The sequence below is a fragment of the Odontesthes bonariensis genome, chromosome 19 (genome assembly GCF_027942865.1).
Source record: "Odontesthes bonariensis isolate fOdoBon6 chromosome 19, fOdoBon6.hap1, whole genome shotgun sequence".
Classification (NCBI taxonomy): Eukaryota; Metazoa; Chordata; class Actinopteri; order Atheriniformes; family Atherinopsidae; genus Odontesthes; species Odontesthes bonariensis.
The window spans coordinates 8,132,568-8,201,244 of record NC_134524.1 but is presented as its reverse complement, the minus strand read 5'-3'; the positions used below and the strand labels follow the sequence as shown (position 1 = coordinate 8,201,244).

The following is a 68,677-nucleotide window of genomic DNA, read 5'->3' as shown; positions in this document are numbered from 1 at the left end:
GTAAGATGATAAACCTTAAAGACAAGTTAGCTGCTGAGTTTCTGAGTGACTGTATGACCTGGTCTGAGTGGATCATCTGTGTTCTGGTTGATCTCTCTAGCTGCTGCTGCAGAGACTTCTTCCACTTCTGAAGCCTTCAAGGAAGATACCAGAGACAACAATAAGCAGCGTGATCATGATGCAAAGACAACAGGAAACAAAGAAGTTGAGGGAGCAGCAACATGGAGTCAGTACAATGTGAACAGAAGAGCAACTAAAAGAAAGAAACTGAATGTTTAGATTTTCATATATTTTCATATTTGGACTGTATTTGTCTGAGACCCTTCAACATCATTAGCAGAGCAGTAAATGTGTTTAGTTGTGATTTTAGGTTAATATGTTGAGTTTCTATGATTGCATTGTGATCAGTTTGGTTGACAGTAATTATACTGTCCATCCCTTCCTGTTTGGTTAAAATGCTGAAAAAGAGAGATGATTTTAAGTTTTACATATGAAATGTACGCAAGAATAATGATTGTTCATTCATTCATTTGAGAATATTCTTCCTTTATTGGATCATTTTAAGTTTTAACTGTGAGGAAATAGAATTTCACATGCATACTTTAGATGTTTTATGTTTGTATTTGGTTCTATGTTTTATTTTTCAGTTGTGTGTGAAAAAAAAAGATCTTTGGCTTCAGTGTTGGACTGAAAACAAAGACTTTCTGTCAACGCTGATTTACAGATTTGAGAAAAAAAACATCCAGCTTTTTAAAAAAAAAAAATCTAATTAGATATAGGCTATAGGCTGCTTTTGATCCAAATCAGATCAGTGTCAATATGTTGAATATTTAGCCACCTAAATCTCTGCCTGCCTTTTTTATGAAAGGTTCTTGTGGAAAAGGCTGCCTAAATGGGACTGTCATGCTGGCCCTTTAAGGGGCGGAGCCTAGACTGTCAGTGAGCTGCGTGCAGACCAGAGAGAGGAGAGATGAGAAACGAGCTGCACCGCGAGTTTACAGTTTAAGTTTGTGTTGTTTAGTTTGCTGTTTACAGTTCATTTGCCACCTCATTTTGATTTGTGTGCGTGAAAAAGAAAGTAAGTAACCTTGCAAAGTTAAGAATGTAGTTTACTTAGCAGAATATACACATTTTTACTCCTAATTGATAGGCTTGTTCATGTGCACATTTATTGAGAGCTATCAACGTGGGTTTTCATGTGTTACTTTTATTTAGAAGAATTATTAATGTTGCAGTCAGTCAAAATGTAACTGTGATATAATTTGTTAGTTATTTGGACTTATTTAGACATTGATGTTATATCATTATTCTTTATGTTCTAGAACCACACACCTACAGTTCTGTCAAGTGAGGAATAAACAGCAAATTTAAGTCAAGTAAACACACTGGATTGAGACTGCTTTATTTGGAGTTCTAACCGGACTCACAACAGTGATTTGAACCTTCCAACCAGCACAATTACATGAACTATCTTTTAATGGTCCTTCGAGCCGGATGAGCAGATTGCTGTTTTAGGATGCAAAACCCAGAGTCAGCAGCAATGGACTCTCGACCCAAACGGCAAACGTCAATGCCTTCCTACCTATCAGATTATGACCTAAGTGGACCTGGGGCTCAGAGTAAATTACGGACAGCAGTTACAGCCGCATTGGGAGCATCAGAGCGTCCAACCATAAGATCTCCATCACCACCAATTAGCCAGAGCTCCGACATGATGAACTTGAGGGATGGTGAGGAACAAGAACAGGACCTTAGCCAGTCTATGGACCAAGTCACCTTGGAGCAGCAGACCAACCACGTTCCAGAGTTTAGTGCTGCTCTCAAAGAGATACGCCAAGAGAACGCTGAGCTCCGTAAACAGTTCCAGAGCCTGATGGTTGCTTTACAGCCCAAGCCAGCAGCCCACCAGCCTTTATTCCAGCCTCATCCACCTCAAGGTGTATACAGTGGTGGTTATGGACACTACCAACTCCCAACCAATACCCCAGCATACCAGGAGCTACAATATCCGACACTCAGCTCCCAAGGAAACCTACCACAAGATTTCGGTCATCTCAGAGTTTCCCAACCCCATAGTGGTCTGCCCTATAGCCCGTACTATGCAGCCACACCACAACAGAGTGCACCTTCTTATGCAGGTAGAGATTCTTCATTTCTCCAAATACCCTGTTCTAATGAGCCACAGAGAGAGACCACATACAGGGGGCCGAAGCCCACCATCCCCAGTTTTACCTCACCAGACCCCAGAGAGTTTGCAAGAATGAAGATTGCCTTGGAGAATCTATTGCCATTTGATGCCACGGAACGATACAAGTACCAGATCCTCACAGACCACCTCAGGTGTGAAGAAGCTTCACTTGTGGCAGACTCATATTGCAACTCCAGGCAACCTTACACAGATACAATGCTGGCTCTCACCAAGATGTATGGACAGCCCCACAAGCTTGCAGTGCAACGGATTGCAGAGTTAATGGATGGTCCAAACATACACAGTGGTGATGTTAAGAGCTTCCGTCTGTTTGCCCTCAATGTGCGCTCATTGGTAGGCATGTTAGAACAACTGGGCCAAAGAGGACAAGTCGAGTTAGTCTGTGGCTCTCATGTTTCAAGGCTCTTAAGTAAACTTCCCTATGACCTCAACGCCAGCTTTAAAAGATTTATCCACCCCCTAAGAGTGGCTATTCCTACCCTCGTTGACTTTGCTGACTGGCTTGAATATGAGCTAGAAGTTCAGGAAGACTGCATGAAGCCTCCTAAGCGAGAGGAGTCGTTTAACAAGAAGCCTGATACCAAACGCACTCCGAAATATCCAAGTAAGACTGCTACTGTCCTCCTGGGCACTGAGAAGGTTTCAGAATCAAGCAGTGTGGTAGCCCCATCTGCTCTTGGACATCCAGCCAACAAATCTAAACGAGAAGATAAGGTAACGGCCTATTGTCCCTATTGTGATAATGACAAGCACTTCCTGAACAACTGTTCTAACTTCAAGAACCTGAGCAAAGAACAGAAGGTGACATGGATTAGAGCGAATAATAAGTGTTGGCGTTGCGGACGCAATCACCAAGCTGCAAAGTGTACACTTAAAGCTCCATGCAAGACCTGTGGTAGGAGACATCTGCTTGTGCTGCACGAGGTGAATGAGAGAGTACAGGAGGAACCAGCAACAGCACCACATTCAGTAGAGAGCTGTCTCGTTAATACTGCCAACAAAGTCATGTACGTTGACCCTCCAGTCTACAACTGTAAGGTACTACTGAAGATCAGTAAGGTACTCCTGAGGAATGGTGACAAATCCCTCGAGACGTATGCTGTCTTGGACGACGGATCTGAGCGGACGATACTGCTCCAGTCGGCTGCCAAACAGTTGGGCCTTAGGGGAAGTAAAGAGGTGTTAGCTCTCCGTACAGTCAGACAAGAAGTGGAGAAGCTCCATGGGGCGGCCGTGTCTTTCACAATTTCTCCAGCAGCCAATCCTGACAAAATGTACAGTATCCAGAATGCTTTTACAGCCGAGCAACTCAGTTTAGCAGAACATTCCCATCCAGTTGCCTCACTCCAGCAGAAGTATAAACATTTGTCAGGTTTGCCACTCCCTCCTCTAAACAGAGTCTGTCCCGTGTTGCTGATTGGTGCCGACTATACACACCTCATCACACCCATAGAGCCAGTCAGACTAGGACCATCTGGTGGGCCAGCAGCTGTGAAGACACTCCTCGGATGGACACTACAAGGTCCAGCTCAAAGCATCGAGTCCAGCGCTACTGTAAGTCACTGCCTCTTCACATCTGTATCATTACCTATGGAGCTGTTTTCATGTGTAGAGAAGTTATGGCAGATGGATGTGCTCCCTTACCGCAGTGAGAAGTTAGCGGTTAGGTCACGACAAGATCAAGAGGCAGTCAAGCTCCTGCAAGAACAGACAGTGAGAGTCGATGTCAGTGGTGTTGAGCGTTATGCCACACCCCTTCTTCGAATTAAGAACATGCCTCTCCTGAAAACCACTCCTGAAGCAGTGCTTCCCCTCCTGAGAGGCACAGAGAAGCGCCTAGCCAAATCACCAGGAAAAGCTGCTGCCTATCAGAGGGAGATCGAGAAGCTTGTTGAAGCTGGCTATGTAGTGAAGTTGGGAGAACACCAATTGAAGACCAGTGTTGAAGCTTGGTATATACCCCATCATATGGTTCAACATAATGGGAAGAACCGGGTAGTGTTTAACTGCTCATTCCAATACCAAGGCTACAACCTGAATCAGCTCCTTCTACCAGGTCCCACTCTCGGCTCTGCCTTGCTACCAGTGTTACTACGCTTCAGGGAGCATGCTGTGGCCTTCAGCAGTGATATCCGCGGCATGTTCCACCAAGTGAGGCTCCTACCTGAAGATCGACCCTTGTTGCGGTTTCTATGGCGGGACATGAAGCGAGATAATCCCCCTGATGTTTACGAGTGGCAGGTACTTCCCTTTGGAACTACTTGCAGCCCTTGTTGTGCAACGTTCGCATTGCAGAAACACGTCACCGACCACAGCCAACCTGAAGACGACGTGCGTGTAGCCATTAACAAGTCGTTCTACGTGGACAACTGTTTACAGAGTCTCACATGTCCAGTAGCCGCCAAGACACTTGTGGATAAACTGTGCCACCTTCTGGCTGACGGAGGATTCGAGCTAAGGCAGTGGGCAAGTAACAATCCCAATGTCATTCATCATCTTCCTCCAGAAATCAAGTCCTCCAGCTGTGAGTTGTGGCTCAATCAAGATCAGTCTGACATTCAAGAGCCAGCCCTCGGACTTCACTGGAATTGTAAGTCTGACACCCTCACTTACAAACACAGACACATCGATTGCTCAGTGGTTACTATGAGGAACATCTATAGAGTTTTAGCTAGCCAGTATGACCCTCTCGGCTACATAGTCCCTTATACCACCCGAGCCAAAGTTATTGTGCGCCACCTTTGGGAGAAAAAGAGGGATTGGGATGACCCACAACTCCCTGAGGAGCTCCTGCAGAAGTGGCACGCATGGGAAGCAGAGCTAGCACAACTGCATAAGATCACCCTGCCAAGGTGCTACACCAGTCCCGGCCTGGACCAACCCAACTGTAAGAGAGACATCCATGTCTTCTGTGATGCCTCTGAACAGGCATATGGATCAGTGGCTTATCTGAGGACAGAGAATCCAGAGGGAAAAGTTCAGGTTGCCTTCCTTGCAGCTCGGTCTCGTGTTTCCCCGAAGAAGCAACAATCAGTTCCTCGGTTAGAGTTGTGCGCTGCGCTAACAGGTGCCCAGCTCTACAAGGTCATCAGCACTGAGTTAACCCTTCCCACTCGAAGCTGCATCTTGTGGTCTGATTCAACCACGGTTCTAACCTGGTTAGGTTCGGATTCCTGCAGATACAAGGTCTTCGTGGGCACTCGTGTAGCGGAAATACAAGAGCTGACAGAAGCTGCCACATGGAGGTATGTGCCGTCACGGGATAACCCAGCAGACGACATCACTCGTGGCCTCACTATCCAAGACATCAATAAAGGCAGTAGATGGACAGATGGACCTGTGTTCCTGAAATTGGCTCCAAATAACTGGCCTGAGCTTCCACCCCCACACCAGAGTGAACCTGAAGGTGAGCTGAAGCGACAAGTTGTCTGTCTATCTATGTCCAGCTCTAGTGTTCCAGATCCCCACCAGTACCAGACTTGGGACAGCTTTTTAGAAGCCACTGCACATCAGCTTCACGGGGCGGCTGACCCCAACTGCCCTCTCACTGCTGATTCCTACGCTGCTGCTGAGCTAGAAGCGCTACAACAAGCTCAAAGAGAGTCATTCCTTGAGGAGATCACCCAGTTAAAGGCCGGCAAACCCATTTCCAAATCTAGTCGCCTTCTCCTACTAGCACCTGAGTTTGATGAGAAAACAGGGCTCATCAGAGTAGGAGGCCGTTTACGCCGCAGTCTTGACTTGGCAGTGGATGAAGTGCACCCCATTGTTCTGGACCCCAGACATGCTCTAACCCAACTCATCATACAACATTATGATGATAAGCTTGAGCATCCCGGGCCGGAAAGGGTGTTTGCTGAGATCCGAAGGAGATACTGGGTGTTACGTGGACGTGAAGCAGTACGTCGCCATCAGAGATCCTGTGTTAGGTGCAAGAGATGGAAAGGACACCCAAACCCACCCAGGATGGCAGACCTCCCTCCAGCCAGACTGCGACTGTTCAGGCCACCATTCTATTCTACAGGTGTGGATTGTTTTGGCCCGTACACCATCAAGATCCGACGCAGTAACGAGAAAAGGTGGGGAATATTGTTTAAATGCCTAACTACAAGAGCAGTCCACCTTGACCTGATCCCCAGTATGGATACAGATGCGTTCTTAATGGCTCTGAGACGGTTTATAGCCAGACGTGGGACACCTAAGGAGATTCTCTGTGACCAGGGGACGAACTTCAGAGGAGGAGAACGTGAGCTGCAGGAAGCATTTCAAGCACTTCATCCTAACCTCAAAGAGCAGCTTGCATGTCAGAAAATCAGATTTGCCTTCAATCCTCCTGGATCCCCCCACTTTGGAGGTTGCTGGGAGCGAGAAATTCGCTCGCTAAAGACTGCTCTCCAGGTCATCCTTGGAGCCCAAACTGTTACTGAAGAGGTGTTGCACACAGTTTTGATCGAAATTGAGGGGATGCTCAACTCGAAACCCCTGGGCTACACTTCATCTGAAGTAGCAGATCCTGACCCTGTTACCCCTAACTACCTTCTCATGGGGCGGCGGGATGCCTCGTTGCCGCAAGTTGTCTATGACGACCCAGAGATTCTCGGGCGGAGAAGATGGAGGCACAGTCAAAATCTAGCAGACCATTTCTGGCATCATTTCCTGAAGCACTACCTGCCAGGACTCCAAGCCCGCCAGAAGTGGCAGACTGAATCGGCCAATCTACAAGTTGGAGATGTGGTCATGATTGTGGATAACCAGCTTCCGCGAGCCCTTTGGCCCGTGGGCAAGGTCTCTCAAGTTTTTCCTGGAGCAGACACCCGGATCAGATCAGCCGAAGTGACTGTAAAGGGAAGGACTTATGTTCGACCCGTTGCAAGACTTGTCAACCTACCTGCCTTGCCTAAGGACGATTAATCACCTCCTTTAACTCAGCCTTTTCTTAGTTGTTCGTATTCACAGGTGAATGCGGGGGCGGCTGTGGAAAAGGCTGCCTAAATGGGACTGTCATGCTGGCCCTTTAAGGGGCGGAGCCTAGACTGTCAGTGAGCTGCGTGCAGACCAGAGAGAGGAGAGATGAGAAACGAGCTGCACCGCGAGTTTACAGTTTAAGTTTGTGTTGTTTAGTTTGCTGTTTACAGTTCATTTGCCACCTCATTTTGATTTGTGTGCGTGAAAAAGAAAGTAAGTAACCTTGCAAAGTTAAGAATGTAGTTTACTTAGCAGAATATACACATTTTTACTCCTAATTGATAGGCTTGTTCATGTGCACATTTATTGAGAGCTATCAACGTGGGTTTTCATGTGTTACTTTTATTTAGAAGAATTATTAATGTTGCAGTCAGTCAAAATGTAACTGTGATATAATTTGTTAGTTATTTGGACTTATTTAGACATTGATGTTATATCATTATTCTTTATGTTCTAGAACCACACACCTACAGTTCTGTCAAGTGAGGAATAAACAGCAAATTTAAGTCAAGTAAACACACTGGATTGAGACTGCTTTATTTGGAGTTCTAACCGGACTCACAACAGTGATTTGAACCTTCCAACCAGCACAATTACATGAACTATCTTTTAGTTCTAATTCTGACAAATTTCATGTGAATTCGCCCTTAGCACAGTTTTTGGGTGCTCAGGCCAGGCAACGTGACGTGGGTAAAGGGTTGAAGAAACAAAGCTACAGTAAACCTAACACACGGTTTTCATTCCTGGTCCTGATTTAAGGTCCAGTGGCCTCATGTACAAAGTGGTGTACGCTCTTTTTCACGTCAATGACCGTGGAAATGTGCGGTGCCTCACGCCAACTTCATGGCGTTCGCAGGACGCAGCTGCTGATGCTTTGGCGACACTTAGAGGTGATGTTGGGAAACTGTTTTAATAAATAAATGTGAAAACAATTATTCCTCAGATTGAGTGATGTGCACATTTGAGACATGAACAATTAACACACCCATGTGTCTGCAATAACACAAATGGATGTAAAAGCATGCGCAAAGTGGTTCAGTGCATATAAAACTATGGCTGCTTTAGCGGTATTTTCGACTTTGCAAATGGTGCAATTCGAGGAGATTGTGTGTTCAGAGACGGGGAGGGTTTTCTGGCACATGACAACTGCTGTTGAGGGAAATCCTCCTGGAAGTGTGCGCAGAGCTGCGGCCGGCGTTGGAGCGCAACTCAGCGAGGAGCCTGTGCCCGTGAAGTGCACGCTGGGGTTCCTATAGCAACCGGGCGTATTCCAGAGGGAGCTGGCCAGCCGATTGGGACTGTGCCAGTCTACCTGAGCCGAGCCATGCCAGCCGCGTGGGACGGAATTATCTGCATCTCAGCCACGTATATCAAACTCCCATAAAATGAAGAACAGGCCAACATTAAAGCACAATTTACAGCGAGAGCCGGTTTTCCTAATGTCATCGGAGTTATCGACTGCACACACATTGCTATAAAAGCGCCATCGCATGATGAATTTGTATATGTCAACAGGAAACATTTTCATTAGATTAATGTACAGACCACCTAAAAAAACATTTTTAAAAAGATATACAGACCACCATCCGGCTTTCTGGACATGTTTCTTTAATCAATAGATGTAACTTTTATTCAACTAAAATAACTTATGCAAGTGATTTGGATGTTTTATAGCTTAGCTTTTATTGGTTTGGAAGAACAGCAAGGTTGTATTTGATTAAAGCACACGAGCAACAGAATATTTCTGACAAAGATCATTAAATTTGACAGATAGAAGTTTCTATGAAGACATCTTATCAGATTTTGAAAATCAGCAAAAGACAAATTACAGCAAGTGAAACGAGCAGTGCTTAAAAAAAGACCCCAAATCGAGTGAAGCCCGCAGCCTGGTGCTCGGCACCTGTGTGGCATCACTTCCTCTGCCACACAGGTATGGTGGTCTGTCGAGGAGCAACACCGCTGCTGCACGGTTTGTAATGGGTACTAGTTTGTAGGCAATCAGGAGTGATGTTCAGGCACACAAAGCAAAACTCCACCTTACATTGAGGACATATAATGTTTTTACATTCTTTAGAGCTATGCTCCAGCATGAAGCCACAGGTGGGACAGGCCCGGATGGAGGGACACCCAGTGATTCCCTCAATAGACTGAAAGGTGATGTTTGCACAGGTCTTCAGCGTTTTTAGAGCCTCGTTGTAGCAGCCGTCGTTTTCACAGCGATCCGTTCGTGACCGCGGACCCTTCCATTCCCTCAAACACTGCCAGCAGAATTCATAGGCCTCTCCTTTCCTTACTGTGCAGACTTGGCAGCGGACACTTAAATCAGATTCATCCTTCCTTGTCACCGTGTATTTGCATTCAGGACACTGCGATGAAAACAGAGGGATGTGTTCTCACTATTTCATCAGCCTGCAAAGTAATGTTTTCAACAGATTTCCAACTTCAGCTGCTTAAATATAACATTTTCAGTCAGAATCTTACCTGTTTGGAGTCAAAGTAGATCTTGACAGCATTGAAGCCCATGTTTTTTTCAAAGAACTCCCTTTCTTCAGCGGTCAGGAGAGCCATTTTACGAACCTCCACATAAGACCACTCTGCAGTACAACCAAACTGGCCACAGACAAATCTGCTTTCACCCTTCAGGGAAATATTGAAAAGAATTACTCATCAGAATAGATAGAAACAAGACAGTTAATGCCACAAACGTTGCTGTCAACCAACAATGTCAACATCAAGATCTGCATAAAACAACATTTGAGATATGATTCGTTAGTAAAAATGTTCTATTGTGTACAGATGTGCAGAACAAATCAAACCCTTGTCAAGAGATAAGAGAGCTTCATGCCCCAAATTAGAATAATTTATTCACTGATTATTGTATTTTATCTGTTATATTTGGATGTAATGAAGAAAAAGCAAAAACGTTGCTGATAAGAACAACTCTGCTCCCCTGAAGTGTTGCTGAACAGTTGAGACTGGATGCACAGTCCAGCCCTCCCTGAAAAACTCTCAAGTTATTCATTCAAAGCTCTGACTTTAAAAGCAGCATTCAAAGATTAACTCTTTAAGTTGTCTGCTGTAACTTATGTCTAATGAACACTGTTATATGTGAATGACGTGACTATAATCATTTTGGTCCCACGCGCGTATTTGGATCCTCTGAATGTAGCTGTCGGACTTGTATGAAATGTGCAGATGTTTTATGTAAAATTGTGTGAAGAAATGTAGAAAAGTGTACAGAACTAAAAACACACTCAGGGATGAATAATAACTCACGTTTTCCAGCAGTTTGCGGCACCAGTTGGTGAGAGAGATTGGAGTCACAGCGTGGCCGCAAGACATCAGAGCTCTGCGAGACGCGAAGTCTTCACACAGAACTGAGAAAAACAAATGAAACAGAGACATAAATGAGCTATTTAAGACAATTTAAAGACGATCAATGTAAATATTTCTCCCCCAAAACAATGCGGTCATCTAAATTACAAACCCACACGTTTTTGTAAAAAGAATAAAGAGTTACTTACAGTCTAATTCATCCTCTTTGTCCGTAAACCTCAGAGTGGGGTCGCGGGGGTCGTAACATTTCTCCGAAGTTGACAGTTTTGAGTTCATCTTGAGTATTTGCTTTATTTCTCCTGTCAAACAACACGCACTCCAGCCGCAGGCGAGTCTCATCTGACAAACGCTTTCGATTTCGTTTCCGCTCAGTTTCCACAGCAGGTCACGTGACTTTCCTCAAACTCCTCAAATCTGAACGAACCGGTGAAAGCGGCAGAAACAGGTCTGTGGACACACGCGCTCTGGTGCGCAACATGTGAACGTGAGAGTGTTTCAGGAATTGCATCATTACATTACATTACATTACATTAAATTACATTACATTACGGTCATTTTGCAGACGCGACTTACAATAAGAACTTCAGGTCACAAGAAATTGCATTTCCTTCCAAAACCAAACAGCTAAAAGCATAACTAGTGCTAGAGTAAGTGCGGTAAATTAGGTACATATGGTCTATTGGAAAACACTAAAAAAAATGTAATCCCTCAAGAAAATTAAGTGAATTAATAAAGGTGAACCAATTCCCGCTATCGTAGCTGCAACATGTGCAATAAAGTCACAAAACAATAGGATTGCACTGTAACTTTTTACTTGAACTTTTACTATTTTTATTATTTTTTTGTATAACTTAGATATCTTTATACTGTGTGCCTTATATATGTTTGTGTATCCCAAGCCAACAGCTCCTGAACTGAATTTCATTATGCCTGCATTGTGAGAATAAAGATTCTTGATTCTTGATGTATTCTTATTGTTGCTGAGCTCTTTTTTTACAAGCACCATTTATGATAAAACACTTGTCTTTCGTCTGAAATTACTCATAGAAAGAGAATTTTTTTGGTTGATACTTGGTCTAATATAATGATAGTAATTAATAAACGCCGCTTGTTGAAGCTGCCCACTTGGGAAAATAAAATCGCTTACTTGTCACACCGCGGTGAGGTCAAGGTTTGTTTGTTTTTGTCTCGTCTCCATGTCATGTCTCGTCATTTCCTGTTTTATTTTGAAAGATTAACTCTCCTCTGGTTTCAGGTCACTTGCTCTTCCTCTCGTGTCCCAGTCTCTAGTCTCTGGCCATTCCAAGTCCTTGTTAAAGCCTCGATCTAAGCAACCCTTCTGGTTTGATTCCTCTTTAAGAGAGTTTTTTTGTTCTTGAATTTTTTTTTTTTTACCACAGATTTGCTAAGATATAGAATAAGTTTCATAGCTTCTTTGTTTTTCCTCCAGGTGGAGTGATCCTCTGTAGGGATGGCAGCTGAAGCCTCATGAAGCTTCCACAGGGTTCATCTGATTGTGCCAGAAAATGAACTGAAGTTTCGGGGCTTTGAAACCACACAGAACACAGAACAGCTTCATCTGATGGTGCACTGCAAGTATCATCTGCTTCAACCGGCCTCCTTGTCCTTGTTACACTTTAATATGTACAAAATAAAAAGCGTAAAACAAAACAATTTGTGATTTCTGTGAGAAGTGCTTGTGTTACATTGTGAATAATAAGTATAAAGTGAGGGGGGGTGCTTATGAAGCTAAAATTACTGCATGGGATACATTTCAAATCAAATCAAATCCTCTCGCAGGGCACAGAGGAAGCTGGTGTGCACAAAAAGATCATCGCCAGCTTGTGGGGGCTTTGATCCCCCACTCTCCCAAACACCACCCCACTGTTCTATCAGTCTGAGTTATTTGCTCTTCAATGCTTTCACACAAACCTTTGATTGTTGGTCTCTATCCCTGAAAGAAATGATGATTAGATTCCTTAAAGAACAAAACCTGGAAGTCCACAGAGTAATTGAGGGAATTGAATCCATGATGATTCCAACCCCAGACAGTTTCCCATCATCCTGAGCTTCTCTTTCTGAGCTCCTTTGTTGAACTTTAAAAGTCCTGTGATCATAGTTTCCACGTTCTCGGAGGCTGAAAGCTTTCAGCCAACAGCCTGAGCTGTTCAACTACACACTGAAAGGTTGAATCCTAAAGGTTCTCTTTTCATTTTGGCTTAAAAACCCCAGCCTGCTCTGAACAACCTGCCCTTCTAAGAGCTTTGATCCCTCAGCTTGACAAAGTAAAAGCTGCTCAGTCACAGTTAGAGCCATTAAATCAGAGAATGAAAGTTTCCAACTTAAAGCTTTTCCCTCTTTACTTTGGCCTCTAAAACCTGGAGACATTTAAACTCTTTAAGCAGCTCTCACAGGACTTGAACATATGGGATGTGGACATAGATGTGCGGCCGCACCCCCTCCCATCTGCTGATTATATCCCCCCAGCAGCAGATTTCAGGTTTAAAAGGTTTGTGCAGCGCGGTAAATCAGCCGGATGATGACAAACCTCATGAGCAAGCTGCAGCTTCCACCGAATTCGGTGAGATCCTTATTTATCTACCCGTTTGCAAGAAAGACAGTGGAGGAGAAAATCCGGATTAAGGAGCTGGGACCCGACAAGCCCGACTTTATGATCAACCAGCAGACCAAGGAGAAAAATAAAGTCTACAACCGGAGTTTTTGCACTCTTTCCTTGGGGTGACCTTGCTGGGTCACAGGAAAAGTCAGACCTCACCTATTTTCTTTCCCTTCGTATCACTGCGTGCTGTGTAGACCGTATTTTTGTGGCCCCAGCCAACTAGCCGGACTACCTTCTGAACACCAAAACGAGGCTGGAACTCGGCTCACAGGACGCAGCAGGGGGTAAGAAGATGTTCATAAACGATATTGCTAATATGGGATGTCATACAGCTTCATGTCAAAAGAGGCGAACTGTCCCTTTAACTCTGCTACTGGAGTAAATGAGTCGCTGACTTTTCCTTGATTGATCCCAGGATGTAGCCAGTTACTGTGTTGATTTGGTCAGTGAAGCCAAGCAATCTGCAGTTCTCAGATTGATCCTCATGAAATAATAATAAAAACATCCAGAGTAAGCATGTGCAGTTTTGTGTTTGCAGTAACAAAGCTGATGGGTCTCAGCTCTGTTCTGTTTCTGTTCTGTGATGATGACAATCCATGTGCCGGCACTGCTGGTGTCGTCTGTTAAATCTGATGCACATTTACTGATCTAAGTGAAAAACACGTTATGATTTGCTTCAATTTGGGATATTAAACTCAAACAAAATACACAAGCGAGAGATTTAAGTAGATATTTATTCATCACATTCACACTAATGAAATTAGAGAAATAAAAGCGAACACGTAACTGATTGTTTTTTCTAAAATGTGTAAATAAAAATGCTCAGCAAGTCTTTTTTAACAACCGTCATTGGATGGTACTGAAGCCAAAAGTCTTTTTTCATCCATGACAGAAAAATAAAACATAGAAATAAATGAAAACACAAAACATCTACAACATTTATGTGAAATTAAATGTCCTCACAGACTCAAATAACAGCTGCAGTTTACTTAGAATTATCTGTTACAGGAGGAATAGTCTCAAATGAATGAATCATTTCTCTTCTTTACGTATGTAATGGATACTTAAAATCATCTCCCTTGGGAGATGTACAGTCGTCTGGCAAATAGGAAGGGATGGACAGCATAATTATAGAAAAGAGTTCAATGTCGTCAACCAAACTGAAAAAGATCCCAATGAAATCAATAGAAACTCAACACATGAACCTAAGGAAATAAAAGAAACAAATGATGCCAGTGATGCTAAAAGGTCTGACAACTCTGAAAACACATCTAAAGTATTTAAGTATCTTGTGGGTTAAATTTCCTCTTTGTCTCATTCTGACTCTAAAATCTGATCAGTTACTTACATGTAAGTAATGAAAGCGTCAGACGAGTACAGACACGAGTTTTCATTCTCGACTTGTGACGTTTTTTCAACACTAGCAATTGTGTCTCTTCCTCCAGTTTTGTTTTTGTCTGTGACCCCCACTGGCATCGACTGATCTTCCAAACTTAACTTTTCAAGACCACTGGTCAAATGATCGACATCGCCTGCCTTTGGATCAGATTCTGCTCTCACACCTGCTTCCTCTGTGTTCCCATCACTGTGAGTAGTATCATGGGATGTCAGGTCTGCCCTCACTGGAGGGCTGGCACTCTGATTTCCACTCTGAGAAAAATGACTGGGTCTCAGGTTGTCACTGATGTCGTTTCTGTCCTCCAGTTTGCTGTTTTGATTCTCATCTCCTCTAATTTGACAGTTATCGCTCATTGGTTTATAGTAATTTACCTCTTCATCTCCATTTACCTCTGTTTTAACAAATTCACATTTTTTTGCTGAACTCTGACCTTCTGATTTATGTGAGCTGTCTAAAACAGGCTCCATCTTTCTTGAATGATCCTCGTCTCTTTTCATGAATGTGTCCTGAGCAGTGCTGATCTCTCTGTGTTGCTCTTGTTGTCTTGGTGTATCGCTGACTACCAGTTCCCCACTTCTCTGTATCTGATCATAATAGAGGTCACTTATCCTCTTCATTTGAGTTCCGTCCCTCTTTTGATCTCTCTTCATCTTCTCCTCATCTCTCTGTTTTTCATCAAAAGTCTCTCTGCTTTTCTGAGTCACTCCTCTTTTCTCTTCAGTTTTCCCTCTGTTCACATTGTCCTGACTCCCAGCTGCTGCCCTCTCATCATTATTTTTGTCTGTTGTGTTTACATTGTGACCTTGTAGCTCATTGCTGTGTCCGGTATTTTTTTTGGAGATGGTTAAAGTCAACTTTACACTGCTTCTCTGAGTCAAAGTCTTAGTTGCACCCTCATCCTCTCCTCCACTTCTCGGTATCTTATTATTACTGAGGTTACTTTCCTCTGGTATTTCAGCTCCTGTTCTCTTTTTACCTGTCATGATCTTCTCATCTCCCTGTTTTGCCAAACTATTTCCTCCACCTCGATCCCCTCTATCATTCACTCGTCTTTTCTTTTCAGTTTCCCTTCTGTCCATCTTGTCCTGACTCCCTGCTGCTGCTCCCTCAACTGCCTTGTTTCCTGTTGTCTTTGCATCATGATCACGCTGCTTATTTTTGTCTCTGGTATCTTCCTTGAAGGCTTCAGAAGTGGAAGAAGTCTCTGCAGCAGCCACTAGAGAGATCAACCAGAACACAGATGATCCACTCAGACCAGGTCATACAGTCACTCAGAAACTCAGCAGCTAACTTGTCTTTAAGGTTTATCATCTTACCTTTCCTGTAGAACAGCAGGTAAGCATCCCGGGACCTGATGGGAGTGAAAATAAGGTGAGCTCATTGTCTTATTCAGCAAATGTGTGAATGGAGAGAAAGATGAGAAGTTACCTCTCAGTGATATCCAATTGGAATGGTTGGAAACTGAGCTGTTCAACAAGAACAGAAAAAGTGTTTAATGATGAATATATTTTTTTCTGATGAAGCATTAAACATAAACAATAACTTACCAATCTGACTTCACTGTCATTGAAGTGGTACCACTTCTCATCATCCTGGGACCTGATTGTTACTGTGTAACGTCCACATTTCAGTTCACCAACATGTTCCACAAATGCATACAGCTCATATGTCTGACTCTGATAATCAGTGAAGAGAAAATAAAGTAATCAGCAAAAGGAATAAGACGATCCAACATTTTTAAAAAGATATTCATTGTAGTGTACCTGAGCTCCACTTGGTGGTATCTGTAGTTTGTAGGGAATCCTCACACTGTGATTCATCTTCACATAGTTCATGTAACCGTAGTCAAACTTGAATCTCTTCAACATCAGCATCAAAACTTCTGGTTGATGCTTTATTTCAAATTTCTAATGGAAACACACAAACACTGTGAATTAAAATATGACAGTTTGTAGCTCTCTTCAGGCGAGTAATACGTTCAGTGGACATTAAACTATATGCAGGGTAATGGATGCAGTGGGGGTTGAATCCTTTCTGGTCATCTGAGATGAACAAACACATCTTAATCGGACCATAACAGACCTAACAGTGGAAAAAAGGTTTAAAGTTTAAATGATTAAAGGCAATGAACTGATGAAACACAGACAGGAAGCAAACGAGCAGGTGAAAAAGGACAGAATATCTTCAACAAAAAGGAAAGCGATATCACTCCTGTTGTAGTGATTGTTGCTGAGCTGTTCATTAACTGAATGCAAACACATATATAAATAAAGCTAATAATAACATTAATATAATTATCATTAACTGTCGGCCATTAAATAAAAAGAAAGCTTCTGGTGAAAGAAATCGTGTCCCTTCCTCAGTGTTTGACACACAGTTTGAAGAGCATTGTTGGAAAAACTTCTGTTTCTGAAGAATAACTGAGCGATATGATTTTATAATTACATGTGAACACAAAGTGATGATATCAGCCTGTTTTAGTGCCACTATTTCTATGGCAACAGAAGCAGAAAGCAGCAGCTGGCCAGTCTCATCACAATGATCAGTGCAAATGTTACTGTGGGACAACAGAGAAGACTTTGTAGAAATGTCATATTTGCTTTTCTGCAGCATAACAGAGACAGTTACACAATAATATAATGTGACAAAATATTCATCCAGGAATAGACTCAACTTCTGTTTTTACATCACAGTAAAATCATCAAATTACCATCGTAGCATCAGATTTGGCGTCACAACGATCACAGAACAGCTGGTTTGGCCCACTGACATGTGACTCTCTGAAGAAATCAGCAACACCATCCACCTGAAAAACACATTTAGTTACTTTTCCCTGAAATTTGTTAGAATATTTAAAAAAATCTGGTTATTTCCTCAGATCAAAACAAACTGCATTTCTCAATGAAACATTCATACTTTCACAATTTGACAGATTTCAGGAACTAATGTCAGTGATGTTTTATGTAACTGTGACTGAACCAATAGTTATCTGGATATGATGACCTCACTGAGCAATGTATGTTATGTTCAGTCTCATCAGTATATCCTGTCAATGATCTAATTTACTGAAGATGATCGACTGCAGTGTTGTGATGGATGGATAAACCTGCCCTGGGTGAATGTAAAGTCAGATATCTTACCACTTTGTAGTCTCTGTCGGATCCCACCAGTTCAAGAGGTAGACTCCAAAATGGATCATCAGTGCTCGTCTCAGTGCCACATGTAGAGCATCTGCTCTTGTGTGTCAGCTGTCCCTGAAACAGCTGAATAACAACAACACAGAGCCTGTTAGCATGATGCTATCATTACGCTAACAGATCTGTTAGATTTAATGTGAAGTCTTTACCTGTGATGCCCCAGGAGTGCTCACATTTCTCAGGATGTTCTCAAAACACTCAGCAGCCTCACTCTGTTCATCCACTTGAGAGGATAAAAATGAGGAGGATGAAATATTAACTTTATCTGTAGTTTAATATCCTTGAAGCTGGTTTTCATTTATCCAGAAAACTAGCACAACTCACTGTAACTTAAAGGGGAACTCCGGGGCATTTGAAGCGTGTTTCCATTGCTAGAGGTTGTCAAATAGTGATAGTAGGACACAGAGAGGTGCGTATCTGCGCTCCCTGTGTGGAGATCGCTCTGTCCGCACAGCATGTCATGCGAGGCTAATACGTGGTGGCTAAGGGGCAAGCGCTAACCCTTCCACGTAAAACAACAACTTGCACACTGCAGAAACGTCACACCACTTTATAACCCATCCGACAATAAAGTCACAAGCCTTACCATCAAAACCATATGCATGGTTCTCACATTACTGGCATGGGGATGTTACAAAACAACTTTATAAACAGCATGTAACTCACCGGCTGGTTGTAGGCTCGCGCATGTGAAAGCCCAAAAGAGTCGATGGAGAATAATCCCATATACAAAACAATTATATTCTCTAGAAAAACTGCGTTCAAGTATTTAAAACATTATAACAATATTACTGGGCATGTATTGTTGTAATGTTTTAAATACTTGAACGCAGTTTTTCTAGAGAAGATAATTGTTTTGTATATGGGATTATTCTCCATCGACTCTTTTGGGCTTTCACATGCGCGAGCCTACAACCAGCCGGTGAGTTACATGCTGTTTATAAAGTTGTTTTGTAACGTCCCCATGCCAGTAATGTGAGAACCATGCATATGGTTTTGATGGTAAGGCTTGTGACTTTATTGTCGGATGGGTTATAAAGTGGTGTGACGTTTCTGCAGTGTGCAAGTTGTTGTTTTACGTGGAAGGGTTAGCGCTCGCCCCTTAGCCACCACGTATTAGCCTCGCATGACATGCTGTGCGGACAGAGCGATCTCCACACAGGGAGCACAGATCTGGACCTCTCTGTGTCCTACTATCAGTATTTGACAACCTCTAGCAATGGAAACACGCTTCAAATGCCCCGGAGTTCCCCTTTAAAGGAAATTTCACATATTTTCCTATATTTCAGTGTCTCTCAATTCCGGTCCTCGGGATCCACTGCCCTGCATGTTTTCGATGTTTCCCTCCTCCAGCACACCTGTTTCAAATGAATGGCTTCTGATCAGGCCACTGCAGAGCTTGATGACGAGTTGATCATTTGATCAGGTGTGCTGGAGGAGGGAAACATCGAAAACATGCAGGGCAGTGGATCCCGAGGACTGGAATTGAGAAACACTGAAATATTTAATATAAATGGTTTTAAGTATTTAACTATCAACTCTAAGTGATGGTAAAAAGTTAAATTAGACACTTTGAATAGTTATTTTGTGAACTGCTTTAGGGAATTTCATCCAGAACAACTTGCTGGCTGAACTAGTTATTATCCATGATTTTCTTTTGTTCACACAGGAGAGAAAGAACCAAACCAAACGAAACTGTTAATGTCATGTTGATGATAGAGATGATATGTGATTTTGAGGATATGTATTCATCCTGACAAATAAAGTCTCTCTTTCAGCCCAAAACTGAGGAAACGATCATCGGTCCTTCAGAGTGTGGTGAATGTCTTGTACCTCTGGTGATGCCCAGCTTCTTTGTGATGTTGTTAGTGTAGGTTGGACGTTTCTTCAAGTCCTCAAAGAGAGTTTTAAGTTGTTTATCAAGAGACTGATCGTCACAGCGGTTGCTATGGAAATGAAACACAATCAGACGTGAGAAACACAGAAGTGAACAGTTATCTCTGTTTGGTTCAATGAAACATTTTACTGAGCCTGAGTTTTACAGCAAACCTTTCCACAGCTTCTCTGAAGTCTTTGGTCATGAACAGCACCTGCAGCACGCTGTTCAGGTAGCATGTTGCTCCTTGGTTGTGCAGCCCGTGGTACTTTTTGCCTTGATGGAAGTAAGTGTCAGATATGCATGTTAGCTGCAGCGCTGTTTTTAAAAGATTTACTACAAACTGATAAGTTTGATGATGAAACAAAAACAGATGCAGGACAGAATGAATGTATATGTGTGGATTCCTCATGACTCACCCTTCGTTGTTTCTCTGCCAGCCTTAACATCATGATCTTGTTGCTTATTTTTGTCTCTGGTATCTTCCTTGAAGGCTTCAGAAGTGGAAGAAGTCTCTGCAGCAGCAGCAACTAGAGAGATCAACCAGAACACAGATGATCCACTCAGACCAGGTCATACAGTCACTCAGAAACTCAGCAGCTAACTTGTCTTTAAGGTTTATCATCTTACCTTTCCTGTAGAACAGCAGGTAAGCACCCCAGGACCTGATGGGAGTGAAAATAAGGTGAGCTCATTCTCAATTACAGAAAATGTATGAAGGAATAGAATGATCAGAAGATACCTGTGAGTTTTATACTCTTGGAATGATTGGTAATAAAGCTGCAGATAAAAAGAATGATCATTTGTTTCATAACAACTATTTTTCTCTGTGCTGACACATTTATCATTTTTTAACAGTAACACTGAACACGTACCGATGTGACAGCAGAGTCATTGAACCTGTACCACTTCCCATCATCCTGGGACCGGATTGTTACTGTGTAATGTCCATGTTTCAGTTCACCAGCATGTTCCACAAATGCATACAGCTCATATGTCTGACTCTGATAATCAGTGAAGAGAAAATGATAGAAATCAGCAACAGGAACCAAAAAAAAAAAAGAATAAATGTAAAGTATTAAGTATGAAATACCTGAGCTCCACTTGGTGGTATCTCTAGTTTGCAGGGAGTCACCACACTTTGATTAACTTTCACATAGTTCATGTAAGTGTAGTCAAACTTGAATCTCTTCAACATCAGTGTCAAAACCTCTGGATGATGCTTTATTTCAAATTTCTAATGGAAAAAACACCAACATTGTTATTTAAAAAAGGATTCCAATCTGTAGTTACACTTTAGGTGGGTAAGTACAGGGGAAACATAACTATATGCAGGGTTATGCATGCAGTGGGGCCGTGCTATAATTTTATAATTCATCATTTCTGACCATCCAGTGACGCCAGCAGATATCTTAATAACAGATTACAATCCTAAATTCAAACTTTGATAGACGGGCTGGAGTCAAATGCAGTGATTAGTGCAGACACAAACAGACCTAACAGTCAAAATAAAGTTTAAAGCATCACAATAATCCAAAACATAGAAAAATCAGGAATCAATAAAATGGTCAGAAAGCTAGACTGAGAATGCAAATATGAAGGAACTGATGAAACAAAGACAGGAAGCAAACTAACAGGTGAAAAAGGACAGAATATCTTGAACAAAAAGGAAAGCGATATCACTCCTGTTGTAGGTATCATTGCTGAGCTGTTCATTAACTGAATGCAAACACATATATAAATAAAGCTAATGAAATGTGATTATTATTAGCTGTCAGCCATTTAATAAAAAGAAAGCTTCTGGTGTATAACAGACTGCATGTTTCCATTTTTCCCTGCTCCAACACAGCTGATTTAAATGAATGGGCAAGCTCTTTAAGCTCTGTAGAAGGCTGGTGAAGACTCATTCATTGGAATCAGTTGCGTTGAAGCAAAGAAACATGGAAAACATGCAGGGTGTCACACCCAGGGAATGGAGGACGCAGGAGCAGGAGATGTATATCCAAAGCTTTTATTTTAGGAGCAGATGTTCAAAAGTCTCTCCAGAGAGAGAAACAAATCAGGCTATAGAAATATTATATATATACATATATATATATATATATATATATATATTAATACACTTCTCCCAAAATGAGAGAAGTATATCTATGAAAATTTATCAGGGAAATCAAAATCACTCCACTATGCGGAGGAACAAACAAAAGGGTCTATCAAACTTTAACTTTAACTAAACGTCACTCCTGCTACGGAGGAAAAAACAAATCACCTCTCCTAAAAAACGGTGGCACTACTCTATGAAAATTTACAAAGCAGAAATCACTCCAACTGGGAGGAAAAACAAGAATGCTATAAAAATAAACTTACACTGTTAACTTTGACAGGACTAATTTATCAAACTTTATCAATAACAAAAAATCTCTCTTGAAGAGGCAAATACCGAAAGGCAATACGAGAAACTTGGCTGTGGTCAGGCTTGGAAAAAGGCGAGAGTGATGCACATGAAACGGACAGATACGACACACTGGCACAAGACGGGGGGAGACGCAGACTCCTATGCACACAGGGATAACGGGGAACAGGTGGAATCATTCATATGACAATCAGACTGGAGCACGAGAGGAAAGGCAAGTGACCTGAAACGAGAGGAGAGTTAACCTTTCAAAATAAAACAGGAAATGACGAGACATGACATGGAGACGAGACAAAAACCCGCTTGACCTCACTGCGGTGTGACACAGGGAGCTGTTCCTTGAGGACAGAGGTAGGGGAACCCCGGCCTTACGTAAAGATTCTGCATATTCAAATGCAGAATCTATTTACAGAGACTATTTGTGTAACAGCTGAGGACACTGTATCAATGTTATTTTTCTATTTTGAAAACATTTTCAGCGATACAGTTTTTTAATTACATGTGAACACAAAGTGATGATATCAGCCTGTTTTAGTGCCACTATTTCTATGGCAACAGAAGCAGAAAGCAGCAGCTGGCCAGTCTCATCACAATGATCAGTGCAAATGTTAATGTGGGACCACAGAGAAGACTTTGTAGAAATGTCATATTTGCTTTTCTGCAGCACAACAGAGACATCCATCCATCCATCCATTTTCTATACCCGCTGAATCCGTCGGTCGGGTCATGCAGGGGCTGGAGCCTATCCCAGCAGTCAATGGGCGAGAGGGAGGGTACACCCTGGACAGGCCGCCAGTCCATCACAGGGCCACACAGAGACAAACGAGACAAACAACCACACACACGCTCACATTCACTCCTAAGGACAATTTAAGAGACACCAATTAACCTAACATGCATGTTTTTGGACGGTGGGAGGAAGTCAGAGTACCCGGAGAGAACCCACGTATACACGGGGAGAACATGCAAACTCCACACAGAAAGGCCCCAGTCGGGAGTTGAACCTGGAACCCTCTTAAAACAGAGACAGCTACACAATAATATAATGTGACAAAATATTCATCCTGGAATAGACTCAACTTCTGTTTTTACATCACAGTAAAATCATCAAATTACCATCGTAGCATCAGATTTGGCGTCACAACGATCACAGAACAGCTGGTTTGGCCCACTGACATCCGCCTCACTGAAGAAATCAGCAACACCATCCACCTGAAAAACACATTTAGTTACTTTTCCCTGAAATTTGTTAGAAGATTGAAAAATCATGTTATTTTCTCAGATCAAAACAAACTGCATTTCTCAATGAAACATTAAATACAATTTGACAGATTTCAGGAACTAATGTCAGTGATGTTTTATGTAACTGTGACTGAACCAATAGTTATCTGGATATGATGACCTCACTGAGCAATGTATGTTATGTTCATCTCATCAGTATATCCTGTCAATGATCTAATTTACTGAAGATGATCAACTGCAGTGTTGTGATGCATGGATAACCTGCCCTGGGTGAATGTATTGTCAGGTATCTTACCACTTTGTAGTCTCTGTCGGATCCCACCAGTTCAAGAGGTAGACTCCAAAATGGATCATCAGTGCTCGTCTCAGTGCCACATGTAGAGCATTTGCTCTTGTGTGTCAGCTGTCCCTGAAACAGCTGAATAACAACAACACAGAGCCTGTTAGCATGATGCTATGATTATGCTAACAGATCTGTTAGATTTAATGTGAAGTCTATACCTGTGGTGCCCCAGGAGTGCTCACATTTCTCAGGATGTTCTCAAAACACTCAGCAGCATCTCTCTGTTCATACACTTGAGAGGAAATGAGGATGAAATATTAACTTTATCTGTAGTTTAATATCCTTGAAGCTGGTTTTCATTAATCCAGAAAACTAGCACAACTCACTGTAACTTAAAGGAAATTTCACATATTTTCCTATATTAAAGCTATAATGTGTAATATTTCACGGACAATGAATGTCTCCATGTCGCTCCGCCATTTTAAAACTACGGGATTTGTAGAAGGACATGTCATCAGCTTCGCATTTTCCGTTTCCACATTGGAAAATTGGGGTGTAACACTCTTATGTACATTCGTATGCTGAATATAAAGAATATAAGAACACTGCACTTTTGTGATGGAGGTAATTAATAACGATTGAGGTAATACTTGTGAATGATAAGACTCAAATTTGTTAATAGACAACGTGAAATATTACACATTATGGCTTTAAATATAGTATATTTAATATAAATGGTCTATCAACTATAAACTCTAAGTGATGGTAAAAAGTTAAATTAGATACTTTGAATAGATATTTTGTGAACTGCTTTAGGGAACTTCATCCAGAACAACTTGCTGGCTGAACTGGTTTTTATCTATGATTTTCTTTTGTTCATGATTCTGTGGATCAGTTTGAGTTCAGTATGTTCACACAGGAGAGGAAGAACCAAACCAAAGGAAACTGTTAATGTCATGTTGATGATAGAGATGATATGTGATTTTGAGGATATGTATTCATCCTGACAAATAAAGTCTCTCTTTCAGCCCAAAACTGAGGAAACGATCATCGGTCCTTCAGAGTGTGGTGAATGTCTTGTACCTCTGGTGATGCCCAGCTTCTTTGTGATGTTTTTAGTTTCAGCTGGACGTTCCTTCAAGTCCTCAAAGAGAGTTTTAAGTTGTTTATCAAGAGACTGGTCGTCACAGCGGTTGCTATGGAAATGAAACACAATCAGACGTGAGAAACACAGAAGTGAACAGTTATCTCTGTTTGGTTCAATGAAACATTTTACTGAGCCTGAGTTTTACAGCAAACCTTTCCACAGCTTCTCTGAAGTCTTTGGTCATGAACAGCACCTGCAGCACGCTGTTCAGGTAGCACGTTGCTCCTTGGTTGTGCAGCCCGTGGTACTTTTTGCCTTGATGGAAGTAAGTGTCAGATATGCATGTTAGCTGCAGCGCTGTTTTTAAAAGATGAATGACAAACTGATAAGTTTGACGATGAAACAAAAACAGATGCAGGACAGAATGTATGTATGTGTGTGGATTCCTCATGACTCCTCACCCTTCGTTGTTTCTCTGCCAGCCTTAACATCATGAACATGTTGCTCATTGTTGTCTCTGGTGTTGAATTTGGAGGCTTCTGAAGAAGACCCTGCTCTGATGTTTGGAGTCAAAGTGTCTGCAGCACCCACACCGTCTCCTCCACTGCTCCCTCTCTGATCATTACTGAGGTCACTTATCTTCTGCATTTGAGCTCTACTTGTGCTTTGATCTCTCTTCATCTTCTCCTCATCTCTCTGTTTTTCATCACGAGTCTCTCTGTTTTGAGCCTCTCTAACATTCACTCCTCTTTTCTCTTCAGTTTTCCCTCTGTTCACATCGTCCTGACTCCCAGCTGCTGCCCTCTCACCATCATTTTTGTCTGTTTTTACATTGTGACCATGTTGCTCATTGCTGTGTCCGGTAATGTTTTTGGAGATGGCTGAAGTGAACCTTGCACTGCTTCCCTGAGTCAAAGTCTTAGTTGCACCCTCATCCTCTCCTCCACTTCTCAGTGTCTGATTATTACTGAGGTCACTTTTCTCTGGCCTTTCAGCTCCTGTTCTCTTTTGACCTGTCATGATCTTCTCATCTCCCTGTTTTACCAAACTATTTCCTCCACCTCGATCCCCTCTAACATCCACTCCTCTTTTCTCTTCAGTTTCCCTTCTGTTCTTCTTGTCCTGACTCCCTGCTGCTGCTCCCTCAACTTCCTTGTTTCCTGTTGTCTTTGCATCATGAACACGCTGCTTATTTTTGTCTCTGGTATCTTTCTTGAAGGCTTCAGAAGTGGAAGAAGTCTCTGCAGCAGCAGCAACTAGAGAGATCAACCAGAACACAGATGATCCACTCAGACCAGGTCATACAGTCACTCAGAAACTCAGCAGCTAACTTGTCTTTAAGGTTTATCATCTTACCTTTCCTGTAGAACAGCAGGTAAGCATCCCAGGACCTGATGGGAGTGAAAATAAGGTGAGCTCATTGTCTTATTCAGCAAATGTGTGAATGGAGAGAAAGATGAGAAGTTACCTCTCAGTGATATCTTTTTGGAATGGCTGGTAATAAAGCTGCAGATAAAAATAATGATCATTTGTTTCACAACAACTATTTATTTTGTGCTTAAACATTGATTTTTTTAAAGTTGCACTGAACACGTACACATGTGACGGCAGAGTCACTGAAGTTGTACCACTTCCCATCATCCTGAGTCTTGATTTTTACAGTGTAACGTCCCCCACTCGGTGTACCATCATGTTCCACAAATGCATACAGCTCATAGATCTCACTCTGATAACCAGTGAAGAGAAAATGACAGAAATCAGCAACAAAATAATACTGAATTATTAAAAAGATATTCAGTGTAAAGTACCTCAGCTCCTGTATGTGGCATCTCTAGCATGTAGGGAAACTCCACATAACGTATGATTTTCACAAATCTTCTGCAAATGTTGTCAAACTTAAATCTTTTCAGCTGCAGCATCAACATTTCTGGATGATGCTTCACTTCAGATTTCTAATGAAAACACACAAATATTGAAAAATGATTTATTTATGATTCACTTTGAGCATTTAAGAAGTACAGCAGATATAAAAGCATCACTGTAAGATGAGGAACTCAGACACTATGAACATTCTTCCCACATCAAAGTGCTGCAAAATGTGAAAGATGAATGTAGAAATACTTTGTTCAAAGATGTCAGGACACAGGCCCAAAGTCCATACAGCGTCACAGCAACAACACCGGAGCTTTAAGTGTTCACTTAGTACAAAGAAGGTTAAGTAGAACACAGATTCAGTTTTTCTGTGTTCAGTTTGCTCACGTTGAAACTTAGCTTTAACCTTTGTACTTTTAGTCACTTTTTTTTCAGCTTCAGACTGAAAAAGATGCCTGATTTTACAGATGCATCAATAAGAGCTTTTTGCTGATTGTAAATAAGAGTCTTATGCAGTGGAAAGGCTCATTTTCTCAGCTGCTACCCAAACACTGTGACCATCGGTGAGGGGTGGAACAAAGATGGATCACTGAATCAAAAGCTTTAAGATCCCTCTTCACCACAATGGTCCGTTGCAACACTCTCATGACAACATGGATGGTTGTTTAGAGGAGAGACTTTGCAGAAGAAGCTCTGTTATCCACACCTGAACAATGTACTGTACACTGAATACATGCCCATGCATAGGACGCTTCAGCACAGGGGACCGAAAAGGTCCTTTCTACAGGACTGTGTGCACATCTGCAGAGTCTGAATAAGTGTGTGTTACTGTGGGACACCAGAGAAGAGTTTACAGAAAAGTGATGTAATCATATAATGTGACAAAACTTAATCCTATAATAGACTCAACCTGTGTTAAATTACATTAATTTAATGAACTCTAAATGCTACCACTCTGAAATCATCAAGTTCACTTCATACTAACATGTGTAATAATATAATGAGTCTGAACTCACCTCTGTAGCATCAGTTTTGGCAGCACAATGATCACAGAACAGCTGGTTTGACCCTCTGACATGTGACTCTCTGAAATACTCAGCAACACCATCCACCTGAAAAACACATTTAGTTACTTTTCTCTGAAATTTGCCACAAAATTAAATAATCAGATTATCATCTTAGATCAAAACACAGTGAAATTATCAATCAATACATGAATTACTTCCAAAATTGAACACATTTCAGATGCTAATAGAAGTGATTTTCTTATGTAAATGTGATCTGATCAACAGTGTGCTGTCCTTCTGCAGATATATAATAATTAATATCAACAATATTTAAATATATGTTTATGTATCTGCTAAATGAATGTAATGTCAGATATCTTACCACTTTGTAGTCTTTGTTGGATTTCACCAGTTCAAGAGGGAGACTCCAAAATGGATCATCAGTGCTTGTCTCAGAGCAGCATTTAGAGCATTTTCTGTTGTGTGTCAGCTGTCCCTGAAACAGCTGAATAAAGACAACACAGAGCCTGTTAGCATGATGCTATCATTATGCTAACAGATCTGTTAGATTTAATGTGAAGTCTTTACCTGTGATGCCCCAGGAGTGCTCACATTTCTCAGGATGTTCTCGAAACACTCAGCAGCATCTCTCTGTTCATCCACTTTAGAGAAAAAAATATTAACTTTATCTGTAGTTTAATATCCTTGAAGCTGGTTTTCATTTATCCAGAAAACTAGCACAACTCACTGTAACTTAAAGGGATAGTTCGCCTCTTTCGACATGAAGCTGAATGACATCCCATATGAGCAATATCATTTATGAACATTTTCTTACCCCCCGCTGCGTCCTGTGAGCCGAGTTCCAGCCTCGTTTTGGCGTTGACGAAAGTAGTCCGGCTAGTTGGCTGGGGTTTAAAAGAATAAAGTGTTTTGTTTCTCAAAACAATATGCGTTCAAAAGAGTAATACATTTGCATCACAAAACCGTTCATCCAGAAAAAGTCAGACCTCACAATCGCTTGGTCCTATTTTCTCTCCCTTCATATCACTGCGTGCTGCCGCCTGCCGACAGCCGCGCCTGTTACAGTGTTTACTGCTCGGTCTGCACGGTCTACACAGCAGGCAGTGATACGAAGGGAGAGAAAATAGCGCCAAACGATTGTGAGGTCTCACTTTATCCTGCACAACAATTTTGTGATGCAAATGTATTACTCTTTTGAACTCATATTGTTTTGAGAAGCAAGACGCTTTATTTTTTACACCCCAGCCAACTAGCCGGACTACTTTCGTCAACGCCAAAACGAGGCTGGAACTCGGCTCACAGGACGCAGCAGGGGGTAAGAACATGTTCATAAATCATATTGCTAATATGGGATGTCATACAGCTTCATGTCAAAAGAGGCGAACTATCCCTTTAAAGGAAATTTCACATCTTTTCTACATTTAATATGAATGGCTTTAAGTATTTTTCCATCAACTCGGTCCTTCAGAGTGAGGTGAATGTCTTGTACCTCTGGTGATGCCCAGCTTCTTTGTGATGTTGTCAGTTTCAGCTGGACGTTCCTTCAAGTCCTCAAAGAGAGTTTTAAGTTGTTTATCAAGAGACTGATCGTCACAGCGGTTGCTATGGAAATGAAACACAATCAGACGTGAGAAACACAGAAGTGAACAATCATCTCTGTTTGGTTCAATGAAACATTTTACTGAGCCTGAGTTTTACAGCAAACCTTTCCACAGCTTCTCTGAAGTCTTTGGTCATGAACAGCACCTGCAGCACGCTGTTCAGGTAGCACGTTGCTCCTTGGTAGTACAGCCCGTGGTACTTTTTGCCTTGATGGAAGTAAGTGTCAGATATGCATGTTAGCTGCAGCGCTGTTTTTAAAAGATGAATCACAAACTGAGCCAAAAGGATGTATATCTTACCAGAGTGGTGATCATGTTGAGACGTTTTTCTTGGGTCCAAGGAGGAAGCACCTGCTCCAGATTTACTACAAACTGATAAGTTTGATGATGAAACAAAAACAGATGCAGGACAGAATGAATGTATGTGTGTGGATTCCTCATGACTCCTCACCCTTTGTTGTTTCTCTGCCAGCCTTAACATCATGAACATGTTGCTCATTGTTGTCTCTGGTGTTGAATTTGGAGGCTTCTGAAGAAGACCCTGCTCTGATGTTTGGAGTCAAAGTGTCTGCAGCACCCACACCGTCTCCTCCACTGCTCCCTCTCTGATCATTACTGAGGTCACTTATCTCTGGTATTTCAGCTCCTGTTCTCTTTTGATCTGACATGATCTTCTCATCTCCCTGTTTTACCAAACTATTTACTCCACCTCGATCCCCTTTAACATCCACTCGTCTTTTCTCTTCAGTTTCCCTTCTGTCCATCTTGTCCTGACTCCCTGCTGCTGTTCCCTCAACTTCCTTGTTTCCTGTTGTCTTTGCATCATGATCACGCTGCTTATTTTTGTCTCTGGTATCTTCCTTGAAGGCTTCAGAAGTGGAAGAAGTCTCTGCAGCAGCAGCTAGAGAGATCAACCAGAACACAGATGATCCACTCAGACCAGGTCATACAGTCACTCAGAAACTCAGCAGCTAACTTGTCTTTAAGGTTTATCATCTTACCTTTCCTGTAGAACAGCAGGTAAGCATCCCAGGACCTGATGGGAGTGAAAATAAGGTGAGCTCATTGTCTTATTCAGCAAATGTGTGAATGGAGAGAAAGATGAGAAATTACCTGTGAGTTATTTCTTTTTGGAATGGCTGGTAATAAAGCTGCAGATAAAAAGAATGATCATTTGTTTCATAACAACTATTTATTTTGTGCTTCAGCATTGATGATTTGTTACAGTAACACTGAACACGTACCGATGTGACTGTGGTGTCATTGAACTTGTACCACTTCCCATCATCCTGAGACTTGATTGTCACAGTGTTTACAGAGTAATATCCACCACTCGGTGTACCAACATGTTCCACAAATGCATACAGCTCATAGATCTCACTCTGATAACCAGTGAAGAGAAAATGACAGAAATCAGCAACAGGAATAAAAGAAAAATGAATTATTAAAAAGATATTCAGTGTAAAGTACCTCAGCTCCTGTATGTGGCATCTCTAGCATGTAGGGAATCTCCACACAACGTATGATTCTCACAAATTCTCTGTAAGTTTTGTCAAACTTAAATCTTTTCAGCTGCAGCATCAACATTTCTGGATGATGCTTCACTTCAGATTTCTAATGAAAACACACAAATATTGAAAAATTATTTATTTATGATTCACTTTGAGCATTTAAGAAGTACAGCAGATATAAAAGCATCACTGTGAGATGAGGAACTCAGACACTATGAACATTCTTCCCACATCAAAGTGCTCTGCAAAATGTGAAAGATGAATGTAGAAATACTTTGTTCAAAGATGTCAGGACACAGGCCCAAAGTCCATACAGCGTCACAGCAGCAACACTGGAGCCTATCGCAGCCGACATTGGGCCAGAGGCAGAGTACGTACACACAGGACGGGTCGACAAACAAGACACACAACCATGCATGCTCACAATTTTTAGAGTCACCATTTAACCTGACGTGCATTTTTCTGGACGGTGGGAGGAAGGTGGAGTACACAGAGATAACATGCAAACTTCACACAAAAAGACCCAAGTTGGGATTTGAACCAGGAGCCCTCTCACTGTGAGGCGACGGTGCTAACCACACCACCACTCTGCAGCCTAAGTGGAGGAAAAATCATTTAAAAAATCTTTTTGTTGTCATAGCCTCGGGACAATAATAAAAATAGACCTTTTTTTTAATTATTTGTCCGCAGAGGCAACAGGTCCAAGAGGGAGGCTCAGACTTCCTTATATTGTGAACAATACAGATTTGAACAAAAATGCTACCATGTCACAAAAGGGTCTTGGATATCTAATTTTTTAATTGTATGTAAATGAGCTAAGTGTCCATTAATCCACTAATTTTCTTCTGCTTATCCAATCAGAAGTGAATCCCTGATATCCCTCTCCTCAGCAACACCCATGACATAAGGGATATTTAATCCCTCCAGCATGTTCTGGGTCTGCTGGCCGATGGCTGAAAAACCTCCAAAGAGAAGCGAACAGGAGTCGTCCTCATCAGATGCCTGAACCACCTCAGCTGACTCCTTTTGATGCGGAGAAGCAGCAGCTTTGCTCTGAACTCCTTCTGGATGAACTCCTCATCCTCAATTAGGCTGAGTCCAGACACCCTGGGAAGACAACTTATTCCTACCATCTGTATCTGCAGTCTCATTTTCTCAGCCTCTACCCAAACCCTGTGACCACTGATGAGTCACCACAATGGTCCGTTGCAACACTCTCACAACAACATGGATGCTTGTTTAGAGGAGAGACTTTGCAGAAGAAGCTCTGTTATCCACACCTGAACAATGTACTGTACACTGAATACATGCCCATGCATAGGACGCTTCAGCACAGGGGACAGAAAAGGTCCTTTCTACAGGACTGTGTGCACATCTGCAGAGTCTGAATTAGTGTGTGTTACTGCGGGACACCAGAGAAGAGTTTACAGAAAAGTGATGTAATCATATCATGTGACAAAAAACTTATTCCTATAATAGACTCAACCTGTGTTAACTTACATTAATTTAATGAACTCTAAATGCTACCACTCTGAAGTCAGCAAGTTCACTTCATACTAACATGTGTAATAATATAATGAGTCTGAACTCACCTCTGTAGCATCAGTTTTGGCAGCACAATGATCACAGAACAGCTGGTTTGACCCTCTGACATGTGACTCTCTGAAATACTCAGCAACACCATCCACCTGAAAAACACATTTAGTTACTTTTCTCTGAAATTTGCCACAAGATTAAAAAATCAGGTTATCATCTTAGATCAAAACACAGTGAAATTATCAATCACTACATGAATTACTTCCTAATTTGAATAAATTTCAGATGCTAATGTAAGTGATTTTTTAATGTAAATAGAATAGAAAAATACTTTATTCATCCCCAAGTGGGGGAAATTCAAAATGAGTCAAGTAGCTCAAAATGTTTTATTTGTTTTAAAAAAAATATTTACAATGATTGTATATTAGAACAATAACAATAACAACAACAATAGTGGGGTGGTCGGTGGCGTAGTGGGTTAAGCACCCGCCCCATGGACAGAGGCTATAGTCTTCGCTGCAGCTGGCCCCGGTTCAAGTCCTGCACCAGGCGACCCTTTGCTGCATGTCTTCCCCCTCTCTCTGCTCCCTACTTCCTGTCTCTCTCCAACTGTGCTGTCCATTAAAGGCATACAAATATTTTAAAAAAACAATAGTAATAATAAATAAATTTGTACAGGCCCCTCCTATACACTGCGTCTATGTTGGCAGACCACTCCAGTTTATTATCCAGCACCACCCCCAGGTATCTGCAGATCTGAACAGTCTCTATCTCCCCTCCATCAATGCAGACTGACTGGTATGGAGTTTTAGATCTCCTGAAGTCCACCACCAGCTCTTTGGTCTTGGTGGTGTTCAGGAGCAAACAGTTATTATTATTTTTTGGGGGGGGGGCTTTTTATGCCTTTAATGGACAGGACAGTTGGAGAGAGACAGGAAGTAGGGAGCAGAGAGAGGGGGAAGACATGCAGCAAAGGGTCGTCCGGTGCGGGACTCAAACCGGGGCCCGCTGCAGCGAGGACTATAGCCTGTGTACATGGGGCGGCTGCTTAACCCACTACGCCACCGACCGCCCCACAAACAGTTATTTTTGGTTATTTTTTGGTGCCTGTACTCCTTCTCCTGTCCACCACGCACACATGCCACAAATGTGATCTGACCAAATGTGTGCTGTCCTTGTGCAGATATTCTATAATTACTCTCAACAATATATAAATATGAGCTTAAGTATCTGCTAATGAATATAATGTCAGGTATCTTACCACTTTGTAGTCTTTGTAGTCATCCACCAATTGAAGAGGTAGACTCCAAAATGGATCATCAGTGCTCGTCTCAGTGCCACATTTAGAGCATCTGCTCTTGTGTGTCATCTGTCCCTGAAACAGCTGAATAAAGACAACACAGAGCCTGTTAGCATGATGCTATCATTATGCTAACAGATCTGTTAGATTTAATGTGAAGTCTATACCTGTGATGCCCCAGGAGTGCTCACATTTCTCAGGATGTCCTCAAAACACCCAGCAGCATCACTCTGTTCATCCACTTGAGGAAATAAAAAAGAGGAGGATGACATATTACCTTCTAGGGGGCGGTTCTAGGGGCGGGGCCACAGGAACATTGGCCCCAGCTGAAATCTGATTGGCCCCTTAAAATGCCCCTGTCTGAGAGCGATGATCAGATTATAGGTGGCTGCAATTCCATGCCGAAACACTGGTGGCGCTAAGGAGCCAAATATGAATGTCCAGCATAAATAAAGCTTACAGAAGAAGAAGATTTGAACGATCTCGAACTATGTTGGACAAATACTTGGCCCCTTTGAATATTGTGGTCCCTTGATGGCCACTTTCTCAGAAAAATCCTACATCTGATACTGTCCTTTAAGCTGGTTTTCATTTATCCAGGCAACTAGCACAACTCACTGTAACTTAAAGGAAATTTCACTTCTTTTTCTACATTTGATATGAATGGCTTTAAGTATTTTTCCATCAACTCTGAGTGATGGTGAAAAGTTCAATTAGACCAGGGGCGTCAAACTCAAATACACAGAGGGCCAAAATTAAAAACTTGGACAAAATCATGGGCCAGCCTTGATATTTATTGAAAAAATGTCTTCAATTGAGGACGTTTTTCCTTCTCTTCAAATATAATGATGAACCTTTTTATTTGCTTACACATTCATTTTGGAACAAGCAAATCTTAATACTATAAACACATATGAAATCAAATGTTAAATGTTAAATCTGTGGTATTCATTTCTTCAATTGAATTTTAAATAAAACTTATGCCCCTTTCTCTGTTTGTAGCGTTCTGAGTTCAATTTCAATCGTAACCTTTTTCACAGGCTACCAATAAGAATAAGAATAATTTTTTGTGAACAGATATTCTGCTTCCAACGTGTCCAGAAACTGCCTATTTTCCATCTTTCATTTGGCCATTTTTGGGGAGGGGTGGTCAGATGCGACTGCTAGCATGAGGTTGCTAATGAATGCCAACAGAAGAGAGGATACTTGTGGGTGCTGATTTAGGCACCAATGCAGCATTAGTGGTGCATGCACTGTCTACCGGCGGACCAGCTAGTAGACATTTGGCATTATTTCACAAGCCAAATATAATTACACTGCGGGCCAGATCTATGAATTAGACACTTTGAATGGTTATTTTGTGAACTGCTTTAGGGAACTCCATCCAGAACAACTTGCTGGCTGAACTGTTTTTTCTGGTTATTTTCTATGATTCTCCTTTGTTCACGATTATGTGGATCAGTTTTAGTTCAGTATGTTCATACAGGAGAGGAAGAACCAAACCAAATTAAGCTGTTAATGTCTGTGTTAATATCAACAATAAATAACAAGCTGCACACCTAATAAGGATTCTTCAGATTATAAAATATGATTTTGAGGATATTTATTCATCCTGACAAATAAAGTCTCTCTTTCAGCCTAAAACTGAGGAAACGATCATCGGTCCTTCAGAGTGAGGTGAATGTCTTGTACCTCTGGTGATGCCCAGCTTCTTTGTGATGTTGTCAGTTTTAGCTGGACGTTCCTTCAAGTCCTCAAAGAGAGTTTTAAGATGTTTATCAAGAGACTGATCGTCACAGCGGTTGCTATGGAAATGAAACACAATCAGACATGAGAAACACAGAAGTGAACAGTTATCCCTGTTTGGTTCAATGAAACATTTTACTGAGCCTGAGTTTTACAGCAAACCTTTCCACAGCTTCTCTGAAGTCTTTGGTCATGAACAGCACCTGCAGCACGCTGTTCAGGTAGCATGTTGCTCCTTGGTAGTACAGCCCGTGGTACTTTTTGCCTTGATGGAAGTAAGTGTCAGATATGCATGTTAGCTGCAGCGCTGTTTTTAAAAGATGAATCACAAACTGAGCCAAAAGGATGTATATCTTACCAGAGTGGTGATCATGTTGAGACGTTTTTCTTGGGTCCAAGGAGGAAGCACCTGCTCCAGATTTACTACAAACTGAAGAAGACCCTGCTCTGATGTTTGGATCCAAAGTGTCTGCAGCACACACACCGTCTCCTCCACTGCTCCCTCTCTGATCATTACTGAGGTCACTTGTCCTCTGCATTTGAGTTCTTTCCCTCTTTTGATCTCTCTTCATCTTCTCCTCATCTCTCTGTTTTTCATCACGAGTCTCTCTGTTTTGAGCCTCTCTAACATTCACTCCTCTTTTCTCTTCAGTTTTCCCTCTGTTCACATCGTTCTGACTCCCAGCTGCTGCCCTCTCATCATCATTTTTGTCTGTTGTGTTTACATTGTGACCATTTTTCTGATTGCTGTGTCCGGTAATGTTTTTGGGGATGGCTGAAGTGGACCTTGCACTGCTTCCCTGAGTCAAAGTCTTAGCTGCACCCTCATCCTCTCCTCCACTTCTCAGTGTCTGATTATTACTGGTGTTACTTTCCGCTGGCATTTCAGCTCCTGTTCTCTTTTGATCTGACATGATCTTCTCATCTCCCTGTTTTACTAAACTATTTCCTCCACCTCGATCCCCTCTAACATCCACTCCTCTTTTCTCTTCAGTTTCCCTTCTATCCATCTTGTCCTGACTCCTTGTTGCTGCTCCCTCAACTTCCTTGTTTCCTGTTGTCTTTGCATCATGATCACGCTGCTTATTGTTGTCTCTGGTATCTTTCTTGAAGGCTTCAGAAGTGGAAGAAGTCTCTGCAGCAGCAGCTAGAGAGATCAACCAGAACACAGATGATCCACTCAGACCAGGTCAGACAGTCACTCAGAAACTCAGCAGCTAACTTGTCTTTAAGGTTTATCATCTTACCTTTCCTGTAGAACAGCAGGTAAGCATCCCAGGAGCTGATGGGAGTGAAAATAAGGTGAGCTTATTGTCTTATTCAGCAAATGTGTGAATGGAGAGAAAGATGAGAAGTTACCTGTGAGTTATATCAGTTCTGAATGGCTGGAAATAAACCTGCAGATAAAAAGATTGTTTCATAACAACTATTTATTTTGTGCTTCAATATTGATGATTTTTTAACAGTAACACTGAACACGTACCGATGTGACTGTGGTGTCATTGAAGTTGTACCACTTCCCATCATCCTGAGACTTGATTGTCACAGTGTGATATCCATGTGTCAGTTTGTCAACATGTTCCACAAATGCATACAGCTCATAGATCTCACTCTGATAACCAGTGAAGAGAAAATGACAGAAATCAGAAACAGGAATAAAATAATACTGAATTATTAAAAAGATATTCAGTACAAAGTACCTCAGCTCCTGTATGTGGTATCTCTAGTATGTAGGGAATCTCCACATAACATCTGATTTTCCCAAATCCTCTGTAAGTTTTGTCGAACATAAATCTTTTCAGCTGCAGCATCAACATTTCTGGATGATGCTTCACTTCAGATTTCTAATGAAAACACACAAATATTGAAAAATGATCTACTTATGATTCACTTTGAGCATTTAAGAAGTACAGCAGATATAAAAGCATCACTGTGAGATGAGGAACTCAGACACTACGAACATTCTTCCCACATCAAAGTGCTCTGCAAAATGTGAAAGATGAATGTAGAAATACTTTGTTCAAAGCTGTCAGGACACAGGCCCAAAGTCCATACAGCGTCACAGCAACAACACTGGAGCTTTAAGTGTTCACTTAGTACAAATGAGGTTAAGTAGAACACAGATTGAGTTTTTCTGTGTTCAGTTTGCTCATGTTGAAACTTAGCTTAAACCATAGTGACTTTTAGTAACTTTTTTTTCAGCTTCAGACTGAAAAAGATGCCTGATTCAGTGATTTTACAGATGCATCAATAAGAGCTTTTTGCTGATTGTAAATAAGAGTCTTATGCAGTGGAAAGGCCTGCATCAAGGAAAAAAACATTCTTTTTGTTTTCCACTTCCTTGGGACAACGATAAAAACAAGCCATCCTTTATTTGTCTGAGGAAGCAACAGGTCCAAGAGGGAGGCTCAGACATCCCTCTGCTGTGAACAATGCACATCTGAACAAAAACATTAACATCTATATTTTAGATTGTGTATAACTAAGCAAAGTGTCCATTGATCCATTAATTTTCTTCCACCTATGCATAGAGAAGGGAAGTCCTGACATTCTTCTCATCAGCAACACTCATCACATGAGGGATATATAATCCCGCCAGCATGTTCTGGATTCGCCACAGACTCATTCTTTCAGCTGCTACCCAAACACTGTGACCATCGGTGAGGGGTGGAACAAAGATGGATCACTGAATCAAAAGCTTTAAGCTCCCTCTTCACACACAATGTTCCATTGCAACACTCTCATGACAACATGGATGCTTGTTTAGAGGAGAAACTTTGCAGAAGAAGCTCTGTTATCCACACCTGAACAATGTACTGTACACTGAATACATGCCCATGCATAGGACGCTTCAGCACAGGGGACAGAAAAGGTCCTTTCTACAGGACTGTGTGCACATCTGCAGAGTCTGAATAAGTGTGTGTTACTGTGGGACACCAGAGAAGAGTTTATAGAAACAGTGATGTAATCATATAATGTGACATAAAACTTAATCCTATAACAGACTCAACCTGTGTTAACTTACATTAATTTAATGAACTCTAAATGCTACCACTCTGAAATCATCAAGTTCACTTCATACTAACATGTGTAACAATATAATGAGTCTGAACTCACCACTGTAGCATCAGTTTTGGCAGCACAATGATCACAGAACAGCTGGTTTGACCCTCTGACATGTGACTCTCTGAAATACTCAGCGACACCATCCACCTGAAAAACACATTTAGTTACTTTTCTCTGAAATTTGCCACAAGATTAAATAATCAGGTTATCATCTTAGATCAAAACACAGTGAAATTATCAATCACTACATGAAATACTTCCTAAGTTGAACACATTTCAGATGCTAATAGAAGTGATTTTCTTATGTAAATGTGATCTGACCAACAGTGTGCTGTCCTTCTGCAGATATATAATAATTAATATCAACAATATTTAAATATATGTTTATGTATCTGCTAAATGAATGTAATGTCAGGTATCTTACCACTTTGTAGTCTTTGTAGGATTCCACCAATTGAAGAGGTAGACTCCAAAATTGATCATCAGTGCTTGTCTCAGTGCCACATGCAGAGCATTTTCTCTTGTGTGTCAGCTGTCCCTGAAACAGCTGAATAAAGACAACACAGAGCCTGTTAGCATGATGCTATCATTATGCTAACAGATCTGTTAGATTTAATGTGAAGTCTTTACCTGTGATGCCCCAGGAGTGCTCACATTTCTCAGGATGTTCTCAAAACACTCAGCAGCATCACTCTGTTCATACACTTTAGAGGAAAAAAATGAGAAGAATGAAATATGAACTTTATCTGTAGTTTAATATCCTTGAAGCTGGTTTTCATTTATCCAGAAAACTAGCACGACTCACTGTAACTTAAAGGGATAGTTCGCCTCTTTCGACATGAAGCTGTATGACATCCGATATTAGCAACATCATTTATGAACATGTTCTTACCCCCTGCTGCGTCCTGTGAGCCGAGTTCCAGCCTCGTTTTGGCGTTGACCAAAGTAGTCCAGCTAGTTGGCTGGGGTTTAAAAAATAAAGTGTTTTGTTTCTCAAAACAATATGCGTTCAAAAGAGTAATACATTTGCATCACAAAATTGTTCTCCAGGAAAAAGTCAGACCTCACAATCGCTTGGTGCTATTTTCTCTCTCCCTTCGTATCACTGCGTACTGCCGCCTGCCGAGAGCTGCACCTGTTACGGTGTTTGCTGCTCGGTCTGCACAGCACGCAGTGATACGAAGGGAGAGAGAAAATAGCACCAAGCGATTTTGAGGTCTGACTTTTTAGTGGAGAACGATTTTGTGATGCAAATGTATTACTCTTTTGAACACATATTGTTTTGAGAAGCAAGACGTTTTATTTTTTAAACCCCAGCCAACTAGCCGGACTACCTTCGTCAACACCAAAACGAGGCTGGAACTCGGCTCACAGGACGCAGCAGGGGGTAAGAAGATGTTCATAAATGATGTTGCTAATATGGGATCTCATACAGCTTCATGTCAAAAGAGGCGAACTATCCCTTTAAAGGAAATTTCACATCTTTTCTACATTTGATATGAATGGCTTTAAGTATTTTTCCATCAACTCTGTCCTTCAGAGTGTGGTGAATGTCTTGTACCTCTGGTGATGCCCAGCTTCTTTGTGATGTTGTTAGTTTCAGCTGGACGTTCCTTCAAGTCCTCAAAGAGAGTTTTAAGTTGTTTATCAAGAGACTGATCGTCACAGCGGTTGCTATGGAAATGAAACACATCAGACGTGAGAAACACAGAAGTGAACAGTTATCTCTGTTTGGATCAATGAAACATTTTACTGAGCCTGAGTTTTACAGCAAACCTTTCCACAGCTTCTCTGAAGTCTTTGGTCATGAACAGCACCTGCAGCACGCTGTTCAGGTAGCATGTTGCTCCTTGGTTGTGCAGCCCGTGGTACTTTTTGCCTTGATGGAAGTAAGTGTCAGATATGCATGTTAGCTGCAGCGCTGTTTTTAAAAGATGAATGACAAACTGAGCCAAAAGGATGTATATCTTACCAGAGTGGTGATCATGTTGAGACGTTTTTCTTGGGTCCAAGGAGGAAGCACCTGCTCCAGATTTACTACAAACTGAAGAAGACCCTGCTCTGATGTTTGGAGTCAAAGTGTCTGCAGCACCCACACCGTCTCCTCCACTGCTCCCTCTCTGATCATTACTGAGGTCACTTATCCTCTTCATTTGAGCTCTACTTGTGCTTTGATCTCTCTTCATCTTCTCCTCATCTCTCTGTTTTTCATCACGAGTCTCTCTGTTTTGAGCCTCTCTAACATCCACTCCTCTTTTCTCTTCAGTTTCCCTTCTATCCATCTTGTCCTGACTCCTTGTTGCTGCTCCCTCAACTTCCTTGTTTCCTGTTGTCTTTGCATCATGATCACGCTGCTTATTGTTGTCTCTGGTATCTTTCTTGAAGGCTTCAGAAGTGGAAGAAGTCTCTGCAGCAGCAACTAGAGAGATCAACCAGAACACAGATGATCCACTCAGACCAGGTCATACAATCACTCAGAAACTCAGCAGCTAACTTGTCTTTAAGGTTTATCATCTTACCTTTCCTGTAGAACAGCAGGTAAGCATCCTGGGAGCTGATGGGAGTGAAAATAAGGTGAGCTCATTGTCTTATTCAGCAAATGTGTGAATGGAGAGAAAGTTGAGAAGTTACCTGTGAGTTATACCAGTTTGGAATGGCTGGTAATAAACCTGCAGATAAAAATAATGATCATTTGTTTCACAACAACTATTTATTTTGTGCTTAAACATTGATTTTTTAAAAAAATTTTAAAGTTGCACTGAACACGTACATATGTGCCTGTGATATCACTGAAGTTGTGCCACATCCCATCATCCTGAGACTTGATTTTTACAGAGTAACGTCCACCACTCGGTGTACCAGTATGTTCCACAAATGCATACAGCTCATAGATCTCACTCTGATAACCAGTGAAGAGAAAATGACAGAAATCAGCAACAAAATAATACTGAATTATTAAAAAGATATTCAGTGTAAAGTACCTCAGCTCCTGTATGTGGTATCTCTAGCATGTAGGGAAACTCCACATAACGTGTGATTTTCACAAATCTTCTGTAAGTTTTGTTCAACTTAAATCTTTTCAGCTGCAGCATCAACATTTCTGGATGATGCTTCACTTCAGATTTCTAATGAAAACACACAAATTAAAAATGATTTATTTATGATTCACTTTGAGCATTTAAGAAGTACAGCAGATATAAAAGCATCACTTTGAGATGAGGAACTCAGACACTATGAACATTCTTCCCACATCAAAGTGCTCAGCAAAATGTGAAAGATGAATGTAGAAATACTTTGTTCAAAGATGTCAGGACACAGGCCCAAAGTCCAAGCTCCTCATCCTCTCTAAGGTTCAGGGAGTCCAGACACCCTCTGGAGAAAACTCATTTAAACTATTTGTATCTGCAGTCTAATTTTCTCAGTCTCAACCCAACCCCGAGCTTCAGCATCAAAGGTCCTTTCTACAGGACTGTGTGCACATCTGCAGAGTCTGAATTAGTGTGTGTTACTGTGGGACACCAGAGAAGAGTTTACAGAAAAGTCAGATGTAGTTTTACTTTGTAATGTAGTGATACAAACACTTGGTACAAAAAGGTCAACTTCTGTTTGCTTACATTAATTTAATGAACTCTAAATGCTACTACTCTGAAATCATCAAGTTCACTTCATACTAACATGTGTAATAATATAATGAGTCTGAACTCACCTCTGTAGCATCAGTTTTGGCAGCACAATGATCACAGAACAGCTGGTTTGGCCCTCTGACATGTGACTCTCTGAAATACTCAGCAACACCATCCACCTGAAAAACACATTTAGTTACTTTTCCCTGAAATTTGCCTCAAGATTAAATAATCAGGTTATCATTTTACATCAAAACAATGATTTTTTAATGTAAATGTGAACTGACCAAATGTATGTTGTCCTTGTGCAGATATATTAAAAATACTCTACAGAATGCATCCTGTTGAATATCACTGAAAAAGGCAGACTGGGACCCTGTAAGCACTCGTGACCTGTCCGAGATGTAACCTCCATCTCATCCTATGACAGCTGGGATATGCTTCAGCTCTCAAACAACCCCAAACAGGATGCAGCAGGCATAGAAAAAGGATGGATATGTGGCAGATTGGAGTGGACTTAGACACATAGACTGTGGCTCTGAGGGTAGAGTGATCAGCCTTCAGCTGGTTGCTGGACTGATCCAAAATTGTGTCCCTTACTTAAAAATCTCTCTGGATAAAAGCGCCTGCTAAATGGTATTTAGGTAGGTAGTTTAATGTGATGTATTGTCAGGTATCTTACCACTTTGTAGTCTTTGTAGAATTCCACAAATTCAAGAGGTAGACTCCAAAATGGATCATCAGTTCTTGTCACAGAGCCACATTTGGAGCATTTTCTCTTGTGTATCAGCTGTCCCTGAAACAGCTTAAGAAAGAAACCAATAAGCCTGTTAGCATGATGCTCTCATTTAACTTAGAAATCTGTTAGATTAGATATGAACATACCTGTGATGCCCCAGGAGTGCTCACATTTCTCAGGATGTCCTCAAAACACTCAGCAGCATCACTCAATTCATCCCCTTTAGGGGCTAAAAATGAGGAGGAGGAAATATTAACTTCATTGTAGTTGAATGTCGTGAATCTGGTTTTCATTTATTCAGAACCGGACACAAGCTCACTGTTCTCCCCATTAAATGAGTGACTGCAAAAACACCTTTAAAGGTTATTTTCTCAGGAACTCCATCCAGCAGAACTTATTCACTGACATGCTTCCTGCTTTTCTAAATGTAGGATTCTGTGATTAGCTTCCAGGTTAGTGTGTGTTCCTGCTGGAGAGGAAGATGCTGACACGTTCAAATGGAGAATGTCTGCAAGTTCTGGATTCCAAGAAAATCCATGCATTAAATCATCACGAGTCATCAGTATGCATTAGTGCCCTTTTTATAGTGTTTATTGTACCTGATTTGATGCCGAGCTTCTTTATGATATCAGAGGTCTCAAATTTATCTCTCTTCAAGTTGTCAAAGAAGGTCTTGAGATGATTATCAAAGGACTGATGGCCGCAGCTGTGCCTATAAAAGTAAATACAGTCTGACATGAGAACACAGAAGCTCACAGTGATCTCTATTTGAGCTGATAGAACATTATAATGTGAAAGCTTTACAACAAACCTTTCTACGGCTTCTCTAAAGCCTTCGGTCCGGAATAAAACCTGCAGCACGCAGTTTAAATGTGTCGGCGCTCTTTGAGTGTATAACCCATGGTTCATGGTGGCTTTAAGGAGGCAATCATCAATTATTCATGTCAATTAAAGGATTGTCTTTAAAAAAGATTCCGCGATTTATAAACTGAGCTAACAGCACTTTTATCTTACCTGAATATTGATACATTTTGATTCCGTTCAAGTTGAAATCTTCAGCCACATTCTGTCCTGGGAAATGATTTGTTGGATCATGAGACAAACAGAGCTGCAGGACAGAAAGAGGACATCTGTGGGACCTTACCTCCAAATGAAAGAGTCACTTACAGACTCTGTGAATAACTGCCCGCACACGTACGCAGCTCGTCTGCCTCCAAACACTTCGGGATACTTTCTTTTTCATTTCATGTCACAGCCGCTGTTATGCTGCATTCAAAGTCTGTCGGAAACAATAGCATCATAATGTGCGAGCCTTATATTTATAATTACTGCACATAAAGACATGTTTTGCTTTTCGTGAACGAAATGACATGATTTGATTTTACTTTTGCTCACCATCCATCAACAGAAATCCTCAAACTTAAAGGGGCACATACCTGAGTGTGTGGGAATAAATATTGTGCTACAATGCAAATATGTACAGTGCTTGTGCAGCAGGTCATATTAAACATGCTAATATGTTCAATTATGGAAGCCGGAAGGTTGTTATGGAGCAAGTTTTTTAATCCAAAAATACAAATATATACAGCAAGTTCAGTCATAAAGTTTTTCTGAGTCCATCATCAGAACCGAAAGTTTGTTGGAAACAGCCGCACCCATCTGTATTCCTGTAAATGTGTAACAAATGTTGGAAACGAAACTCAGCTATCAGTGCACTGCGCAGGTGACTCAGCTCAGACAATAAAATCAAGGCTTTGCTTTCATTTTTTCAGGGCTTAGTCTGCTGTAATCATTAATACATCTTAACCTTTTCTTATGAAGGGTCAGAGGGATTTATATTATTAAATATAACTATGTGAACAATTTCAAACATCAGATCTCCTCACAGGATTCAATGAAAGACTGAAAGCTTCAGTGTTTGTGCCAGCAGACCTCTCCTGAAACATAATGCTGATTATATTATAAACTCAACAAGAAAGTGAAGATTCTTTTAGATCATTCCTCTTATGAGCTAAAGTCTGATGTCAGAAAAGTTATTCAGAAATATTCTCTCTTCAAATGACCGTCACATCACATACCTATTTTAACATTATGTCATTGTCAACTCCTTTTTTAATTAAACTAAATAACCGTCTTAAAATCAGAACTTGTGGTGCATTTCAAAACAAATACGTAGACACAGGTTTGTGGAGGGTTTTGGTTTACAATTTCATAATTATTGTACTAAAATACTGGCTCATGAAAGAACAACGGCTCATTAGAGGACATTAAATTCAATTTATTTAGTACTTAATACAAACAAGTGATTTGACAGTAATTCAACACCACACAATAACTTTAGGAATCTTATTCAGCATCAGTCAGTCGGGGAAACTTTGAAAATGACATCGCTGCTCTGATTACAACATGCCAACTAGTCTGCGGGGGAATGTGTGAAAAACAGAAATCAACACAATAATCTTGAACAGTTACATGTGTTATTGTGGTCAAAGTTTTTCTTCCTCTCATTCCGTCTCTGAGCTCTGATGACAGTTTCTGATTCAGTGTCAGGGGGAACCGTAGCAGAGGAACACGTTTTCTTTTAATTTATTTCGTCCCCTTTTTTTTCTCCCCTTATTATTTAATGATTGAACACTATCAGCTTCTTTTATTTGTGTATTAAGTGCAACTTCTTCCTTTTTCCCGTCTCTTGACTCAGATAAACTCTGTGTCTCGGGACTGTTTTCCACTTTTCCAGCCATGTTTCCCACACAGCCTTCCTGTGGATCTGCTGAGTCTTTCAGACTAAATTTCTCCACATCACTGACCTTTGCATCACATTCTGCTTCAGCCTTTTCATCTTCGGCTGTTTCTTTTGTCACCTCTCCGCTCATTTCTTGCCTCAGATCGCCCTCTGGTGTGTTTGGACTAACTTTGCCAAGTTGCTCACTGTTCTGATCCACTTCTTTCACACCACTTTGCTCATGTCTTATGTATTTAGAGTTACTGACAACCTGTTTATAAGGCGGATTATTCACTGAGGTGTTTTGTTTACTATCATCCTCATCTCCATTGTTCTGACTCTGATCATTACTGAGGGAAATCATAGATCTATGACTCCCTTCACACACAGATGGAGTTCTGTATTGATCTGTCTTCATCTTCTGCTCATTTCTCTGTTTTTCCTCACTAGCCCCTCCATCTTTGTCCCCTCTAACAGTCTCTGCTCTTTTCTCCTCCTCTCTCTTCCTCTCCACATCGCCCTGATTCCTTGCTGCTCTCCCCTCATCCTCCTTTCTTCCTCTGATCTTTTCCAGACCTTTGTGTTGCTGGCTGTTTTTTAGCTCGCATGCTTCAGAGGTGGACACTTCACGGCCATTTTGGGTTGACTTTCTTCCTGACGATTTGTGCTTTTCCTCGTTTTCACCACACGTGTTGAAATGTTCCTGTCCATCCTCTGTGAGCGGTCTTTTACAGTCAACATCTTTGTCTCCCGTTGCATTGCTCTCTGCCTGTTGGCTGATGTTAGCTAATAGCCCCTTGTCCTGATCTACTTTACTCCCACCACAGCGACTCTCTGACTGCCCTCTTGTTTGTCCCTGATCGCCTCTTTTGCCCCCTCTCTCCTCTCCCTTCTGCTTCCCAGAGTCACATGCAGGAGGATTATGACTTACTTGGTCTCTGACATCCTTTTTGCACTCAAGGTCAAGATTTGGTTCGCTTTGTTTATTCTCAACAACTCCTCTGCTGTCTCCTCCGTCATTTACTAGCTTTTCATGTTTATTATGTTTCTTCTTGTTCCTACGACCCCCTTTTCTACTGTTTTCCTTCGGAGTGAGTTTAGAGTCATTTTGTTTGCAGTTTTTGGATTGTCTAGAAGGTTTGTGGCTCATTGAAGCGTCACTCACACTGTCAGCTTTGGTGTTGCTATCTTTATCACCCACATCATCTAAGTTTCCTTCTGTTGCTTCATCACTCTTATCATTAGTCTGTCCCTGCACATTGGATTGATTCCCAGCTGCCGCCTCATCATCTTGTCTTTCTCTGCTCTTGACTTCTTCTTCGCGCTGCTCACATTTTTCTCTGCTCTCTTGCTCAGAGGCTTTAGAAGTGGACGCCTCGGTGGTGGTTTGAGTGTCTTCAGCGGAAACCGAAGACATCTTACTTTTCCTGTAGTACAACAGATACGCACTCTGGGATCTAATGGGAGAAATGTGAACTGATGGTCAAATCTTTCTGCCATCCAGCAAATGTATGCTGGGAAAGAAGGATAAATGAAAACTTACCCTTTGTTGTTCGCCTGAGACGGTCAGAGAGAGTGCAGACAGAAGAAAAGGAACAATAGGTGATGCTGAAATATTTCTGCTTTTTAAAGCAGTGACACTGAAGACAAGATGATCATTCTTACCTTCGTGACTGCGGTGTCATTAAAGTTATACCAGTTCTCGTCATTGTGGGGCTTGATTGTTACTGTGTAGTGTCCATGTTTCAGTTCACCGCAATGATCCACAAATGCATACAGCTCATATGTCTGACTCTGATAATCAGCGAGGGGGAAATAAATGACAGAAATCAGCAACAGGAATAACAAAATAAAGTCAAATATTTGTAAAGGACGAAGCATACGGTACCTGGCCTCCATCAGGTGGTATCTGTAGGCTGGTGGGAATCTTCACGCCGCATCTGATTTTCACGTAATTCATGTGACTGAAGTCGAACTTAAATCTCTTCAACAGCAGGGTCAAAACTTCTGGATGACGCGTCATTTCAGCTTTCTGATAGAAACACGAATAAAAGTTGAAGGAGATGACAAGCAAATAATGCAAACAACTAGGTGGAAGAAATTTAAACGGTTACATAAAAACGTAAATAAGAACTGTTGGAATTGCTCTGATGAAAGCCTAAACTCAAAGCACAGTGTGGAGCAGTTTCAGCTGCTTTATCCTTTTCTTCAAGATTCAAGATTCAAAGGTTTATTATCATATGTGCAGTTAGAAACGTGTTTCCCTGTACAATGAAATTCTTTACTTTGTTGCCCGCACTGGTTGTCCAAATATAATAAAAGATAAGATAAAATAAGCATGCAACAACAATAAATATAGAAATAAAAATACAGAAATCTAGCTTGTGTACATAAATGTGCAGTAGTCAGCAGTAAGGTGGTTGTGATTGTGCAAAATTTTTTGTGCAAAGTTTTCTTCAGGCTTCCTTCAGGTTTTCTTGCTCTGCCACGAGCGCCTTTGCTCTCCTGTGACTTTGTAACGTACTTATCCTTGTTTTCGTGCGTTTGTTTTGGTTTGTTTCTCATAAGATCCCGTCATCACTTCATATTCCCTCCCTGTTTCCTTTCCTGCCCGTCTCTGAACGTCTCCTCAGAACTGAGGCTTCAGGTCCAGGTTTTACCCTCAATCTCTGCCCAGGCCTCAGTATCAGTTACATAAATGTGTTGTTACGCCAACCACTTTATCCTGTCTCTTGTAAACACCTGCACACTGTTACTCAAGCTTAATCCCCTCGCAATTGCTTTCTATGGATAATTTACTTCTTAAGTTGCATGGTTCTCTGGACAGTGTCCCATTCTTTCATATCAGCCTGGTTACATTATCATTACTGTTATTATCCTTATTATCATCATCAAATCTGTACAGCCCAGTGATAACACAGCCTTGGATCTCTCAGTCGTTCACATCATTTTAACATTTTGACACTTTGTGGTCCTTTACTTACAATTGTAGCGTCAGCTTTGGCTTTGCACCGATCGCAGAACATCTGGTTATCTCCACTGATGCGCGATTCTTGAAAGAAACTTTCGATCCCATCCTTCTGAAACATCATTCGGAGAATAGACACCTGCCGCCTTTAATCACCACATGCTGCGAAGGATCTACGCTTCAAATAATCTACGAGGCTACTCAGAGCAAAACATGATCTGAAGTGGGTTGCTGTGTCCTTACCACACAATACGCGTCCCTGCCAGAGTCCACCAGAGGAAGAGGCAAACTCCAAAAAGCCACACTGTCCTCGGTATTTGTGCGACATCGGGAGCACGTGTTCTTGTGTGTCAGCTCTCCTTGAAATATCTAAAGGGTCCAAAACACAAATGCTACTAAAGCAGTGACATTTCCTTTTGCTCTCATTCGTTTAAAAGCATGTCTACTGGATTCTGTGTGAACGGTGTTACCTGCGAAGCCTGAGGACTGCTGTGACATAAAATCCTCTCGAAGCACGCAGCAGCGTCATCTTGCTCAGTCACTGGGATTATGATGGGCACAAATTAAAGGGCTGAATCTTTACTTTCACATTTGCATCACTGAGTTACTGCCAGGCAGTCGTTCGTTAAACTAATGTCTCGTTTCTGAGGAGGTTTTTGTTATTTATTTCACCAGAAAAAAAGCATAAAAACTGTGTAATACTGTACTGAATTCATACAGGTTAACTGTAAATCAACACATGAGTTTTGCCATCACGTCGGTTAAGTTGTTTCACACTTTACCTCTCCTGATGTCCAGGTGCTTTGTGATCTTGTCCGTTTGCGCTTGACTCTTTTGTAAAGTTTCAAACAAAGATGAGAGGTGACCATCAATGCACTTAGGGTCACGGTTTGTAGAAGAGGACCTATAGAAAAGGAAACACGTGAAGGATAAGAGCCATGGAGAGATGTAAGATGGATTAAATGTACAAGACTGAATAAAAGCATGACATGACACCAGCTCTTACACGGCTTCTCTGAAGTCTTTGGTCATGAACAGCACCTGCAGCACGCTGTTCAGGTAGCACGTGGCTCCCTGATTCCTCAAGCCATGATACTTTAAGGCGGCTGGGGAAAGAGATCACCGTCAATAAACGCAGACTTGCTTTCGAAATATTTGGATGAAATACCCTGTATAGGTTAGCACCGTCTCCTCACAGCGAGGGGGTTCCCGGTTCAACTCCCGGCTGGAGCCTTTCTGTGGGGAGTTTGCATTTCTCTGGCTTCCTCTCCCTGTCCAAAAACATGCATGTTAGGTTAATTTTTGACTCTAAAATTGTCTTTAGGAGTGAGCGTGTGTGTGGTTGTTTGTCCCGTTTGTCTCCGTGTGGCCCAGAGATGGACCTGTGCACCGCAGGGTGTACCCCGCCTCTCGCCCGCTGACGGAAATACCTTATAAATAACACACTGGATGAAAGAGGGACAACATAACGGTGCCGTATCTTACCTGCAGCGTTTTTTCTTTTGCGTCCCATCAGATCGGAAACCCAGGATATTTAATCCTGGATTTTTTTTTCTTACAATCTAAAGCTAGTGTATGATTTCATAATCTCAGATTCACACTGACACTCTTTGCTCTAACTTGTCGAAAAGATGTTGGAATACTTTCTATTTCACTTGACGCCACTCCTACCGAAGTGAAGCGTTCAAGACAAATGGAAATTGTTCTTCTGCATCTAATATCATTTCCCCATAGAGGCTATAGTCAACTTGCTCAAAACAATGCGGTGTCATGATTTATTTTGGGAAACTGGCCAAAAATAAATAAATAACAGATTAATTGTCAGATGAAAAAGATAATCGTTTGATTGATTTTATCCTCGCAAATGTATGTTGCTGATAATGACTCAACATCTATCTGTAATTGGCAGTGCAGTAATAGACTTTGTGACTATTAGCAGTATTGAATTGAATCATTAACTTGGCTAACTTGGCAACATTAACCATCCAATCGTATCAGACTGAATATTCCATCCCTCTTATGTGTCACTCACATTTTTCTGCATCTCTTCTAGAGAAACGAAACCGTAAACCCTGTCTGTGACGCCCCGTTCATACACAAAAACCAATCAACTTGTTGTTTCCATTTCACTCATGAGATTGCGCCCGAGAGCTGCACTTCTTCACTTCTTTTAAACGAACAAAGCCGGTGCAATGGTGATCCAAGTCGTCGTGTACGGGTTCGGTGGAGACAAGATGACGGTTGACGTGGCCAATGATGAGAAAGAGTTACAGCTGATGACTGTGCTGGAGCTGAAAAGGAAAATAGCAAACAAGCTTCCCGGGAGCCCAGGTAAATACAGCAGCTTTCACATGTGATTCAAACTATTTTTTACCACATACTTAAAAAAAAAGATATTTCCTGATGTGTAGCAACGAACCACTGTTCTAATAGTTATATGACTGATTAAGAGCCAGATGTGCCATGATTTATGTGTCTTAATACCTTGTTAAGTTTGTGCTACAACATCTGTGAAAACATTTCGAAATCGCAACTGAAGCTAACTATTATAAGATAGCCTCTGTAATGACTGATGAGTCATTATGCCCAACAAGACCTGTCACCTCCAAACTGGATGAACACTTTTACTCATGGTGCGATGCTATCATAAATGCAACAGTAATCTAACAAAGCGGACGTGTGTGTGTGTGTGTGTGTGTGTGTGTGTGTGTGTGTGTGTGTGTGCGTAATTGCGCATGAGCGCAGAACAGGCCGTGGGTAATATGCAGCTGGTCTTCGCTACCAAAAGACTGGAAGCAGACAGCAAACTACTCTGTGCATATGGAATCCAGCACAAGTCTATTATCCAGATGGTGATGACGCTTGATGGGGGAGTGGCAGTTTGACACGGACAGACCAACATCTGCAGCTCCTCGCGGTTCTTGATGCTTCCTATCATATGGATTTTTTTGGCATGTTTTTTTTTTTTTTTAAAGTTTTGATTATTCATTGTAAATGTCATTTTAAATGTCTGTGTAATAAATTATATTTACGAAACAAAAAATCAGTTTTTCTCTGATTCCTCTGACATGATGACACAGTAAATGCCGATAAGGGTTTATTTATTTTACCCGGCATCAAAAGCTGTAAAGTAATCAATGTCATGGTTGTGTTAAGGGAGGACCCAGGTGCAGACACGGACGAGAGCAAAAATAAAGTTAAAGGGTTTATTTTCTATAATATAAACAAAAGGCGCAGCAAAGCTGGAATACTGGAAAAAATGAACTGAACAAAAAAAAAACGAAGAAAATACGACGAGGAAAACCAAGGACCATTAAGACGAGGAACGCAGATTAGGAATACAGAAGTTTAGGACGAAGTATAGGATGAGGATCCGGCGAGCAGTGGTGGAACAAGACAGACATATATACTGGGGAGGTGATTACTGGAGCAGGAACTGGTGGCAGATTGGTAACGGGTTGCATGTGAGAGTGAATGAGAGCAGAGGGCAGAGAGAGAGAGATGGCAGAACACAGGGGGCGAAGGAGAGCACACTAACTTGAAAATTAAACAAGACTACACAAGGATAAATTAAACAACTAAATACCAAGAGAAACAGAAGTAAAATTGAACAAAGTGATCTAATAAAGAAAACACAAAGAGCACTGAATAAAAATACCAAATAAGTACAAAAACATAACCAAAAAACCCAGATCCTGACAAGAAAAATGCACAATGGTTTCATTTAAACACAAAGTTGCATATGGTTCTACAGTCGCTTGGTTTATAGTTGACTTTGTTTTAGCCCTTTGATTCAGAGAAACAAAAGATGCCCACAAAAGTACTGAAATATAAAATGTAGGGACGCTTGTTTAGTGGGTGTAGCCAAGAGCGAGTGCGAAAGGGCAACAGCACAATTAACACCAGAAAAAGAAAAGAAAATAAAGTGAATAATAAGGCTTGTGAGTACATGAAGTATTTTTTAGACGCAGTTGGACCCGGAGTTAAGCCCCATGACCTCATCACCATCCTAAAGACAGTCTGAAATCACAAAGTGAAGAAGAAGAGCCAACGTGAGGCAGGGTCACGCATCCTCAGAGAGAAGGAGATGATCACACACACAGAAGAGGCAGCAAGGGTTGTTCCAGCAGATATTTTATATTAAGTTCATTTCCAGCTGTTTAAATTAAGAAATACCTGTTTATATGCTCATACTGAAGTCATGTGCTCATGTCACCTGTGTTGTGTTAATAACGCTGGACGTAAGGACTGTCCTCTTCAGGCTGTCTTGCGGTTTATAGAAAATCACGTGGTCCACAAAGAAAACGAATCCAAATTAAAACTGAAAGCATCTCATTCAAGCATTACTCATACTGCGCGTGCCAGCTCACAGATACAAAAACTGACTCAAAATAACAGTAAAATACACTTTTCTGAGCATGTTGCCAAATGACAAGACGTGTGACCTGTGTCTCAGTATCTGCTGAGTGGGTCAGGTGCATTTCACCATCTCACTAAATGCAGACAGAAGCCCACTCCCACTCATGAGTAAGCGATTTTATATTCCCAGCTTCAACAAGCGGTGTTTTTTAATCATATCATTATATTACACAAAGTATCAACCCAAAAGAGTTTCTTTCTATGAGTAATTTAAGAAGAAAGGCAAGTGTTTTATCATAAATGGCGCTTGTAAAAAAGCTTGGGTTTATTAATTCGCTTAATTTTCTTGAAGGATGAACTTTTTTCAGTGTTTTCCATGAAACCAATTCAAAGTGAGTGTAATTGTCACGTGATGCAATTCCTGAAACACTCTCATGTTCACATGTTGCGCACCAGAGCGTGTGTGTCCACATCAGACCTGTTTCTGCAGCCTCTGCGCCGCTTTCACCGGTTCGTTCAGATTTGAGGAGTTTGAGGAGAGTCACGTGACCTGCTGTGGAAACTGAGCGGAAAGGAAATCGAAAGCGTTTCTCAGATTGAGGCTTGCCTGTAGCTGGAGTGCGTGTTGCTTGACGGGAGAAATAAAGCAAAAACTCAAGATGAACTCAAAACTGTCAACTTCGGAGAAATGTTACGACCCCCGCGACCCCACCCTGAGGTTTACGGACAAAGAGGATGAATTAGACTGTAAGTAACTCTTTATTCTTTTTACAAAAACGCATGGGTTTGTAATTTAAATTACCTCATTGCTTTGGGGGAGAAATATTTGCATTTATCGTCTTTAAATTGTTTTAAATGATTTGTTTTGACTTATTCTTCTCTTTATTTATTACCTGCTGTAAAGCACTTTGGTACATCGTAAGGATTGTCTGTAAAGGGCTGTATAAATAAAGTACATTTACATTTAAATGAGCGTTATGTGTCTGTTTCATTTGTTTTTCTCAGTTCTGTGTGAAGATTTCGCGTCTCGCAGAGCTCTGATGTCTTGCGGCCACGCTGTGACTCCAATCTCTCTCACCAACTGGTGCCGCACACAGCTGGAAAAGGTAAATTATCTTTCATCCCTGAGTTTAAATCAGTGTGTTTTTGTTGGAGTTGTTTCCACGTATCACGGGCAAAGGCTTAAATGCGGTCCAATGATCAGTTTCATGTTCCTGGGCTTCACAGTTGTTTAAGGATTCAGAACTTTAGTATCGTGAAAATATGCGTATTTTTATTCAAAATTACAAGTATGCTAGCTTTGGTGCTTTAAAAATGTAGAGTCCTAAAGTTATAGCACACAGCTTAAAGAGTTAATCTTTGACTGCTGCCTTTAAAGTCAGAGCTTTGAATGAATAACTTGAGAGTTTTCCAGGGTGGGCTGGACTGTGCATCCAGTCTCAACTGTTCAGCAACACTTCAGGGGAGCAGAGTTATTCTTATCAGCAACGTTTTTGCTTTTTCTTTATTACATCCAAATATAACAGATAAAATACAATAATCAGTGAATAAATTATTCTAATTTGGGGCATGAAGCTCTCTTATCTCTTGACAAGGGTTTGATTTGTTCTGCACAGCTGCACAATAGAACATTTTTACTAAATGAATACTTCTAACGAATCATATCTCAAATGTTGTTTTATGCAGATCTTGATGTTGACATTGTTGGTTGACAGCAACGTTTGTGGCATTAACTGTCTTGTTTCTATCTATTCTGATGAGTAATTCTTTTCAATATTTCCCTGAAGGGTGAAAGCAGATTTGTCTGTGGCCAGTTTCGTTGTACTGCAGAGTGGTCTTATGTAGAGGTTCGTAAAATGGCTCTCCTGACCGCTGAAGAAAGGGAGTTCTTTGAAAGAAACATGGCTCTCAATGCTGTCAAGGTCTACTTTGACTCCAAACAGGTAAGATTCTGACTGAAAATGTGATATTTAAAGGGATAGTTCGCCTCTTTTGACATGAAGCTGTATGACATCCCATATTAGCAACATCATTTATGAACATGTTCTTACCCCCTGCTGCGTCCTGTGAGCCGAGTTCCAGCCTCGTTTTGGTGTTGATGAAGGTAGTCCGGCTAGTTGGCTGGGGCCACAAAAATAAAGCGTTTTGCTTTTCAAAACAATATGCATTCAAAAGAGTAATACATTTGCATCACAAAATCGTTCTCCAGGAAAAAGTCAGACCTCAAAGTCGCTTGGCGCTATTTTCTCTCCCTTCGTATCACTGCGTGCTGCCGCCTGCCGACAGCCGCGCCTGTTACGGTGTTTACTGCTCGGAAAGTTAACGTAACCATGTCTGACTACGACACCGATGATGAATATTATATCATACATTTTACTAACTACCAACAGTAACAGTGACAAATATGTTTCTGTACAATCATTCCACTTATGGCGCTTTTCCACTAGCTCGCCACGGCTCGGTTTGGTTGTGTTTCCATTACACTTCGTGCCTCCTCGACGTGGGCGGGGTCATCGTAACACGGCTGCGCGTGTTGCTGCTCACCCTGTGGCTTTTTGTCGCACAGAAGGCAAGAGAAGAGAGCCAGAGAAGACTCCTGGCCGCCAGACAAAGAGGTAAGCTAACGGTTGCTAACGCTAGCTTTTATTATCCGCATTATGACGCTTCCAGTGACGACACTCATCGCCCAATCAGTGGAAGGCAGTCAGCTGACGTCACGTTTTAGTAATGCTTTGGCCCGCTTGGAACCAGGGCTGAGGTGGTACGAAAAATTGTGCCGGTTGCAGGTACTGCGTGCTAGTGGAAACACGCAATAGCGCGCCGAGCTGAAGCGAGCTAGTGGAAAAGCGCCATTAGAAACAACATGGCTTTTTCTGAGTGGACTATACTTAGATCCACTTTACAGTCTTTCTGATAGAGAGTCAGAATGTTTTCTCCATAAAGCACGAGCAACGTACATTAACATAAAACGAGAACGGTTTTGTGATGCAAATGTATTACTCTTTTGAACGCATATTGTTTTGAGAAGCAAAACGCTTTATTTTTTAAACCCCAGCCAACTAGCCGGACTACTTTCGTCAACACCAAAGCGAGGCTGGAACTCGGCTCACAGGACGCAGCAGGGGGTAAGAAAATGTTCATAAATAATATTGCTAATATGGGATGTCATACAGCTTCATGTCAAAAGAGGCGAACTATCCCTTTAACCAGCTGAAGTTGGAAATCTGTTGAAAACATTACTTTGCAGGCTGATGAAATAGTGAGAACACTTCCCTCTTTTTTCATCGCAGTGTCCTGAATGCAAATACACGGTGACAAGGAAGGATGAATCCAAACTGTGTGTCTGCTGCCAAGTCTGCACAGTAAGGAAAGAAAAGCCCTATGAATTCTGCTGGCAGTGTTTGAGGGAATGGAAGGGTCCGCGGACACGAACGGATCGCTGTGAAAACGACGGCTGCTACAACGAGGCTCTAAAAACGCTGACGACCTGTGCAAACATCACCTTTCAGTCTATTACGGGAATCACTGGGTGTCCCTCATTCCGGGCCTGTCCCACCTGTGGCTACATGCTGGAGCATAGCTCTAAAGCATGTAAAAACATTAAATGTCCTCAATGTAAGGTGGAGTTTTGCTTTGTGTGCCTGAAAACCACTCCTGATTGCTTAAAAACTAGTTCCCATTTCAAACCGTGTACCAGCGGTGTTGCTCCTCGACAGACCACCATACCTGTGTGGCAGAGGAAGTGATGCCACACAGGTGCCGAGCACCAGGCTGCGGGCTGCACTCGGTTTGCGGTCTTTTCTTGAGCACTGATCGTTTCACTTTTCAAAATCTGATGAGATGTCTTCATAGAAACTTCTATCTGTCAAATTTAATGATCTTTGTCAGAATAAATCCAAATAAATCTTTGCAGCGGAATTATAAGCCTGACAATATATCACAAGCATAAGGTGGAACGTAGCATGTCTGCTCACCTTTTCATGTTATCTACCACTACCTGTAGAGATTTTATGTTGTGTGATGCTTCTTTAATATGTATTCAGCATATGTAACCTTCATTTTGTTGCTCATGTGCTTTAATCACATACAACCTTGCTGTTCTTCTAAACCAATAAAAGCTAAGCTATAAAACATACAAATCCCTTGCAGTTATTTTATATTTTAGTTATTTTAGTTTAATAAATGTTACATCTATTGATTAAAGAAACATGTCCTATTTAAGATGGTAGATTTCTCTCCTTCTGTCCTCGGTTATTGAATAAATTGGCGTTCCTGTTGTATATTGTTGTTCCTTATAATCTTTAATAATGTTTTGGTTGGGGAATTTCGAGTCATTTCAGCAGTAATTTTGGATCACTTTGCCCCTCCACCCCCATTTCATTGTAGGAAAAATATTACCATCTTCATGTTTGAGAGCTGGAAAAGTGCTATTTCTGCCAGTTTGGCATAAGTAATGAAGTAGGAATGGTGGTATGAGCTGTAATTACTTCCTAACTACTTGTCCACATAAAGCCTGTTATGTATTATAAGTTAAACCTTCTGTAACCCGGGACTTTCCATTTACTGACCTGGTGATATGCTGTTTTCTCAGATAGTTCTTGTAATCTTTATACAGCATTTCTATAAACAAAAAGCTAAACACAGCAACAGATTAAATGTCAAATCAAGTAAGATATAGACAACACAACAACATGAAATATTAAATTATCAGGCTGTATTCCAACCAATCTATAAAAAACTCATTCAGATACTTAACTTTAACTTCCCAAAGTTTCTATTTCAGCAGAAACTGCGAGCTGGAAACACCCTTCCTTACCCAGCCCCTCCTTCTTTTTATTGCCTTCCTCATCTGAAAAACACTCATTGAAGGTGAATAGTCTGCGACATTATGGCTAGATGAATGCCATAACTGTTCATTTTCTCATAAAACACGCCTTTAAACATTTAAAGACAGATGCACATGCAACATCTGCCTGGTGGAGTTTTGTATTTACACAGAACATAAATCCCAACTGAGTTATGCAGCTTGTTTTTCTGTCTATATGCTTAAAATATCCATAACCTGTTTATTTACAATAGAAATGAAAATTCTAAAAGGGAATTTGGAGGTTTTTTTATGCAGATTTATAGTTCGTTTACTTTTTAAATATCTTTTCATGTCTCAAACTCTTGCTGTTTGTTCATCAGAATACTTTATTGATCCCCAGGGTAAAATTATTTTGTTACAGCTGCACCCATTTACACTATAAAGATAATAATACAACTAACTAAGCATATAAAAGAGAAATATATAGCAAATAGTGTAAATATAAGTAGAGTTTTAGCTAGAAGTCCAACAATAAGTAAACACTGATGTAAATATTTACAGGATATGTACCTGTGAGAGTTGTGTGTGGTGAGAGGTGACGCAGGTTGGGGTTTTTAACAACAACAACAAATACTTAATTAACTTCTTGTGCTCAGTTTCCATTTTATGTTGCCAGAACGTAACAGTTGAGTCGTAGTAAAACCACTGAATCTATCTTTCTCTTTGTCCTTGGGGCATTCACAAAAAAGTCTTGTATTTTTTGTACGCCATCACCATCCTTATTTACAGTCTTTTAAACCCCTTTCTGTGGCCTCACTTGTGATAATTAGAGCTATTCACTAGATATAAACATCAAAATGAATGTGCTTTTTCCCCCCTGGTGAATCGATAAAGGGGTAATTCAAAATAGTTTTAGAATCCAAAGATAAAACTGCTTATATGCCAAACCCTGAAATATCTGTGCTTTAAATTGTCATTCCACTGGATAAAGGGTCTAAAGATCAATGATACATAATTTAGGCCACTCCCTTTAGACTGACAAGTTCACCACTGAGGAGCAGAGAGTAACAGAAGTGAAGCAAGAATACAAGCAGCACTGTCACATAAATTGTGGAGTTTTAACTACTTACTACAGTGAAATATATGTGCTGATACATGTTGAATGTGGCCCATGTGTTTAAAAGCATGCAAAACACCAAATTTTGGCAAAATGGGATGAAATCTTTACTCCAATTTTAACACTAAAACAAACAATTATGGTCACGAGCTTACATTTAAAAAGTAAAACTGTCATGTAAATAAACAACGTACCGTTTCTAACCACAAGTATCGTTTCTGCATTTGATGTTTTTTCCTATTTTCCTGGAAATTTCTTCCAATAAATGTTCCGGGGAATCATTTTAGGATCAGTAGGACACATGGAGGCAATTTAAATATGTCTTTACACTCAAGTCTATGTACTTTGATCATATAATTTGATCTAATTGTCTATTCGTATAGTATGTGACTTTATTTCTCGAGTGCCTGCCTTTGTTTGTGATCTTCTAATTGGAAAATCTGATACTTCAGACACCCATTGAAAGCATCGTTGCCTTGACAGTAAATGAAACAGAAAGCGGATTGTTCATTTATCATCGTACAGGGGTGACGAGGCTCTTCACTTCAAGTCTGACTCTTAGAAGTAGAATCGCTCGTGTTTTGTCAGCGTTTGCTTTTTTTAAATTTTTATTTCTTAAATTATCTCTGATTATGAGTTATAAAGAAGAGCAGGACCAGCCCATGGATCATGACTGGAATTATGGCTCACGGTGGTCGGGCTTCTACAGAGAAGGTAAGGCACCCTTTCTGACCTGTCTGTAGTAACGTAAATATAACATTTCCAGGAATAAATCATCAGTATTCTCTGACAAACACCCCCACAGACCATAAGTACCATGGCTTACACAACCAAGGAGCAACATGTTACTTAAACAGCGTGCTGCAGGTGCTGTTTATGACCGAAGACTTCAGAGAAGCTGTGAAAAAGTAAATTATTTCTCATGCTCATACTCCATAAAGCTCATCCAATATTGGATTTCATTTAGAATATTTCTCTCTTTGCCGTTGTTAGGAACGCCTGCGGGGATCATATTGATATTCAACTTGCATCCTTGTTTAAAGACTTAAAGAGCAGAACAGGAGAAACTGTTCAGGTCACAAAGAAGCTGGGGATCTTCAGAGGTACAGTATAATAAACCAACAAACCAAGCTCTCCAGATGAGTCTAACCAACATCCGTGTGGTATTAATCTTTATTCAGTTAAACGTGCTTGCCCCTGCTTCCACAGTGAACGAACAGCGCGACGCTGCTGAGCACTTTGAGAAGATTTTAACACTGACCAGTGATGAAGCAGCAAAGGTAGAGATCAGAAAAGCTGGATTTAAAAAAAAAACAAAAGAACAAAACGCTTGTTTACAGGTATCTCTTTTATTTGTGCTTACAGATCTTTAAAGGACAGTTGGCACACAGCACTGTTTGCTCTAACTGTGATGCACAAACCGAAGAAGAGTTGCCATTTTGGAATCTTCCTCTCGCCTTGGTGAAGTCCTGCAATAAAGACTACAGCGTGGTAAGTATCCGACAACCTGCAAACCTCAAAGTATCTTATCACGCAGGTCGGGAGGCTAAACTCTGGCCGGAAATCTGAAATCCAGCTTGTTGAAAGTCAGAAGCTGTGTTGGTTTCCACCTGCTGTTTGTGATGTGGGAAGCCACGGGATGGGGGGGTGGATGGTCAGCACAAGTGACAACAGGTGCCTTTTCAGGAGGACGGCATTGAGGAGTTTTTCCGTCTTTCGGACTTCACAGGAGACAACCAGATGTACTGCGACGAGTGTTGCGTCAAAAGCGACGCCACTGCTGTGAGTGAAGAGAAAACTGTCTCTGATCTGGGACTCGTTGTACAGTTAAAGAGCGTGTGTTGAGATTCCCGTGTGTCCTGCAGAGTTGTGTCATAAAGGATCACCCAGAGGTCCTGATGTTGCTGCTGAAGAGGTTTGAGTTCAGCTACGTTCAGATGTCGTATGTCAAAAACAGCCGCGTCGTGGATATTCCCCCCACCATCTGGATACCTGAGGTATGTTTTCGGTGTATTTTAATGTTTGTTCGTAACTCATTTCTTTAGCTTTAGCCAGTGTTTAATGTTTCTTTGGTGCTCAGAATCAGATGTATGAGCTGTATGCATACGTGGAACACTTTGGGAGCCTGAAAGGTGGACATTACACAGCAACAATCAAGCCCCAGGACCAAAGCAGCTGGTACTGCTTCAATGATTCCAGTGTCACATTGGTGAGAACGATCAAGCTGTTTGACACAATTGTTGTCGACTTTTTTTCCTAAAACAGAATGTTTATGCGTTTAAATGCGTGGAAATATTCATGATGTAACGTGTGGTTATTCTGATGGTCACAGCTTCACAGACAGCCCTTCCAGAAAGCCACCAGTGAGACGTAAGTGGTTGTCTTTTCTTCTCTTAAGCACTTTTAAATCCAGGTTAAAAACATTTCTCTTTCGGTGTGATTATGGTTGAGTTTTTCTTTTTATTTTCCCCTCTTCTTTGATTGCTTTTAACTGTGTTTTAATTTTTATTCTATTTTTTCTCTTTAAATTGCTTGTTTTTATGCTGCTTTATGCTTTTCTTTTAAATGCCTTGTCTTTATGTAAAGTTGCCTGTGGTATGAAATGTGCTATATAAATAAAGATGCCTTGCCTTGCCTTCTCTTCTCCCGTGTGTTTTTCTGCATATTAAAGAAACTTTACTTCCTTTTCTACCTCCACCAGATCCCAGAGCGCCTATCTTCTGTTTTACAGAAAGAAACGTAAGAACCAAACTTCTTTTTCAGGCTTGCTGACGAGTAGTGTGAATGAATGCATGTGACTTTTTGGTATTCGGCTCGATGTTATTTAATAACTTCTCTCTATTTGATGGTGCAGAAACCGGCAGCCCAGAGAACGGAGAAGTGTCCAACAACGGAGGTCTCCCACCGGACACCAATGAGAATTACGTGCAGTGTCGAGATGTTAATGAGAGAGACAGTGATGAAGAAACTGTAGAAATAAACGCAGAAAGGGGGACCAAACGCAGATCTACACATAGTCCAGATTCCGAACTCAGAGTTCATACCAAACAGAACAGACCGAGCAACGAGGAAGGAAACCTTAGTGCTCATGCCAAACAGCAAGAGAAAGATGAGGGGGGAAAGAGGCGGGATGACGAGGAAAGAATGAGAAGAAAAGCAGAAACTGATGACCGGGCAGAAAAGAGAACTGAGGTGACTTCACCCAAGAAGAAAAAGGTTGAGGGAAAGACAGATAATGATGACAGTGTAGCACGAAGAAACCATGAACAGCTGAAAAAACACGATGATGCAAAGCATGCAAAGGACAACTCAAGTGTTAGTTTTGGTGAACAGAAAACCCAAAAGAATAACTCAGTACGTGAAGAGGAAACCAGTAACAGAATGAGTACAGGGCATGAGCAGCAGGGAGCCCAGAATGTGGATGAAGGCGCGAAAAAGCCTCCACAAATGGGAAAAACACCTGCGACGAGGCAGCGTTCAGGCGAGGGTGTACAGGTCAGGGAACATGTTGAGAGGCCAGAGGAGAAAACCGGTGCTGCACCCAAGACACGAAAGAATGTCACTGGGAAGGAACGAGCCAAAGAGCAGGGAAAGAAAGGGGGTGATGAACAAAATCAAATCACTGTGGAGGCACAGGAAGGATCAGAGGAAACCAGAGGACAGACACACGGAGCAGGTAGAGATGAAACGAGAGGTTCTGACCAGGAAATGTCCAAAAAAGGGAAAAAGAAAAAAGGTCCAAGTTGGTGGGCATGTTTCTCAATCAGAAAAAGCAAGAAAAGAGATGAAACGAGTGGTTCTGTCCTGGAAATGCCCAAAGAACAGAAAAAGAAAAAATTGAACCTATTCGGAAAAAGCAAGAAGAGAGATAAAACGAGTGGTTCTGGCCAGGAAATGTCCAAAAAAGAGAAAAATAAAAAATTGAACAAAAAAAAAAGCAAGAAATCTGAGGATTGAGACTAAAAACACGCTTAACAAATATATAATAAAAAACAGGTGTTTTGAAGACTGTACATAACCTCAGCAAACCAGAAAAATACATTTATATTCACTGAGCACCGTCCACAAGACATTAAATTAATATACGTCTACGTTTGGTCTGGATTCTCTGCATGTTGAGACATTTTACTTAAAACTCATCACAATTACCCTGAGCTGTCTTAAGGTGGTCATTTTTCCACGTTATTCCTTTGATTCACGCGGTGTGATTGTTTGTTTTGACCTTGTTTTTCTTTAATTGGTTCCCTCGGTTTAACGGAAAACGGGCTTCTTCCAGCTTCATGTGAAGAGTTCCAAATGTGGGATTGTTTGATGAGATCGAGGGTTGTTTTACATTAATGTGGCGATTTATAGCTTGATTTAGATTAGTTTGACAATGTTGAGGAAAAGAGAAAACTGGGCTGATTTGAATGAAGATATTTTTGAATTAAGATATTAATTTAAAAAATTTAATTTTGTCTACTTTTATGTACATTTAAGTGCGCTGAACTTCTTAAACCTTACAGTTCACATGGTCTTGTCAGATGTTTTTGTTGAGCATGTCGTCGTGATTAAAACATTCTTTTGTCATTTTCTCTTTGCTTCATTTGTAAGATTTTAATCTTGATTCTAACATGTAACAAGTTGAAATTTTAAATAAAGTCTTAAATGCAACTTGCTTTGGTTTGCTCTTGTTGTCACTCATCATAGCAGAAGAATATCATGAAGGCCAATGACTCGTGCTGTGAAACGGTCTTATTTGTAGGGCCAAATATCAGAAGCAACAACTTCAAAGTGGCTTTGCAAAGAGAAAAATGAACAAACAGCAGCACAAAAGAATAGTTTTTTTCATAAAGGGGCGGACATTTTGTACAGAATCATCAATAAAACAGGTTACACTTAAATTACATGCGAATCATAACAAACAACCCTGTCGGGAGTAAACAAATCCATCATTTATTCAGTGAAATACACGGAAATTCAAATGATGTACAAAGCTTTTCAAAGGCCGTTAATATCCACAAGCGGATTAAATGAGGATTAACAAATACTAAAAATTAAGAGGAACTCTTATGTTTGATGAAACCTAATGTCAGGACTAATGAAATGTTGTGAATCCGTTGGAGGAGTCAAACTTTTTCATTTATCATTAAATTGAAATATTCAGGACACTGAACCTGTCCAAAAAATGCACAGAAATCGCACAATTATTCTGTTTTCTGATGAATGCTTAATGTGAAGATGCACTAGGTACAAAGAGTTCACCTGCAGCTGGATTTGACATGAATTTGTCCTTTTCTTTTTCTTCTTTTGTGGTGATTCTGTATTTAAAACAGAGGTCAAAGAAGCCCCGGATGTAGTGTTTGTATTTGGATCAGGGGTAGGAGAAGCTGTGGCTTCGACCCACATCCCTCTGGTTTGTCATTTGATTTCTTGTGATATAGAATAAAAAAGATAAAGCCTTTCTTTATGCCTATACGTCACGGATTCTGAGACAAAGAGTCCCCTCCCTCTTATCTAAGACACCATTAAAAAACAGCTTTACCAACAAAACTTTGTTTGTCAGCCTGCAGCACTGACTAATATCTCACAAGGTCTTATAGTCAAAGCTTCATTTTCAGTTTTACACATTTACAAGAAATCACCAGCTTTACATTTCAGTTGGATGTTGGTTTCTATTTCGAAATAAGTCACTTCTGATGGACTGTTGGCAGAAAACACTAAATTTCAGTTGTGTGCGAAAGCCAGTGGATGAAACGCCCCCTACTGGTGGAAGGCAAAAACGCGGCTGAACGGGTCAGGACACAGCACACACACAGCTGCACGGACTTTCTGGGTGTTTCTCATACTTTGTGTGCGTTCTTGAGGAAATAGTCCAACGACATTCATTAAAGCAGACACATCAGATCTCTCTGTCCGAGTGCCTTGATTCTCTGATCGGAATCAGAGTCCATAATCCACCGCCTCAACCAGCAAAAATTATTTCTGAGTCTCGGCCCTCAAACAAGTTGGATTCAATTCAATTCAATTCATTTTTATTTATATAGCGCCAAATACAACAAATGTCATCTCAAGGCACTTAGAATAAATATAAGAAGAATAAAGTCCAATTCAAGCCAATTGGAATTAAATTAATTGTAATCATAATTATTCATAAAATAATCTTGTGAGTTTCAAAATGAGTCACTTCTGATGGATCGTTAACGACACTAAACCGCAGTATCTGTACAGTCTCAGGCACATCCAGTAAAGAAAACACTATTTCAGTTGAAAGGCAGAGAGGTGTGGTGCCACCACAGTTGTTCCCTCTCTCAGCACATTGCAGTACACATCATAGATGTCAGATTTTAACGCCAAACAAGTGCAAGACAAACAACACTAACGTGCTCTTCTTCTACTTTTCTTTTGTGTCCCTCTGTGGAGAAAAGCTAAACGGAATCAGAGATTATCTATGCTGAACAATCATTGATGCACTAAATGTTTTCAGCTGGTGAAAGGAAGGTCATTCCAGCACCTGGACTCTTCTACTAAGAAGGCTTGCTGTTAGAATAAACACAGGATGTGGTTTAACGCCGTCTCTATGAAACACACCCAGAGCCTATATAAGTCATCAGTTACCCTAATACAGGAGCACCTGGAAAGAACTCACACAAAAAGCCATGCACAGCAATATCTTCCCATGATATAAATCAATTTTTTTAAGACAAAATCAGGAAATAAGGAATAAGGAGTTTAAAAAAAACACAAAGAACTAAACGATAAGATGTAGAATTTTCATTTATTTTGATCAATTGCTGTTCAGTTCCTGCAAACAGATGATAAATCTCACTTTTAATTACACAGGTGGTGTAATTAAGGCCTTTTCTGTCAAAATCTTTACCTGTTGGTCAGAACAAGTAACAGGGAAAAAAGGGACAAATATCCAGATGTGATCAAAGTACTCGTATATAATTTAGAGACACCAATTCACCTAAATGTTATCGTTAGAAATAAAGAGCCTGCTTTGGAATTAGACTGACACCTGTTGGACATTAGCTGAGCGTGTAGCTGTCTGTTTCACTGCCCTCAGTGTATGTTATCATTTATGCAGTTGGCTGATTACTGATATAAGGCAGTTATATCTGTGCATCTCTAATAATAATACAAAGCTTTTATACTTTCCTTTCTTTCTTAATTTTCCTCTTTGCTATGACAAAACATAATATGCAGCATAGCTATCCTGCATTTATTATTTCCCTTCATCTATCTATTTATCTGTGACTATCATCGATAAATCGAAATATTTCCTCAATCCCCTCTGCTGTGTTTCAATTAAGCGCTTTTTTGTGTACAATCATTATGTCTCGAATCTATCGTATTAAAGAAAAGATGATACATAGCACTACGATAGCACTGATAGTGATAAAAAGGCAACACTAAGGCACAGTTAATATTCAGCATAAAAACCTTTAGGTACTAAACAAAAGTCAGACTGAGCTGTGAAGTTAAACTCCTCCTTCACACAATATAGTATCAATCAGCATTTTTTAGGAGCTCTGTTAATAAAATCTGACAGAGAATGCACAGAAAAAAGGAGCATTAAGAGTTTGGTAAAAGGCAGACCTTCGCATTTCATCTTTTACTTAAAGTTGCTTGATTTTATATTTAAACACAGACTGGATATGCTGATACACATCTGTTCATGAATGAATATGGGCATCCTATCAACAACTGAAGAAGAGGAGAAGCTACAATCAGGCAAATTCTCTCTGTGGGGACATTTATGCACATGCAGTACCGAGTCATTATGTTCACACTAACGTAATCCGGTCCATCGGCTAAACGGGATAGGTCTCAAAATTGACATTTCAGTGTAAACAGAACCCGAACCTAATAATAGAGCCTCTCCGAGTCTGGTGGTGTTCCAGGACTTCCATGTTCTAGTCAAACATTAAGGCCAGAGGAGTGTTTTATCTTAACTAAACCTGCCAACTGAGCAGTTTGAGTCGACTTTGTGATCGGTGAGATGGTCGCTTCCTCGTGTCGGTTGGCATCTTGAACGTGTCCGTGTTGGAGGATGCACTAAAAAAGTCTTTGATGCACAGGCAGCGAGTTGCTTTCCAGCAGTTATCAGGGTAGCACATGTCCGAGTCTTCTCTGTCGCGCAGCTAGAAAAAGGTCAGATTAAAGTGAAGCTCTCTGCTGCATGCTGGGACATTCTGCCATTAAAGCCTGGAGGCTGCTCATCAGCAACAGTTTTACTGGACGCTACAAATGTCCTTAAAATCAGCCAGCTCCTCCATACTTCTCCATTTTTTCTGTCCTGCACCAAATCTAATCCGTTCACGTATCTTTAGACACGTTTCAACTCTGGACCTGTGTCTGATTTCATAATCAGACAGAGTGAGGTCTTCATCCAGCAGTTCTCCTTTAAAGTATAGTTCAACCGTCACATCGACATTATCTGCAACGAAAAACAGACACACCGAGGATCAGATACCATGAAGGCAGCTAAATTAATTAAATCTGTATTCAGTTCACCTGCAGGATAGTCCGAAATTAATTAAAGTGAATCCTTTAACTACTGCTCATCTTGACATGCAGAATAAAAACACTCTTATGTATTTTTCCTGTTAGATAAAAGCATATGTGTGTCTGCTTTGGTAGAAACTGGATCTTGTAGTTACAACATGGAGATCTTTTTGTCAGATGTTTTTGTTGAGCATGTCGTCGTGATTAAATCATTCTTTTGTCATTTTCTCTTTGCTTCATTTGTAAGATTTTAATCTTGATTCTAACATGTAACAAGTTGAAATTTTAAATAAAGTCTTAAATGCAACTTGCTTTGGTTTGCTCTTGTTGTCACTCATCATAGCAGAAGAATAAGCCTCCTATCATGAAGGCCAATGACTTGTGCTGTGAAACGGTCTTATTTGTAGGGCCAAATAGTCAAACTTATTTATTTATCATTAAATTGAAATATTCAGGACACTGAAACGGTCCAAAAAATGCACAGAAATCACACAATTATTCTGTTTTCTGATGAATGCTTAATGTGAAGATGCACTAGGTACAAAGAGTTCACCTGCAGCTGGATTTGACATGAATTTGTCCTTTTTTTTTTCTTCTTTTGTGGTGATTCTGTATTTAAAACAGAGGTCAAAGGAGCCCCGGATGTAGTGTTTGTATTTGGATCAGGGGTAGGAGAAGCTGTGGCTTCGACCCACATCCCTCTGGTTTGTCATTTGATTTCTTGTGATATAGAATAAAAAAGATAAAGCCTTTCTTTATGCCTATACGTTACGTATTCTTGGGCAAAGAGTCCCCCCCCTCTTATATAAGACACCATTTAAAAAAACAGCTTTACCAACAAACCTTTGTTCGAGCTGCCTGCATCACTGACTGATATCTCACAAGGCCTTACAGTCAAAGCTTCATTTTCAGTTTTACACATTTACAAGAAATCACCTGCTTTACATTTCAGTTGGATGTTGGTTTCTGTTTCGAAATAAGTCACTTCTGATGGACTGTGCTGCAGAAAACACTAAATTTCAGTTGTGTGAGAAAGCCAGTGGATGAAACGCCCCCTACTGGTGGAAGGCAGTAACGCGGCTGAACGAGTCAGGATACAGCACACACAGCTGCACGGACTTTCTGGGTGTTTCTCATACTTTGTGTGCGTTCTTGAGGAAATAGTCCAACAACATTCATTAAAGCAGACACATCAGAGCTCTCTGTCCGAGTGCCTTGATTCTCTGATCGGAATCAGAGTCCATAATCCACCGCCTCAACCAGCAAAAATTCTTTCTGAGTCTCGGCCCTCAAACAAGTTGGATGTGAGTTTCAAAATGAGTCACTTCTGATGGATCGTTAACGACACTAAACCGCAGTATCTGTACAGTCTCAGGCACATCCAGTAAAGAAAACACTAGATTTCAGTTGAAAGGCAGAGAGGTGTGGTGCCACCACAGTTGTTCCCTCTCTCAGCACATTGCAGTACACATCATAGATGTCAGAGAAGAGATTTTAACGCCAAACAAGTGCAAGACAAACAACACTAACGTGCTCTTCTTCTACTTTTCTTTTGTGTCCCTCTG

General features: G+C 41.0%; 5 protein-coding genes and 4 long non-coding RNA genes across 9 annotated transcripts; 2 read left to right on the top strand and 7 right to left on the bottom strand.

The window, feature by feature from the left end:
• Positions 1-8,845: 8,845 nt before the first annotated feature.
• LOC142368918 (putative E3 ubiquitin-protein ligase RNF144A) lies at positions 8,846-10,842 on the bottom strand. The gene is made up of 4 exons (XM_075451128.1): positions 10,699-10,842; positions 10,451-10,551; positions 9,656-9,811; positions 8,846-9,540 (listed from the first exon to the last, which is right to left on the bottom strand). Exons 1-4 carry the CDS (start codon positions 10,784-10,786, stop codon positions 9,085-9,087), a joined length of 801 nt encoding a protein of 266 aa, XP_075307243.1. The 5' UTR covers positions 10,787-10,842; the 3' UTR covers positions 8,846-9,084.
• A 3,885-nt stretch (positions 10,843-14,727) lies between these two features.
• Positions 14,728-18,078, bottom strand: LOC142368663 (ubiquitin carboxyl-terminal hydrolase 2-like). The gene is made up of 10 exons (XM_075450866.1): positions 18,051-18,078; positions 17,876-17,949; positions 17,670-17,792; positions 17,240-17,335; positions 16,293-16,436; positions 16,077-16,205; positions 15,958-15,995; positions 15,846-15,880; positions 15,506-15,745; positions 14,728-14,780 (listed from the first exon to the last, which is right to left on the bottom strand). The coding sequence occupies exons 1-10, from the start codon at positions 18,076-18,078 to the stop codon at positions 14,728-14,730; spliced, it is 960 nt and encodes a 319-aa protein (XP_075306981.1).
• Positions 18,079-20,701: 2,623 nt separating this feature from the next.
• Positions 20,702-23,672, bottom strand: LOC142368515 (uncharacterized). Its single transcript, XR_012767365.1, has 3 exons — positions 23,553-23,672; positions 23,132-23,227; positions 20,702-20,839 (listed from the first exon to the last, which is right to left on the bottom strand). It is a non-coding gene; the product is annotated as an uncharacterized LOC142368515 (long non-coding RNA).
• Positions 23,673-25,326: 1,654 nt separating this feature from the next.
• LOC142368558 (uncharacterized) lies at positions 25,327-26,028 on the bottom strand. The gene is made up of 2 exons (XR_012767376.1): positions 25,984-26,028; positions 25,327-25,883 (listed from the first exon to the last, which is right to left on the bottom strand). It is a non-coding gene; the product is annotated as an uncharacterized LOC142368558 (long non-coding RNA).
• Positions 26,029-26,456: 428 nt separating this feature from the next.
• On the bottom strand, positions 26,457-27,949 carry LOC142368559 (uncharacterized). The gene is made up of 3 exons (XR_012767377.1): positions 27,889-27,949; positions 27,516-27,611; positions 26,457-26,579 (listed from the first exon to the last, which is right to left on the bottom strand). It is a non-coding gene; the product is annotated as an uncharacterized LOC142368559 (long non-coding RNA).
• Positions 27,950-28,978: 1,029 nt separating this feature from the next.
• On the bottom strand, positions 28,979-42,605 carry LOC142368662 (uncharacterized). Its single transcript, XM_075450865.1, has 29 exons — positions 42,593-42,605; positions 41,994-42,089; positions 41,269-41,412; positions 41,058-41,186; positions 40,919-40,956; positions 40,807-40,841; positions 40,260-40,706; positions 40,064-40,166; positions 39,849-39,961; positions 38,918-38,991; positions 38,712-38,834; positions 38,339-38,434; positions 36,922-37,065; positions 36,705-36,833; positions 36,581-36,618; positions 36,469-36,503; positions 35,580-36,368; positions 35,384-35,486; positions 35,168-35,280; positions 33,643-33,716; positions 33,437-33,559; positions 32,232-32,327; positions 30,599-30,742; positions 30,373-30,510; positions 30,242-30,279; positions 30,130-30,164; positions 29,580-30,029; positions 29,233-29,377; positions 28,979-29,129 (listed from the first exon to the last, which is right to left on the bottom strand). The coding sequence occupies exons 3-29, from the start codon at positions 41,383-41,385 to the stop codon at positions 28,979-28,981; spliced, it is 4,020 nt and encodes a 1,339-aa protein (XP_075306980.1). The 5' UTR covers positions 41,386-41,412; positions 41,994-42,089; positions 42,593-42,605.
• Positions 42,606-43,277: 672 nt separating this feature from the next.
• On the bottom strand, positions 43,278-43,864 carry LOC142368424 (uncharacterized). Its single transcript, XR_012767347.1, has 3 exons — positions 43,664-43,864; positions 43,461-43,563; positions 43,278-43,361 (listed from the first exon to the last, which is right to left on the bottom strand). It is a non-coding gene; the product is annotated as an uncharacterized LOC142368424 (long non-coding RNA).
• Positions 43,865-53,297: 9,433 nt separating this feature from the next.
• On the top strand, positions 53,298-56,814 carry LOC142368881 (E3 ubiquitin-protein ligase RNF19A-like). The gene is made up of 4 exons (XM_075451083.1): positions 53,298-53,445; positions 53,704-53,804; positions 54,486-54,641; positions 55,989-56,814. Exons 1-4 carry the CDS (start codon positions 53,358-53,360, stop codon positions 56,442-56,444), a joined length of 801 nt encoding a protein of 266 aa, XP_075307198.1. The 5' UTR covers positions 53,298-53,357; the 3' UTR covers positions 56,445-56,814.
• A 2,332-nt stretch (positions 56,815-59,146) lies between these two features.
• LOC142368491 (uncharacterized) lies at positions 59,147-62,738 on the top strand. Its single transcript, XM_075450667.1, has 11 exons — positions 59,147-59,336; positions 59,428-59,530; positions 59,616-59,725; positions 59,832-59,902; positions 59,988-60,113; positions 60,309-60,404; positions 60,488-60,619; positions 60,703-60,831; positions 60,955-60,992; positions 61,324-61,361; positions 61,477-62,738. Exons 1-11 carry the CDS (start codon positions 59,255-59,257, stop codon positions 62,577-62,579), a joined length of 2,028 nt encoding a protein of 675 aa, XP_075306782.1. The 5' UTR covers positions 59,147-59,254; the 3' UTR covers positions 62,580-62,738.
• Positions 62,739-68,677: the final 5,939 nt, after the last annotated feature.

Excerpts from the sequence above, each read along its gene's own strand:
- LOC142368663 (XM_075450866.1), bottom strand. The coding sequence starts at position 18,078 with ATGCCCCGGAGTTCCCCTTTAAGTTACA. Across the intron at positions 17,950-18,050 it reads GAGTTCCCCTTTAAGTTACA|TGGATGAACAGAGTGAGGCT; the intron begins GTGAGTTGTGCT and ends TATCCTCTCAAG. Across the intron at positions 14,781-15,505 it reads AGATGAGAAGATCATGACAG|AGTGGAAATCAGAGTGCCAG; the intron begins GTAAAAAGAGAA and ends CATTTTTCTCAG.
- LOC142368881 (XM_075451083.1), top strand. The coding sequence starts at position 53,358 with ATGAACTCAAAACTGTCAACTTCGGAGAAATGTTACGACCCCCGCGAC. Across the intron at positions 53,805-54,485 it reads GCCGCACACAGCTGGAAAAG|GGTGAAAGCAGATTTGTCTG; the intron begins GTAAATTATCTT and ends ATTTCCCTGAAG. Across the intron at positions 54,642-55,988 it reads TCTACTTTGACTCCAAACAG|TGTCCTGAATGCAAATACAC; the intron begins GTAAGATTCTGA and ends TTTTCATCGCAG.
- LOC142368662 (XM_075450865.1), bottom strand. The coding sequence starts at position 41,385 with ATGTTGATGCTGCAGCTGAAAAGATTTAAGTTGAACAAAACTTACAGA. Across the intron at positions 40,957-41,057 it reads GTGATATCACAGGCACATAT|GTTTATTACCAGCCATTCCA; the intron begins GTACGTGTTCAG and ends TTTTATCTGCAG. Across the intron at positions 29,378-29,579 it reads TGGCAGAGAAACAACAAAGG|CGCTGCAGCTAACATGCATA; the intron begins GTGAGGAGTCAT and ends TTTTAAAAACAG.
- LOC142368491 (XM_075450667.1), top strand. The coding sequence starts at position 59,255 with ATGAGTTATAAAGAAGAGCAGGACCAGCCCATGGATCATGACTGGAAT. Across the intron at positions 60,405-60,487 it reads TCAAAAGCGACGCCACTGCT|AGTTGTGTCATAAAGGATCA; the intron begins GTGAGTGAAGAG and ends TGTGTCCTGCAG. Across the intron at positions 60,620-60,702 it reads CCACCATCTGGATACCTGAG|AATCAGATGTATGAGCTGTA; the intron begins GTATGTTTTCGG and ends TTTGGTGCTCAG.
- LOC142368918 (XM_075451128.1), bottom strand. The coding sequence starts at position 10,786 with ATGAACTCAAAACTGTCAACTTCGGAGAAATGTTACGACCCCCGCGAC. Across the intron at positions 10,552-10,698 it reads CAAAGAGGATGAATTAGACT|TTCTGTGTGAAGACTTCGCG; the intron begins GTAAGTAACTCT and ends TGTTTTTCTCAG. Across the intron at positions 9,812-10,450 it reads GCCGCAAACTGCTGGAAAAC|GGTGAAAGCAGATTTGTCTG; the intron begins GTGAGTTATTAT and ends ATTTCCCTGAAG.